A 72,089-nucleotide genomic window follows, 5' to 3' on the forward strand; every position below is an offset into this window, starting at 1 on the left:
TGCGACCGAACGCGCGAGTTTTATTTTTCCGCCAGCGCGCGACGAAAAAAGAACGCAGTGGTGTTGGTGAGCGCACGAAAAAACGCCACCTCGCGCGTGATTCGCTGACTCGCTCTAACACCCGGCGCGAAGCACCGCCCCTTATTCCTAAACCAGCGCAGCGTTCTGTCACTTCTGTACTCTCACTCGCTCTAACACGTGGCAAGGTGGCCTCGCGCACGCTCCCGTACACGAAAGAGACCGCAAACCGGCTGCGTGTGTGCGCCGGTGGGTTGATCTTCGATGGGTTGATGTTGTTTGCGGCGCACAACGGCCACCACACGGCCACCAGTCGGATCGGAGCACTCGCCGTTGCATCTCTCGTTCGTCGTCGTCGACGCGTGAACTAGCGAGCGCCGTTTGACGGTGGCTTTTCTTTCGCGATTTTCCGCTTGCGCAATAATTTGTGTGACACATACGCGCGCGTGGCCAGCAAAGGCATCGGCAGAAACAACAACAACAACAAGCGGTTTCGCGTGACGTTTCGTTTGTGCAAAACATTTTCCACCAAAACTGCCGGTGATCGCCGGTGAATCGGAAAAACCCGTACACTCGCGTTGAGTCCGCGCAGCTTCGATCAAGTCGCCTGAAGGATGTCCGAAAGAAACACGGTGCACGGTGGATAACAGTGCGACAGTGGCGTTCCTTTGGTTGGTTGGTTGCGAAAAAAAAGGTCGGTAAAAAAAGGAAAAGGAAAACAAAACAACCGTAATACAACGCGTGCGTGCGAAGAAACGATACTAGCAAAAGCTGCGAACAGATCCGCCGAGGGAAAATCGGGTGGAAAATAATGTGCGCGATCGCTCGCCGGTGAACCAAAGCGAGTGAAGTTCGGTTCGTGTGTTGTGTGCCGGCCAAAGTATGCCACAATAGCACCCGTAGGCTGCAGCGGTCTCGTGTCTCGGCCCATCAGAAACGAAGAAAAGAAGAAAAAAGCGAGAAGCAGCCAAAAAAAAAAAACAACCCGCCCCGGTGGTTTGGTGCGGTGAAAATTTCCGGAAAACCGGAAGCGAACGCACGTTGCGCGAAGTGTGAGCTCTCGATCGATTGCGACCGACAGCAGGCAAAATAAAAATCCCGGTGAATGATTGAGACAGTGCTAGGAGATCGGCGTTCCAGCGGCTTTGCAGTAGCAGCTGAAGAGAAAACCATGTCACATTTTCCCTTCCGTGGCTCGCCATCCGCCCAGGTAAGTTGTGTCACGCAGTCGAGCGCGTGTGGTTGTGTCTCGTGTGTGGATTAAGTGGGTGAAGCGAAGGAAAGCCCCCATCTTTGGTCCTTAAAGGTCCTAGAGCAAGGTGTGCTAAATCACGTGCTCGTTCTTTCTGAGTCACTTTGCTGACTCAGACGCCATGCTATCATCGATCGAGCCTCGGCAGCCCGATTTAAAGTTAAAAAAGGCAGTTAAAATGTCGCCGGTGTTTCGAGGGAAAACTCGAAAAATCAGACTCAACAGCACCCCCGGGGGTGCCATTTTAGAAGCCCGTTCCCCAAGGCCTTTTCCCCACACCCGGAACACGTGTGATTTTGTGGGTGGAAACGGGCGAAAAAGGGCCCATTTGAATTGTGCGTAAAGCCTACCCCCAGTCTCTGGGGTGCAGTTTAGAGTCGCTGGCAGGAGCTTTACGCTTTGATTGAATCGAGGCGAATGAAATAACAGAAAAAAAACACATGCAAAACGGTTCACGTCCCCCCACAGACTCGAAACGTGAGCAAGTGTGTGTGTGTATTCAATGCGTGTGTAGGTGTGTCCTCCTGCGGAAAAGGAAGAACTTGCGTCTTATCGACAGGCTCTCGTTGTTCTTTTTTTTCCCTAACTTCCTCTGAACCGTCTGCAAAAGCGACTCTCGGTTCCGGTGGAGCGTTTCCGTTTCACGCAGGCTCTGCCAGCAGGAAAATGGCCCCGACAAAAAGCCACCGAGGGAGTTGAAAAGTATTGATTTTTTTCAAACCCACAGCCACAGCTTCGCATTTTCCCCGAGGGCACTGCGGCAGCGCGCGAATTTTATGGGAGGTTTTTTACAGGGTTTTTTTTGTTGCTATTCACCAGAATTTTTGCAAATCCGACAGACGCGAGTGGAATCGGCTCGCAAGTCGAGGCCTTTGTGTGTGGGTGGGTATACATGCCGAGGGGGGTTAGGCACATTCCTATTCACAAGGACACATGCCGAGCCCGTGTGGGTGTGACGAAGTGCATTTTCCGGGCCATTCTCAAAACCGAGGTCAATCGCGTCGAAGGGCTTTAAGTGGCGGAGAAAGAATTTTAGTTTAAATGCAAAACAAAAAAATGCCGTCCTTTCGCTCACCCTTTAAGGTGTGTCCTCTTAAAGGAGCGTAAGACAGCCATGGTTCTGTTCGCTTAATGCCTGTCGAAAGACGAAGCATTATTTCATCCCCCGGATTGGATCGATACGATACGAAATGTCCTTTTCCGCACAGGCGCCAGCTCGTGTGAATGGGTTTTCACCGTTTCAGCGCCTACTCGTCCGGTTTCAGCGCCTACTTCGCAAAACGTGACCGGAATAAATGCCGAAACGATTTCAATGCGCTTCGCTCGGTGAGCGATTCCGATTGTGGTGCTGATTTTTCACGGAATCTGGCAGAAGATTGAAGGCCGGAATTGTTGTGGCGAATATTTTTCTCGAAAAATTCGTTGGAATTGGGTTGAGGAAATAGTTTAAGCATTCCTTTCTGGCGAAGGCTTTATTGCGTTGTACCCAAACTGGATTATCTCGTTAAGCCTCAAATGCCCTGCCACAAATGATTACAAAAAGAAAAGCGCGCGTACACGCGTCACCAACGCTGATTCAAAATGCATTTACGTAAAACGCAAGCTAGATCGGTACAAATTGTGCAACAACCTCGCAGACAAAGGCCCCAATTAGCTAGCCCGAAAAATGGCGTGTAAAATTAAGGCCGACATCAGGAAAAAAAGCTTCACCAAAATACACGGGCGAATTTCGGCCCCGATTTTTCGCAACCTCCGTTGCGTTTATCGTGGCATTGCAAACTTCTCTCGCGCGTCGCCTCGGCGGACATAAATTAACCAGTTTGCTCATCTTTAACGCGCGATTGCCAGATTTACAGATCAGCGTTGGTCGTTAATCACCACTGGCTAGGGGGTGTTTGTGAACAACGGTCGATATAAGGCGCAAGGTGTTAATTAAAAACTGTTATCTCTCACTCGTTTGGCTCCATTTGCAACGAAAATCATTATCATTGTTCGCTGTCGCGTGTATTGCGTCGTGGCATTTCATCGAACACGGATTTTCCTCTTCTCCGGTGCTGCACCGAATCCGGTGTTGGAAAACCTTGTGGAAAACCTTGTGACTATCGTCGGGTTTTTGTCACCAGCGGAAAAAGAAGCTATTCCACTCCACCGACCAACTCGCTCGATTTCTCGCTGGTAATAATTCTTCCCGCATGTTGCTCGCTGGCAGTAAACTAAACTCCAAAAAAAGTTAAATAATTTCAGCACGCCTGTCGCTCGTTTTTAATTTAATGCCTACCTAGAGAAAACTTTGCTCCAAGCTTGTTCCACCTTCCGGCGTCCCTCGGGGTATTAATCAACTGCTACACAAATGAGTCCGCTTCTCCGAAAAAGGGCCATCGGCAGTTCTCGGTTCCCGTAAGCAGGCCCTTTTTGCCAGCAGATTTGGGCCACGACAGAACACGGCCCACAGTCGGGGTCGCTAAACTTTTCCCATTTTACAAGTGATACACTTGTTCTGCGTAGTTTGCATAAGATTCATTCAGGGCGAGACCATCCGTGGAGCTTTTTCCCGGGGCAACCAGAGCACCACATTAAAAGCAAGTAGCTGTGGAATTAGCAGAAAACGCGAAGTCCTCCCATTCCGTTGTTGAACAGGCGAAGGGCGTGGGTCCGTTTAGTCGTCCCTTCCAGCACCCGCGGGTGCCGTAGCATGGGAGCAATGTTTTACATTTTGCATAATTATCAGCATTATTAGTGAGCGAAGAAAACTGCCGGCACCGTTTGCTGCCGAGCAACCGAGCGTTGTGGTGAGCCCCTGTTATTATCGAGCGGCTCTTGCACGCTTAACGCCCACGTAAAATCAAGACATATTCTGCAGCAGTTCTCTTTGATTCATTCGTGGCTTTTCGTGGCCCACCACAAAAGACAAGCCCACGAGAAGGCAATGTCTTGAGACAAGTCCCATACCCCCATTGGTGTTGGGAAGAAAAGCGTTGGAACGCAACAAATCCTTCCGACGGTAATTTGAAAGGTGACGCAGTAAGCCATGGAACAGAGTTTTGCGAGCAGTTATGGCGAATGAGAGGAGTTTGTTTTTTAAAATTTACTACACAAATAAATTCTTGTACTTTATGGTGCATTTGGAATGCTTCAAAACACCCATTTGGTTAACAACAAGCACGAAATTGAAACAAAAATCACATGCCAAGCGAAATTTGTATCACTCGAGCTGGTGTCATCCACGCGATCCCGCCAGGAATCAGATTAATTACAGTTTTACCCAAACCGGCCCTCGGCATTTTCCAAAGCCCAGCCTCCAGCAGTGGCCCAGTGAAGTAACAAGTAAAGTGTGCCGTGGGTGGTAAATTGTAGGGGCGGTCCCGGTCTCCGGGTGATACTTTAATTTAGTGCCCTTTTTTTTCGGGTGGGTGGGCTTGGGATTCAGTTTTTCCTTCTAAACCGTGGACTCGGTCGCTCGAAAAGAGGCTGCTGCCTTGCTTTAATCAAATGCCACCGAGCCAACGAATCAGCAGCAGTGTGAGTGAACTGTGTGTGTGTGTGTGTTTGATCTCAACCTTGTGTATGTGTGCCATGAATGTGTGTGCTCTTTCCGGGACTCAAAGACGGTGACGGTGTGAAATAATCGATTTTGACTTTGGGAATGATTCCCGCACGCAATAAAACGCAACCAATAGACCCATCCCAAGTGTATGTGTGTGTGCGTGTGTGTGTGAGTTTCGGATGGAGCACCTCCTCAGGGTCTTTCACAAACCCCTCACCAACCCCTTGAAAAAAAACCACAACATAAGTCCATCTGTGGCGCAGTCTTGGTCCAGCTTCTTCAGCACACTTGAAAAGGGAGGAGGCCTTCGTTTAAACTTAACTTGACGTGTATTATGATAACTAAATTTACGAGCTACGAATCTTGCCTTCGATGAGCCGTTCAAGTTGTCCCCCCCAGCGGCCACCCTTCCAACGAGAGAACTGATTCGTCTTGCGTCTTCGTCAGTGCGCGCAAATACCGTAGCAAGGGTATACCAAACGTCGTCACCTACGTAGGACGTCTTGAATCCCGTGAGGGGCTGGCGTTACGTTGTGGCAACAGTTCCAGTGTGGAAAAGAAGCTACAGAGAAGAGGGCGCACAAAACGCGGCCCAACCTCCATCCGGCCAGGCGCGTAATACATTATCGCTGATGAGTTTGTAAATGGTCCAGAAAATAGAGCTGTACCTCGAGAGGAGCTGATTCCCTCGCCTTTTTTTTTCCTGTTGTTGTTGAAGCAACCAACCTCTCGGTGCGCATTCCACATTCGCTGGAATTCCCCTACCCTAGGGGCCTTTGGAGCACCAAAGCTACAATAGCGCATTAATAACGTGTGTGAGCGCGCGTCAGGTCTTCTCCCCAAAAAAGGGTGGGCTTCAATGACATTTCGGTGGTGAACCGATCGCTTTTTGAAGATGGGTGGGAAAATGCCGTCGTTTTCTTTCTTCTCCCATTCCCTGTTGCTTTCCCGAAAGGTGCCCATCACCTGCCCAGGGACACTCGAACCAGGCATCCTCTTGGACGTTGGACTTTAAAGCTTATACACGCACAAACCCTCTAGCGGCCCTCTAGCGGTGGACAAAGGCAACTACGCGCGATCGTCGACTCCATTACACTCCGCTCGATCGCCGCGATTTAAAAGAAATGTTTTTTTTCCACCTCAAGAAAAAAAAAACCCCCCACAAATCGAAACAATGCGGCAACAAACCACCAAACGCGTCTTTTGAACGGCTGAACGGCTGTTGCTTTCCGAAAAGCCTCTTCCGAAAGCGAACGGGGGGAGTACATCTTTATTACCCGTGCGCGAGGTCTCTGGTCCACTTGAAGCTGTATTTAATTACCTCCTGCTCCTTGCTGTGGACGGTGGATTTTGTTATTGGCACCAAGGCACCACTTCGCGTGCTAATAGTGTGTGGTTCATGTGGGCTCATGTGTGCGGAGAAGCGAGTGATTCGACCGAACGAAAGAGTGCCCATTAGCGGGCTCGTAATGGGGGATTGTAATTCTTATTGAAATTTTATGTTAATGGTCTTCAGCTCTTCAGCCAACCTCGAGCTTCAACTGAACTCGGTTGCTGGCCGGTGGCTCGATCGAAACACGATCAATAGACGGACGCGATCGGCTTGTTAACCCAAAATGGAGCCCCATTCTTTTCACTCGAGCATCGTGCGTGAAGTGATTGAGTGAGATGCACACGCACGGTTACGCATCTTACGCCAGCCGGGGATCTATGTTGAGAGCGCCAGTGAGGGAATGTTCGAATGAATTCGGTGGTTTTGTGGCAATTCGATTGACTAATTTGTCAGCAAACGGTGTTGCACAAAGCAGCTCATTTTACGGGTGGGGGTGCGTTTTTCGAAATTGGTCTGCTGGCGGCTCCATAATAAAACCATCGAATAAAGTCACATGGAGGGCCACAAAAAGAGCAAGGTTTCATTGATTGAAAGCACCAAAGCAGCCCTCGAGTTCTCGATCAAGCGATCGAGCAACAAAGTTCGCGAAAACCGGCCCAGGGCGTTGTGTAAACAAGCTTCACTTGTTCGTTTCAGAAGTGGACGACTATTTGTGGCACGTAAAGTCGCATGTTGCCTGGCTGTTAGTACTTTTTGTTTTGTTCGCGTTCTCGACAACTTCAGTCAACGAAAACATCGAACGTTTATCGAACCTACGTGCAAGGTTGATGGGGGGATTTTTTTTTCGTGTGTGTGTGCAACGGAAGGTCCGACGGTGCGCGATCGCGATCGAAAAACGATCACTGGTTTCGATTTACGCTCGCGTATCGAGTTTCCTTCCTTTTGGGGGCCCATTTGAAAAAACAGTTTCTTCCGACAGCGAGGAAAATCCGACCGGATATGGTCAATTGCACCACCTGCACCTGGGGGGAGCGGTGGTTATAAAAGCGAAAAATTGCAACTATCGTGGGTTGAAAAAGAAGAGCAAAAATCCCTTACACTGCACGGAAACCCTGGCCAGGTGGTGAGTGTTGTCGAGCCGATTGAAATTCAGCTACCGGTTGTCGTGCGGGAAGCTAACACACGTCAGCAGAAGGCGCTTGAATTGAACTTGGGAAATCATCAAATAGACGGGAGGAGAGAGAAAAAAAATGCGTTTTGAGGACCCAAACAGGCTGGAAAAAAAGTAGAAGTTCCATCGTGCGATAAACCCACCAAAAAGGCAACCGAGAAAAAAAAAGACGCCAGCTAAAAATTGGTGTATTGGCGCGGAAATAAAATTGAAGCAATCGACAACACAACAACGAAAAACAGCAAAGAAACAATCATATCTGCAGGATGTTCAATAAAACGAAATACTACTATAAAACCTGGGGCAAGAATAAAACCAAAACAATTTAGCAGACATAAAAAGAAACCGCTTGTAGAGAGAGAAAAAGAGAGAGAAGAAGAAAAAAAGAAGCCCGCGTGTGTGTGACTTGTGCAGTCGCCGGGACAGTGCGAGGCAGGAAATAGAAAGGAACACAAAAAAACCCCAAAAGAAGCGTGATGATGCATAGCGAACAGGGACAAGCAAGGATAATAAAACAAAACCAACACAAACGCACACACACACACGGGTGGGTCGAATAATCCCTCCCACTCCCCAAACAGTCCACCAGCAACCATCGTCAGTGGGATTGGCCCGCGAGAGGAATGAAATTGATTACTCATAAATTACGATAAATTGCCAAATAATTTCCGGTGTATGTACTTCAATTGTTCGAGCCGTTGTTTTTGGTAATTTTTTTTGTTTTTTGAAATGGCCGACGATCGGCACCGACTCCGCGCGTACGAAACGAAAGGGATTGAAGTAATAAAAGCCATGCCCAGTGCCCAGTTTGAGCGGTTTTTTTAAGGGAGGAAAATAAAAAAAAAGTTGATTAATACGCAAAAAATACTTTCGCGGCGGTATTTACTCGACAAGCGATCGTTCGCAGGACCGACACAAATAAATATCGAAATTGGGAAATAGAACAGCGTGAGGAGGGAGAAAAACGTGTGTGTGTGCGACATCGAAACGATATAAATAATTAAGGGCTGGATTTTTCACAATCAAAAGAGACACAAGAAAATAATGCGTACACAAACAGCATTCCACCGATTTCTAACACGCATGCGCCAAAAAAAAAGAAAAGAAATAGCTCCAAACCCCCTTTAATTCATTGTTCGAATTTATGCAAAACTGAAAACACACACGCGCGGCTTTTTATTTTATTTTTTTTACACGAAGCAAAAGTGTCACAAGCGAGAAACAGCAATCAGTGGTGGAAAAGTAAACCTCTTCGAGGGCGCTTCCATCGGCGCTTGCTAGACCAAACAACGAGGCTGTATTTTTCTCTCTCTCTCTCTCTCTCTCTCTCGCTCCATGCCGGGATCGAAGCATGCTGGGAATTAATGCCAGCGCATTAGCGCACCGAATGCGGCTACGAGACAGGAAGAAAACGGAACTCGTCCGTTTTTGTGCTGACGTTTCGCTTGCAAGCGCCCAAAAGGGTCGCACAGTCGGCAAAGTCGACAAACAGCAACAACACCAGCAACACCAAAGGCAACAAAAAAACAAGTCGACATCCGGACGGAAGTGCCCGATCGGGAGGAAAGGGGTGTACAAATTAAACTACATACGATCGGTCGGTAGGACATGGTTCGCTCGTTTAGTCAAAACACGACCTGGAAAATGATTCCTTCGCATCTGTGCCTATTTCTACGCCGATGTGGAGCTCGAATCGATCGATCGTGTGGCTTACTTTTGGATCGGTCTTTTCGTGTTTACCGCTCGAAATGTGTCACGATCACGATCCGAAAAAACAGCTACAATTTATTGTTTAATTTGCAAAACCCCGCTCAAGCGTGTGGTGGTGGTGTAAAAAAAAAAACAAACCAAAAATATCGAGGCAACTCTTGTGCGCTCGCTGTTTACAACAAATAAGCAAACTGCGGGCGTTGGGGAATTTACTTCGATTTGGGTAAATAAATATGACGAAAGCGAGCGAAGGGTTTTTGAACAAATATTTTTGCCATTATTCGCTTGCGTGCTTGATTGATGAATGAATTTTTGACAGTTTATGGGACTTTGATGAGTCGTCAACCAAGTGCGCTCGAGCGCCGATTCATGGCTTCTTGGCTTCTTCCAGAGCCTCACTGTCCCCCGGGAGTACGTGGGAAACAATGGTCCAATCTCACAATCACGTTCCCCGTCATTAGCTAATTGTGCATTCTCCGCTCGTACACGATCGCCGATGAGTTTCGGGTTGGGGTTTGGATGACACACATCGCAACATTATCAGCATAAATACCAGCTGTGCCAGGTGATCGACCATCCCATACGCGGAAAGATTTATGAAACCCGTGCTCTGGGATGTCGTGGCCAAAAATTGAAGCGCAAGCAACGCGACATCGCGATCATTCCCACGCCAAGATTTATCGAAACCGGTGCAATATCGCACATTAGCGTCCATTAGAATCGACTTAACGAATCGTCAGCCGCGGCTTTTTGTCATTTTCTCCACGATTCCTGCCGGTGCAAGGAGGTTCCTTTTTTCTTCGGGGCGTTTCTGCGGGACACAAGAACTCGCTCTCTCTCTCTCTCCTGATTTCGTCGCGATCCTCGTTGATCGCTATTCCGCGTTCGGTGGCGGCTGATCTTAAAATCCACATCGAAAAAAAAGAAAACAAACGGAACAAAAACCCCAGACCCCAACACGAACCGGCTCAACTTAGAGAGAGAGACCCCGTTTAGAAATGTATCAAATATCGCTGATTACCTTTTTCGGGTCTGGCCGTTTTTGTTGTTGTGTTGCTGTTGTTGTCGTTGTTGTTCCTCGTGTTGCCTGTCGGAGGGTGTTTTTTTTTCTTCTCCACCTTGGCGGCCGGCTCGCTTTTGGGGCGGTTTCTTCGTGGAAGAACGCGACCGTTTGCCGTGTTGAAAGGCGATCCAGATTCCTCAAATTGATTGCTTATGGGGTTCATAATTCTTCACGCGTCGCCGGGGTGGTGGTCAGGTCCTCACGGAAGGGCTCCCCCGTCGTCGGCCAGGAGCAAAGGTCCACCTCGGGCCATTCGCGCCTCGTGAAACAAAAGGAATGCTTTCCTTTTTTTTTCTTCTTTGGTTTGCTTGTTCTCGTGACTGGCAACACGAACGCGTGGTGAAGGATAAGGAAGAGAATAAAGACCATGTGTGGGAGAGAGAGAGAGAGAGAGAGAGAGAGTGAAGTGGGGAGGGAAGAAAAACAGATGGTTGATTTCAATTTACACCTTTGTCATCGGCTCGAAATGCAAAAGGCACAAAACGGCCACGAAACGAAACCGAAACGTGGTAATTTGGTCACCTATTTGGCAGCTGAGACCCTCGGAGGGTTGACGTGCGTGCGTGTGTGTGGCTGTTTTTTAACCATCTCTAGCGCGATCACCCCTCAAAGAAACCCCCTCACCACCGTGCCCAGAGCTCCATGCCTTTGCGTTGTATCTATTCAGGGAGTGCGTCTTTTGCGCCTTGTTCCGTTCCAGCAGCGAGCGATAACTCGAGATTGATGAGCTTTTCCGTTTGACGTTTCGACTGTTTGCTCGAAACGGACGCCGGGATCGGGGCCGAAAGGATCGCATCGGTGACTGGAGGTTGGCTGCGATCGCATCGCGCGCTGCTTTTGTCAAGGGCAATTAGCACGGAAATTTATAGCTTTCCTTCCCGTTCCAGGGTCGTGCCGGCCTGCGTGGTGTTTAGTTTGCACAAACCCCCTCTTCGCGTTCTCGCGTCTGGCGTGTGGTTTGGAAATGTAACGAATTAAAAACACACACACGAAAGAAAAAGGCAAACACACCCGTTTTTTGTCGTTGTTTTGCAGCCCAAAAACATCAAACTGACGTTAGATCGAGCGTTTGGCCGTGCCGTTCGTCGATTGTGACGCGTGTACTAAGTGTCACTCGCGAGCCGCGTTTACACTGTCGAGTTGCAGAGGCGAATTAATCGATTTTTAGTAAAACCTTCTGGTTTTTGGGAGTCTAGCGCTAGCGAAATGAGCCACGGACTGCCGGTTATAAAGCGATGACATTTACACGTCATTCGCATTATTTTTAGCTGGTGCTTTCTTGTTCCTAACCCCTGCTCATGGGGCTCTTTCTTCGCTATTTGTGAACAATATTTTCGCACAAACGGGAATGGAACAAAAAACCCGCGACGCATTCTTGCATTTTCTCCAACGAAAACAAGCCGACGAACAAAACTGAACAAACGGCTCGAAAGGGTGTTTTCCCATCTGGTGGTAGGCATTGGCATTTTAGTGCAAAAAAAAACTCGATGAAGTTTGCTTTTTTTATCGTCATTCCCGCACACTCTCTCTCTTGCGTCTTGGGTGACCCTCACGCGCATTAGCATTATGCATAATGCGTGCCCCGATGCAGTTGCACTTCGGTGCAGCCGCCGCTGGTCATTCTTTCGTGCGTTTTGCCGATTGTAAGTACATTAACAGTGTGCGGGTATTATTTCTTATTTTTTTCGCTCGCTCACTTGCTTGCTTGCTTGCTTGTGCCCACGAAGCGCACACCGGCGGCGGCGGCGTCATGTAAGAATGAAAACACTTCTTGAGGCCGCGATAGTTGCACCGCATTTTCTAGTACCACGATCGTGATCGTGCGGCGAGTTTAATTAACACGTTTATTGTATATAATTAATATTAGACTGCCGGGCTGGTCGAACAATGTACAGCAATAAATTTTAACAAGTAATGGCATGGCGTGATTGTTCGAAATGCTTGAACAATCATTTCGAACAATCACTGCTTCAGCGTAGCGGATCACTTACCCCCGTCCGAAGATGGTCTCAGTGTCCGTGGTAGCGATTGCGACGTGTCAGCAAAAGCGTTTCCGGCGTTGTCTGTCTGCCGATTGCGCGATCGATCGTACATCGTACCAACAGACCCCAAAAAAGGGCCACGATCCCTTGTTCGGTGTTCACCGTCACCGCGTTTGGCACCCATGGCATCAAAGGTGAAGGGCTACTCGAAAGACACACCAAACAAGCATGGGTCCCTTGTGACATGCGGAATTGAATCGTAATTAGTGCCAATAAAAATTGCTTCATACGAGTGCGCATCCCGCGCGGTTAGCTTCCGCCATGTACAGCCATGGCTGTCCCGTTCCACAACCAACCGAGGTGGTTTATGATGGCTTTATTACATTGCCTTCAACGCGGCGTAATTGAGTCTCGCACGTAAACCCTTTTTCCGAATGTGCAAACACCCGCGAGCGCGCGCGCGATCGCGCACACGCCGGTTTCTGACGTGAATCGGAAGTGCTCGAAAACCACCAAACCGCGAGCCAAAAGCGAACGAGCGGTGGCCCTTTAGCCTTGTGGTGGATGTTTTGCCTCCCAATCCCCCCTTTTTTTGTTGTTGCTTTATTAATCGCGGGTGTAATCGATAGCACACGGCACCGAATGTTAAGAAGCAGTGCCGATCGCGCTTCCGTTGGCTTCTGTGGTACGAAATTCTAACGTGCGAGCGAAATCCATGTCGTTTTGGCTCAGCTCGTAAGGGCCTCACCTCGTAATGGGTCGCATTCACGCACGTAACCGGGAGCCCTTTTGAAATCAAGCATACGATCCAACCAGACATTCCGTCCGCTAAGGGTAGCGATAAGTGAAGCAAGAAAAAGAAAAATAAAATAAAGATACCCAACAACTTCTCGAACGACAAGAAACGCATCAAGACGCGAACCGCGCGAACATGCACTCTTTGCGGGGTTTTTGCTGCTATTCCGCCCTTTTCCGAACAACGATGCCGGTGGTGTTACATTGCGGTGATCAATCATTTCACGGTTACCCGCCAAGACGCCCGACCAAAACTGAGAGAGAGAAAAAAAAAACCGGACCCACCGAAGGCAAAGGCTTCCGGTTCACGGTTTTTCACAGCGACAACACCAACCAACGACACAAATTGACACAAACCACCTTTTTTTGCCGCTGGGCTGACACATTGTTATCGTGTGGGCCGCCCATTTTTATTTCGCTCCTATCGGCGGTCCCGGCTCACGTGAACGTGTCAAAAGCATATCTTAATGCAATACGTTATGCTGATGATGCCCCCGGTTTGGTTTGCTGGCGGCAGATTCTGCTGCCTTTTTAGATGGGTGGCTCTCGGTGTGTGTGAGTGTTTTTCCGGGCCACTCTTTCAGGTCTTCGGGTTGTGTTTGCAGAAAAAAAAACGCACTTTCCCACACGCCGGCACCTGGAGCAACCCATCTGTATCAGGCATATTTGCACCGTTTTGAGCTGAAGAGGGGAAAAAAAATGCGCCCTACGTCCTAATCCTGTCGGTTGTAATGGGAGTTTTGCGGTCTCTCACTCCATTGCATTCTTTGGCATTCTCACTGCCCTTAGTGTGTGCGTGCGCTTGCACTAATTTCATAATTACACCGACCACCGCCAGGAACGGAGCCACCGATGGAACGAGTTAATTGACTTTCAAGTGAACTATTTGAAATTCATGCTGCCCCGGGCAACGCGCGCACACATTGACTGCCTTAAAAGGTTTCCCGAATTAGCTTATCTTATCGCAAATGCAGTGCTCCCAGTTCCTAGCACACGGCCGGGTATCCCTTGCCCGGGAAACCGGCTCCAAGAAAGCCCGCGTGACACTCGCGGCTGGGCGAATGATGCTGCAGGTTAGAGCCGCTTAGGGAAGCGTGAAATGGAAGCGTTTGTAATTGCATTACCTCATCGAGTCGCGATTAGCGCGAGCACACAACATTATTATTATTATCCGCTGGCAACGCTGCCATCAAAGCGATCAAAGTCGGTCAGCAAAGCGTTCGCGAGCGGCGCTAATCTGCGCCTACTAATGTGCCTTCATTTTGACATCGACGGCTCGCGGTTTACAGTTACCACTTCAATTCGCCACGGTTAAATGGCCACTAACGGGGAAGCCGGGTACTTTCGATGTTTTACAATGGGTGGCGTTGGTTCGTGCGTTGCGTAAGGTGCATAATTTTCGAAACGCTACTCTCGGGAATGGAAAAAAACAGCACCTACGGAAATGAAATGAGAGCTTTTACATCTGCAACTACCCCACAAACACTGGCTGGCCGGTCTGTACTCGATTTGCGCTCACGATTTATGCTCGCAATCAGTGATTTTATTGCGATCGAACCACAAAACCGGTTGCCGGTACGGGGTTAATTTGTAAAACATTCTTGTCACCCGACCAGTTCCGCCGCCGTTCCTTGCGATCGCGCGATCTCTCACGCACGGAAAGCAACGCTTCATTATTTCGCTGGCGGTCTTCGAGACGCTTTTCCTGCCGGGTTTCCGAAAAGCCCCGTGCGTGGTAACGCAAAACCGCGAGCTGGTTTTAGATCGATCGAAAAACCCGCCCCAACCGTTGCGTCAGCCTTATGGTCTCACTTTCAGCGGTGCGCAGTTTTGGGCTAATTTATTGCACGGTGTCTTTTCGGACATTTTTCTTTTTTTTTTGCTCTCTTCTCTCCGTATGCTTTTGGCGTCTTCCGTCCAGCGACGGACTGCACCAGACGCGCTTGATGTGACATTTATTTGAAAGTTTAAGTGGACTGACCACCCTACGAGGTCCGCCGCCGGGTGATGACATTCTGACCTTTCGCGGCATTTCGGACCCATTTCGGCGCCGTCCTGTTCGCGCGGGTCGTTTTATTTAGCCCACCAAACGGAGAAAAATAGAAAAAAGGGCCATTTGATTTACGAACACACGCCTGTGTATATCGGGGTTGGCAGGAAGCAAAATTTAGAAGCGGCAAAACAAAAAAAAAAACCATGTGACTACGGAAGCACTCGCAACTGCAGCGAAACCCGCATTAACACCGTACCGGGCGGTTGCATTTTCTTCACTCAACTTCTCTCGTTTCTTTCGCGTTACAATTTTTTAATGTTTTCTTGTTGCTAGTTGTCACTTTTATTATGTCTGCGCTTGCTGGAGTTTCGTTTCCCGGTTTTTTTTTCGCCCTCCTCCCCAGAAGCGGCCACCAAAACGGATGCATTCGTTGCACCTTTTTTGCAATTCCGATCGAGCAGGGGGTGTGTGTGTTTGCGGGCGCATTTGTTCGACCACAGCGACCCCGATCGAATCGTTGGTGGAAAAATGTGTGGATTAGCAGCGGGCACACAAAAGGGACGGTAATCGATTTACTGGCCGGGTTGTTTTCTCCCTCCATCGATCGATCGATCGATCGATCGCCTGGTGAAGTTCCGCACACCGGAAGTATTAATATTTATGGCAAAGCGCAACTGAGCCTGAAGGGAAGTGGAACTGAGCACAACACGGATCCGACACGATTTCGAAGCGTAGCAATCGCTCCGAAGCCCGGGTTTGGTGGTGGATGAAAAATTGGGCCTATTTCCGCCGATCGTCGATCGAAAGCGGGTGTCACAGTGGTGGTGGTGGTGGTTGGGTTCTATCATAAATAAAAAATGTTGTGACAGCTCCAGTTCTGAGGGAGAATGAATTATAATCACATTAAAGTCCATCACCATCAAGCTCGCACCGAAACACCGTGGCACGTGAGTTTTGTCCCTTTTCTGTGCCACGGCAGGACACAGCGTTTGTCCTTCTTTTTTTTATTTTTCGTCCTGCAAACGGACCCCGGACAACCGGTGCCCTGGAGGTCAGAGGACAATTGAAAGGTAAAACCAACAGAAGAGCGAAAAACCACAAAAACTATCTGTCTTTTGTCAGCACCAGCGGCTCGACGCTCGAACACCGGGGAAGTGTTACAAATGCAATGGGCCAAGCGAGCGGAGCACGTTGTAAAGGACAAGAAGAAGAAGAAGAAGAAGAAGAAGAAGAAAGAGAAGTGAAAAAAGGACGAAACCCCCGGGAACCCCGGAAAACCGAGTGCTTATGCTTAGCGCGGGATAATAGCCCGTAGGAAAAATAACACACATCATTGCCTAAGCAAACAAAAGTCAAGCCAACTGCCGCTGCCGCAAACACGCAAGCCGAGTGAGTCCTGTGCCGGGGAGTGTGTCCTTTCCCTTTTGCCCCCTTTTTCGGGTTTGCGGAACAGGATGTTTATCCTGTTTGCGGTGTCGGTGCGAAAGGGCCCCGCGGGAGATGGTCTCGGAAAAATCAGTTTCTTAATAAATATTGATGAACGGCACCAAAAGGGGCACCATATCCTTTCGCACGGTCGATGGCGGTGGCTTAAAGGGAGAGATTTTAATAAATGATTCGTATCGTATCGAGTTTCGGGGGTGATCCTTTTGCTGAAGCCTTCGGTAAACACAGCTTGCCGGACGAACGGACGGACGAACGGACACACAAAACGGTGAGAGATTCGTCCTGGACAGGGCAGAGAAACCGCAACCGAGGCGAAAAAGGTGTCGAAACTAATGTCACACTTGATCGGAACTGACGTGCGAAAAAGGATAACACCACCCACCACCCCCTATGTGAGGTGAGGTGTGATCGCGTCCTGATGGAGCCAAGCTCATCGCAAGGATACGCAGGCCCATCATTTATTATCCTTTCGGGTTCGTGTGGGGCGAGAAAGGCGTATTATTTATGCCGGTTCCAAGCCGACAATAATGTATCCTTCGAGCGGGCTTTTTTTTCTTTATTTCGCCCACCACCCGAAGTCGTTGACAACCCGCCGGGGGAGGAGTGAGTCGATAAGAGGCGTCATTTCGCTGAGCAAAAGAAAAAAGAAGAGGGTAAACGAATACAACACCAGACCGCGCATTCGTCAGCACACCATTCGTCGGAGTCGCATTTCCAATGTAAATATTAATATTAATAAAATATTACATTTTATGGTTCGACGAAATTTATGTCCATTTTCGTTTGGCTTTCTGCTCGTTCTCGCTTTTGTCTTTCGGCCCGCCCCGGTTTATATGTGAGCCTTTTCGGGCAAGGAATGTTTGTGGGCAAGAAACAAAAACAAACAACCCGCCCGCGGGAAATGATGCGAAGTCGCGCGAACGCCTGCACGAAGATTAAAGAAGGTGGCAAAACCCCATTCGTAGGTGTAGGTAAGACTGTTTGATATAACTTTTATACGGCCGTGGAATAAAAATGAAACGCTTTTTATTGCCACCAAAAACCGGTGCACGGGAAATCGCAATCGCCCTCTCCACCTGGGCGGTTGGTCATCTGCCGCATGCTTGCATGCTTTTTTTGTTGCGTTTCATTTCACACAGGATGGCCCTTAAGCCGTGTCGGCACAAGGCGACTCCATATATCATTCGCAAAAACCATCCGGCGTGTTGGCGGGGGCGACATCAAACTTCATTCCTTTCGACCTGTCGTCCTGTCGTTCTGTCGTTCTGAGCTCCAGAAAAAGGACTTCGGAAGGGAGTGTCAGCAAAGTCCTGCACACTTTATCATCGCGCTCGCAGTCCTTTCGTTTGCCATCATCGACGTGATTATTATTATTGCTATCATCATTATCATCGCCATCTCCCGGGTTGGCATCGGTGTGAGTGAGTCCCTTTTTGTTTTGCCCCACGGTGCCAGGACATCTCACATCCAATCACTCACACCGTATCGTTTGAATCGCACATCCTTGGCATATCCTCATGAGAAAAAGGGAGAAACCCTACGTTTGGTCACCGCCCGGGGGGGTTTTTATTGTTTATTTATGGAAAATCTGTTTTCCTTCGTTCCGGTTTAATGTGTTTATTAGCACCGCAACGCGTTCGGGTGGTTTAGCGTGCTTCGGGGGGGTTTTTTTCGCAGCCTCTCTTTCGAAATTCGGAAATCATCCGTCGTGATCTTTCGTTATATGGCGCCCGGATTGGTGGGACAAAAACAAAGGGTGACAGACCGAGAAAATTACTCACAAAAAGGGACGAATCGTGACGTGAGAACGGTCGGTTACGCTTCGAGGCTCTTGACCTGACTCGTTACTATTATATTTTCCCGGGATTTTTGGGTGTTTCGGGCGTGCTCAAGAAGTGTTTTTTTTTTCGAGGAAGAACTGAAGGCAATTTTCGAAAGCCATGACGAGCGCTAGACATCGATGAGTTCGCCCAGATGCTACCGAATCATTACCCTTTCAGATCGGCGCATTCATGCGTTTCGAATGTGGTGATGGGTATAATAAAAAATAGCGGACCCGGCTAAATATGCCCGCCCGAGTTGACCTTTTCCCGCGTGTAAGCCACCGTTTGAAACCCCCCCCCCCCCCCGTCGTCAGCCAGATTAAGTAGTTAAACGCGGCCTTGCGACTCGAGCAGCTTCGCGGGCAGCAGAACAACAAACAGCGCTCAAAATCGAACGAGACACTGTTTATTGTGTTATCGGTCGTTTTATTGGGCTTGTTTAGAGGTAGGAAGAGAAAAAACGAGCAACAATCGATGCGATCGCTTCCAACGCAAGATCGCTCCTTTCTCCGAGCTTTTTTTTTTTTCTTGTTACACACATGCAAATGGGAACAACAATCTGGCGATCAAACGCAAAGCCTACCATCAACGGATTATTATCGGATCGCTGGCCGGCCAATAAAGACCGGTTATGTCCTCACCCGGGACCCGGAGGATCCTCCGGGTGCGTCTCCAACCTGCGAGACTGGGAGGGAAATAAATTTCCCAATCCCACCGACCCCGGGTTGTTATTCAAATAAGCGGCCTCGCGGCCGAGCTGAAGCCCTCTATGGTTGTCCTACGGATCACAGCGAAGGCGCGCGCGCGATCACGACGAAAGGTGAGCTGGGTATTAGATTTTCATCAAAAAAAAAACCTCCCCAAACGTCCCCAAACAACCTCTCTTTGCCCCGTTTGGGGAGAAGATTAATACCGCTAATGGTCATATTTTATGGGCCACTCGGCGAGATCGACTCGATTTTTATCGATCGCTTCTAAGGCGTCTATCGAGCGCTCGAAAAGCGCGGTCCCTGGTGCGGGTGTAATGGCTCACTCCCGGTCCCCCTGATTATGCCAACTGTCGATGATGATGATGATGATGATGATGATGGTGATCATGATCGAGCCCGGCTAACTAGCAAACCACCATAACGCGGTTTACCGTTTATCGACCGGTGGCGAATGTTTAAAACCGATGTTGGTATTAATTTTATCGATCGTTTTTTTCTCTCATTTCGCCGCTCTTTGGGATATGGGAGTTGATGTACATTTCTTTTTTTTCTTCGCCTCGCTGGCTCCGTGGGCGCTGGGTTGGGCTGAGCGGGCCTGACTCGTAAAACGTCGGTAGCCTTATTTGCTGTTAATTTATGATCGTGTAATGCATAAATCAAGGCCTTTCGGAGGGCCACCGATGGTCGCCCATTTTTTTTTTTGGTTTTTCCATCACGCCCCGTTACCCAGCGATCGTGGTCAAAATATTAGACACAGCGCATTTGGGACTGCTTGAAACAAGGAGAACCTTGAAGACACACACACGCACACGCATCCGTCATTCCATATTCTTTCTTTTCTTCCGGCGTGCTGGAAGGCACAGGCTTCACGCTTGCGTCATACTCGTCAGCTCCGGTAAGCGAGCGGTTAATGCGCACGGGACATGACACTGGTTGTTAAAACTTTGATTAATTAATAGGCTTTCACGTCGACCGTTTCACAGTTAGCACACGTTGGGTTCGGTGTGCGCAAACCCCCCGTGTTACAGGGCTCCGGTATCCATGAGTTGAATTTTTTTTTTCTTCCCCCAACCACGAACTGAAGTCATGTCATGTTGTAAGCCGCTGGCGTCAGTTTCTCGTCTCCCCAACGCCAACCGGCGTATTGTTTTACAATTGCAAACTAATCCGCAACTGGCGTGTGCACACACAAACACACACCCTCCTGGGGGGGTGGGCTTGATCACGATGGGGGTTGTAATAAATACAACCCACCCACCCACTCGAGTCTAGGGGCTTGAGAATGCGAGATCGTTGCTACCAAGTTGCTGCTGCTGCTGCTGGTTGGTTGGTTGGTTGTTTGTTCCCTCGCTTAGTCAGAGCAAATCGATGTAATTGAAGTCTGCACGAAGCTGCACGAGAAACCTATCACTCTCGTGTGTGTGTGTAAAGGGTCGGATGGCCCACCCACCCACCCAAGGGGTGGTGAAGGGATCGAGAGCGCCTCGAAAGTGACCTCGAAAAGTAAGTCTTCTGTCTGAAATCCGACACGCATTTGGGGAAAGGCTACAAAACGCCCCCATCCCAGCTAAGTCGCGTCCGAAAAGGGGTTTTGACGAGTGGTGGCCATTGGGCTGTGAGTTTTTCTAAACTGGGGCGATGGTCTTTTTTTTTTGTGTTGCACCCTCCCGTTTTGGACCTCTTTCGAGCCGCCATAATGTGAAGCAAAAATCCCCACGACCACCGAGCGTTGGGAAAAAAACTCCTGGTTGTCTGTAAAAACGGTACACCGATCTGATTGCGATTTTTCGGCGATGGCGTGAAAACTAGACGCGCATTTTATTTGCCACCATTCGCCGGGTTGGGGTGCAATCGAATTATAGCTTGGTTCGATTGCACCTTAGTCACCCATCGGTGGGTAGTTGAGTTATTATTCCTTCTACTGTTTTTTCCTTTTCTTTTACTCGCGGAAAAATCTCATCAAGCGATCGAACCAAACTCGGGCAATAAACGGCCACGAATTCGTTTGGCGAATTCGCGCGGAATCCATTTTCCGATGGTTGCGTTTTGGAAACGCATCTCTAGCGACCCCTGAACCACAAGCTAGATACACACACACACACCGAGAGGATCGCTTCCCGGCAAGATGGCCGGAGGTGTTTTCGTTTTGTTTCTTTCCCCCTGGGCTCTGGGAATGGGTCGTAAAATGGCAACAATATACGCTTGAAGCCCCGGCTGGCTGGCTGACTGGCTGTTCAGCGTTCGGAACGCGCTCTCGGTTCGGATAAACGGCTGTAAAGAGCGTATTTAACGATTTATTATCGGGCGAATGTGTACGGAAAGGCAGGGGAAATACAACAACAGCTAGGTCGAAGAAGAAGGCGCAGAGAAAAAAAAGCAAACGCACCCGGGTAGTAGTACATAATACAACATGGCCAAACAAGTCCGCTGAGGGGTCCTAGGGTGAGGTCCTGATGCGAACGAGCGGGGTGCGCCGAAGAAGTAGCAGGGGTTGGTTAGGAAAATGGCCAAATTTTCCCGAGCCCCGAAAGCCCGGAAACCGTGACGGTTACACGGCGCATGTGATAGAACAAATATGGTCTTGTTAGATTTTTAGGGAAAACAACCAAAAAAAACGCACACACACAGCCACACAAACCAGCGATGGTGCCATTGTGCTGGATGTGGAAATAAAAACGTCAAATAATGCCAGCGAGATAATTAATTTTATTCAAAACTCCGCTGGGCACATTCGCGTTCAGCCAGAGCCAAAGCCCCTGGTAAAGGTGTGGCGTGGTTTGGTTTTTTTTGGTTTTGGACCCTCTTGGAAACACACGCTGTTCGGGAGTGACTCGGGGAAATTTTTCCACTCCTGGCATTCACACACACACACAGGCAGGCAGAAAAGGCAGGCAACCAACCAAACACCTTTGCGCACGAGGGTAATTATGGCGTTGATGGTGATGTTCCACGGAAAGCGAACGTCGGAAGGCCCTTGACGCCTTGACGCACCGTGCGAAAGGGGGCGATGAAACACGCAACCCAATGGGGTGGGGAGGAAGCAGGCACCGAGAACGAGAGGCGCGCGACAAGCGGGGCCGCAGTCCGTCAGTTCCGCCATTTTTAAACACGGATCTGATAAGCATTAAAACATGAAAATAACATTAAATCTATACTTTTTCCGGCGTGCTGGGTGCTGGAAAGAGCACCGCGCGGTGTTTCGTTTTCCCTGTTTTTTCCGTGGCTTCCGTCGGGGAGCGTAAGGGCAGCACAAAAGGGCCCGGCATTTTAACCGTGAGCGATCTCGCGTGAACTTTTGGGCAGCTCATTTTGGCCGCGTGTTTTGTGATTTTTTTTGTGTGGAATCCAAAAAAAAAAGCGGGTGTGTCAATGTGCGGCGAATGTTGAGTTAAAAGGAGCTTTGATCGATTTGAAGGAGATTTGAGTAAGCTTTTTTTTTTTCTTTGCTTGTGCCGTGCCATTCGAGTGGAGGATATTCACCCCCTTAGGGCAGGCTCAAACATCGGCTCGAAAAAGGCTATGTAAAACTATCGGCTCAGCAGTCAGGACACTTGACGGGAATCCTCGAACCACCCACCTTCCTCACACACACACACACACGGCGACAAGCCACCCCCTCCCCAATAGACACGTGCTCGAACGTGTAAAATCAACCATTGAAAATCCAGCGGAAAACAAGCAAAAACCCGAGCTGAAATCTCATTACGCGAAATAACATTATAATTCAATAAAAAAAAACTCATACATAACACATGTACCGTCGATGTTGTGCAGCTTGGGCGAGTGGGAGTAGTTGCAAACACACCTGGGTGGGCAGGAGACACGAGTGGGAAGCCCGGAAAAAGCCTGTCAGTCGGTTTGTAATGACATTGTCCTACGGCTGGGGGCTTCAGGAGGCCGTTGGGCTTTTGAACTCTTTTTTTTTCGCCAGTTACCACTTACCACGTGTATCCTTTTGGCCACGAGCATCCTGACACTATTTTCCCTCTTCCCTGGGGGTTGGAATCAAACACACACACACACCCACACACCCACACAGCATAGTTCTGTCAGCTGTCATGTTTGCCGATTTGAAGGCCCAACATGGCGGTCGAACGTGAACGAGACTGTGAAAGCAATACAAAAGACACACGCTATTTCGCTGATTTGTTCAACTCGCGAGCACTGCACCGGCGGGCGGCAGAAGCCGGCATTAATAAGCTGTCAGTCAGCATTAACAGCGAAAAATTGCATTGCATAAAATGCAACCACCATTAGCCGCCGGAGTCGCTCTAAATAACATTGTACGGCGTTGGCGTTGTGTTGTACCCGTCCGCGAAATTAATTGAAAACCGATTGAGTTGTTTTCAAACCGTTCCCCCCAGCTGGTGCTGGAAAACTTCATCTATCTTTGGAAAAGCCTCCCGACTGTCCGGTTCGTGATTTTTTTTTGGCCGTTCATTTTTTAATCTACCCAATTCAATCGAACGGCATCGGGGAGATTTTGCTTCATTGAACCGTCATAGTTCGGTGTTATATATTCGCTGGGTTTTTTTTTTCTTTCATTTTCCAACCGATCGCGCCTGAGCGGCCAATTTCACGCGCTGTTTTATTTTCACCATTAAATGGCGGCGATACACGCGGGCACTTTTTTTTTGTAAGGACCCGTCCGGAAAGAGAAAAGCTCGCATTTCAACCCAAACTCCAAAGAAAGCAAACCTCCCCAGCCCACTCCGACAGGCAAACAAACAAACAAACAACCAAACAAACGAAACACCGTTGTCGAACAACGTTTCTCTCATGTTTTGTTGGGATCGGTTGTTCGAGTCGCTTGTTCAGTTCTCACTTTCACGTTAGTTGGCATTTTCGATGCCTTCGTGGCGCTGTTTTCGCTGTGGCGCTTCTTTGTTTCCGCGGATCTCCGATTGCCTGCAGCACGCTTTTCCACGTCGATTGGCGTTGCTCTTTATTTTTTTTTTGCTTCGCTTTGCTTTACCGGCAACTCCAGCCGGCAGGACCGACGGCACGAAATATGAGCGATTTCCCACCATCCTGGCCCGCCGACGGAAAGGTATCTAAAAATTAATTTAGCGCTCAATAAGCTGTCGGTTTGAGCGTGTTCGGTTGGTGATAATTGGTTTGTTTGGCGTGTCTGAAATTGGGAACCTGAAAATGTGGTGCTGTGGTTGCGCTGGTACGCTGGTGTTGGTGCCTTTTTCCTCGCCTCGACAGCTTTGCTGGTTTTTGTCCTTCCGCGACCCAACCGGCGGGAGGTCCCGTTTGCCCCTTCGAGAGAGTTGGTGTTCCGGTTTCGGTCAATTTGCAGCGTCCGGAAAAACGGTTGACTTTGCGAGAGCTGCATGAATACATTCGTCACCTTTCTGGCACACACAACGGGACGGGATTAGCAGCCGGGATCGGGCCTCGGGATCGACTTTTTGGCACAAATCTGGCCGGATTTTGGAACCCGAAAAGAAAAAGGCAAACTGCATGCACAAACATTTCAATTAGCAGCACTCGATCGCCCCGGGAGAGCGAACCTTGCGCCATATGGCCCTTTTTGGTAAGGTTGAGAAGCGTTTGACAGCTTTGAAGAGTGTTTAGATTGCCCTCGTTCAAGGATGGTCTGTTGTTTTTTTTTCTTCGCTTTTGACAGCTGGCAACCTGGGGCAGGCTTCCCACCCGAAACTGACCGTTACATTCTCGACAACCTCTTCACGTTGACACGCCGCTCAGGATCAGCTGCCAGGGACTGCCGCAGATCAACGCATTCCGGTCCCTAAATTGAGCCATTGCGCACGATCTGATCGATCTCGCGGGCACAAATGTAACGATCAGTGGCACTCCATTCCATCTCGAGAGAACTCGATCACTTAATCGCAAAGGCGAGCCCCAGCAACACATGATATTGAATATCGCTCGTTGCCATCGCGACGCCGTTTCATCGGCCATCTTGGGCGACTGCGTCGATGTCAAATTACTTCAGCTTCGCTGCACAAAGCCTCCATACATCAGTTATGCATGACTGGCTTCGGGGTTGCGGCTGGGAGGGCAAATTAATAAATGGCCGCATTGCGAGCGAGGGTCTGTGGGGGGAATAAGAGTACGAGTGAGAGAGAGTGAGAGAGAGAGAGAGAGAGAGAGAGAGAGAGCGAGAAGAAGCAACGAGATTGAGTGGGGAAGAAATTCAGCCAACCGCAGAGAGTGAGAAGGAAGCGAATCGATCATTACAATTAATGACTGCCCTTTTGGGCTAGTTTTCGTAGCGTTTCCAGCGAAATGGAGCTCGCTTGTTTTCTGCTCTATCTTTTTTTTCTCTTTGTCTTTCTCTCTCTCTCTCTCTCTCTCTCTCTTTCTCGCACGTCGATAAAGCGATCGCAGATCAACGCAGTCATGCTGCTGCTGTTGCAATGTCCGTTATGTATCATAAACTTATGCTGAAGCACAGAGATAGAGTGAAAGAGAAAGAGCGAACGGGCGCATATTTGCTTGCGTGAAAGAGCCACCCCGATCGAGGGTCGATTATTTGCCCGTCCTGGTCTGGTGAAACTCTTCAGGTTGGCTCTAGGCAACCGAAGCGTGAACGTCTAGTTTCGTGTAGTTACACATGTATCGAAAATTATATCCCAAACCCCGCCGGCTTATCCGCTTTCGCTTGCCGTCCTTTTCGCGCTCGCAATGACGCAGCCAAGCATTAAAAACCAGCATGGTTCGGGGTCGTTAAGAAGATCACTACCGTTTTTGGAGTGCTGAATGTGGCCTGCTTTGATGCCTCCATTGTATGGTGTATGGTTGAAGAGAAGAAAAACACACACACACGCACGCACACACACGCACGCGTCTTTTTTCACCCCTTCCACGCGTTCACGCGCATTAAGCCCTTTGTTTAGCCCAATGTGCGATGGAAGCATAAGAAGGGAGCATAATTGCTGGCTGTTCGCTTTCTATGTTGCACGTTTATGCTGTGTGTTTTTTTATTCCCTCCGTTCGCGAGCTCATCCCAACGAGCTAGAGGCTGGGCGTGGTCTTCTGATCGAGCTTTTCTCACCTCGCCTTTTATGTTCACCCTCCGGGGCCGGAAGCATAAGCGCTGAAATATATGTGCAATTAGGCACGAAGAAGCCCTTGGTGGGGTTTAGACCCCGATCCCGGATGCATTCGAGGAGATTACAAAAGTCACCCAGTCACACACGCAAATCGCGCGAACAAAAGGTTCCTTCTTCCCGCGCCATTGCGCTTGTGTGTGTGTGTGTGTGTGTGCTCTGGTTTGTGCTTGTGGAAGCACAGGAAACGGGCGCCGAGGAGACAAAACTAGTAGTAAACATAAAATGTAAAGCGTAATCCGATTATAATATTATTTCACGGTTCGGACAAAATTTTCACAAACAAACGACGAACGGGTGCACGAATGGCAGTTGGAGAAAAACACAAGAGCGCAGAGTGTGTGTGTGTGTGTGTGTGTGTCGGCTTTAAACCCCCTGGGAGGGCACACACACACACACACGGGGTTGGCAACGGTACCGAAAGGCTTAAAAAGCCGATTGTCTTTTTAAGGCCCATTCTTCGGTCTAAGCTTCGATGTAGCAGGGTCGGTTTTGGTGCCAGGTCTCACCGAAACAGCGAGCCCGAGGAAGCCACCTAAATGGCAGCGCCATTAAAGGCCTGACGGCACTGGTGGTTGTGGTGGCGCAAGGACACAAGAACAGGAAGTTGAGGGTGCATCCGGTCGGGGACTTTGGTGTGCTGAAAATTAGACTCTCGCTGGGCGGCCGGTTAGTTGTGTGTGAGAACGAGAGAGTGAGAGCAAAAAAAAAACGACTCACTGGAAAAAGCGATCGAAATCGAACAACTTCAATGAAGCCTTGGGAAATGGGGGAGGAATACAACACCCCAAATGGCAGCGCCATAAAACGACACATCCCTTGGTCTAATCCACACGCCGCCATTGCGGTGTTTTTCGAGCGTGAAACGCGCGCCCGCGCGTGTATATGTGTTCTTTGAGGACATGCCGTGCCACGAGAACATTAGGTGAAGGCGCGAAAAACCCTGCTCGCGAAGATGCGTTACATCGTATCACCTTGTCCTTTTACGACACCTTCGTTCGCGTTGGCGTGCTCCAGAAGGTGTACGCTAGCGCATAAAAAAAACCCCGTCCATTCGAAGACGCCACACACACGACGGAAGTTGTGGGACGCGAAAACCGATACGGCTGAAAATCTGGCTGAAAATGTTGTGCAAATAAAAATATTTACCCAGATGGTCCAGGGGTGTCCGTGACCGAGCTCTGCTGCGTCAGGTTCACGCAGGACGGGGATGGTTTCACCCATAAAAATCACACATATTCGATTATGGCAAAAGAAACCGCCAGCGCTGCACACAGCCCAAAAGGTCCTCGACACGAATGGACGAGTGTTTGATTTTATTCCCCACATATATTTCCAACCTTCCATGGCGTCAGGGTCGTCGAGACTCACCCCCATCCAGGGTGAATAATGCACGGCAGTAAAATGGAAATAAGTGGCGCCATCTGGCGGACGGGGACGAACATAAGTAGGCGGTGGTGCTCTGGGAAGGTCCTGAGGCGAGGCATGGCGCTTGTTTAATCAATAGCATTATTTAAAAGCACTTTGGCGCTCCCACTCCCACCAGGCGTATGGGGTGGATTTGAACGGCGGTAAAACACACGCTTGTGTGAGCAAATTATGTGTCACGCTAGTTGTCACACTCACCGTGGGGGTACGTGCGGTTACTGCGTGTAACGCTGGTTGTATCTCTTACCCTATACGTGGGTAGGGTTCGCTATTGAATATCGATCGCAAAAATGCCTCTTTTTGGGGAGCGTAATTAGTGCGATTTTCCTAGCGTCCGTCATGAGTCAAGGCTCTTCCTGATCGTAGCTGGATGGGCTTTATCGAAGTTGTGTTTTTTTTTCTTCACCCTCCCCCCCCCCCCCCCTCTCCATCATCCACCCCCACAAAGCCCATCCTTCCCCTGCACAGCGTTTTCAGAGCGGGTTTCCAGCTTCATTTCCACTTCAAAAGCTCGCTCGGTGGTGTTGTTCTTTTTTCCCCGCTTAAACAACTCGTTCGCTCTAGAGGGTTCTCTACACCATCGTCGAACCGGGCGACATCGTGTCTTACCTGCCGCGTGCGTTTCACATTCACCCTTCACCCTTATTTGCCCGGAGGCTGGCGGCCGTTCAGCCTGTCGTCATCGTTGCTGAGCGATCGTATCAAGATTCCGAGATTGCTTAGGATGCTGAGATCAGGCCAGGCCGCCAACACACCCCCTTCTCGGCTGGTTGGGTTGTCGTCATCGTTGTCGTTATTTTAGTGTCAATTTTCATCCCTACAACGCTCCCACCGCCACCGGCAGCGTCGAGCGCCGGCAAAAAGGTGTTTGATCTTCGGTTGATCGATGGAACGGGAAAGAGGGAAAGGGTGTTGGGGAGAGGGATGAAAGCCTCCCGCAACTCACCTGGTGGCTAGGGGCGGGTGAGGGGGAGGGGAGGTTAGTGCTTCGTTTGAATAAATAAGCGCTGGGAAACAAGAATTTTATTGAAAATGGCCATTTGTCGATTCTGTTTCGTGCGCGTCCTTGCTTCCAGAGCGCTCGCTCACTCGCGTGTGTGTGTGTGTGTGTGTGTGCATGATCGTGTTGAGTTACAGACCCCCGCCGGTCAGTGAGTGAACAAGGGTTGAGGAGAAAGACGGCACCACAAATGACAAAATAAAATATTAATAAAACACAAGCCGCGCGAAGGCTTTTCGTTTGTCGCACGCTTGGACCCTTGAACTGGGCCCTGTAAACGCGGCCCACATTGCTGCCGGGCTCGACCAAAATCCAAGGTGGCGGCGACCGTTTTGTGAAACTCTATACACCACACCGCTCGGGGATGGTTTCGTTTTCCTTATCCTTCGCTAGCGCGGGCTGCCGACTTTCTTTCCACCGTCAAATTCCAACGCAAGGAAAGCGAGCTAAGCGCGAGCTAGCGGTCGAGAGCTTTTCCAGCGTTCCGAAGCAGCCGCCATTTCACTGATCAAACGATTGATCGCGGTTGGAACTCCGAACGGCTGTGAGGGTGGATTTATTATCTCTCCTCGGTCGAGGTAATTGAATTTTATGTTCAATTTATTTCACGCACCCGATTGATGCGGGTTGCTATTAATTTCAATTAAACTTTAATGCTCAAATTCGAGCGATTTTTTTTGTAGTTTGAACCTCTCTCCCAACCAACACACACGGTACGACCGAATGTGAAAAAAGGGGGTCTCTCACATCGTTCCATCGACCAGTCGACCGTCTTCAAACGGCGTGTCGAGCACACGCTTCTCGAATGGGAAATTCAATCAATTTCCTGCTTATCAATCAGTCAACTTATTGCCCGGACATCGGGCTGACAAACGGGACAACGGACAACGACACAAAAACACGGCGTACTTTGTGCGGAACACAAGTCAAGTCGTACAACAACGTCGCTCTGCTCGGCCAGGGAAAACACCCCGCACTCGAACAAGCCCGCTTCCTTTTCGGTTTCCCTGGTGCCCGCTCAAGGTGCTAGATAAGTGTCAAATAGGTGAAAACGAGCTTGTTCACTCGAAGGGTCTAGCGGGGAATGATAGATCGGCCATCACAGCGCGTCCAGCGATAACGGCTGTCCGTGAGCCGTCGGCACCAAAAGGGCGGTAGTTTGATTTTTGATGTTTAGGCTTGTACACTTGAGTGTGCTTCCGGAAGGTGCTGTGGATTGCTCGCAACACACTCCTCGTTCAAGGTGTGTCCGTGCTCGAGTTGCACGAGGTTTGAGGAATTTTTGAGACACACTAATGAACCGTATCGTCTTCAATTATTAACCGATCGCGCAATAACTCTCTCTCAATAGAAGCGTAAAAGCCCCTGCATTTACCATCGATAGAGCAGAATTCAAATCAACACAAAAACCGGGGATGAATTTAGTTTTAAAAAAAAGGTCAGCCTACTGCGTTGCACAGGGCAGAATGAACACGTTTATGTTGCCGTCCCGAAGAGTTGGGCAAATATTTATTTCCTCACCCGAGCCGGAACGCTGCAAAACGCAAAATCACAACCACCATCAACGCGAGCACTGTGTAAATATCGAACCCGCTCGAGAAGTCACCCTGGTGTGGCATTTGCACACGTACCCCTTCGTATCTGATCCCGTAAGTGCTTTCGACTGCCCGTTGCACATGCACATATGCACGCAGGTTTCCGTTCTGCAAGCGCGTGCAATCACGGGCCTAATTTGAGGACATCGCCACATTCCACCCGAAGCGAAGCGAACCCACTCGATGTGGTCTCGGGCTGTTTTTGCCTTGTCACGGAACATAACCACAACCAGACCGAACGGCGACATAATCAGCGCGCGTTCATCAACCGACGAGTCCGTACAATGTTCGCCGTGTCCGGTGGGTGATAACAAAATTTTAATTATGTTTTAAATGTTAAACGATACCAATAATATTATTCCGCGAGATGGTGACATTTAATGGATGGAGTTTGGGGTTAGTTTATCTGCCTTTGCTGGTGGAATAGTGAGCAGAAGTATTTAATGATGTTGGATAAAGCTCTATGTCATTCTCGGGTTTGAACACCCGCTTTCAGCAGCTCGTTAGAATTAAACAACATCAAAGCACACTGCGATTTGAGCTCAATAGTGAGCGTCTTTCGATCGAGCTATTAGTCCAAGTAGCCCATTTAATACCTCCCAGGATGAGGAGGAGGTTTACACAACCGTACATCACCTTGGACTGCTGGTTGATGTCGTGTTGACCATCGCCTTATTGTGGAACATCAACCACTCTCGCACCGGTTTTTGTCGTCCGTTTGAGTCGAGTGCTTGTTATCACTTCCAGCCTGCGCAACACACCGTGCCCTGTCCGTGGCAAACAAAAAAAACGGTGAAGATGAGGTGGTTCTGACTCCGAGTTCGGGCCTGATAAGAAGTCCCCTCTAGGGTCGCTGGCGCGGTTGTTGTTCGCACCGTGTTTGCACTCTCTCTTTCTCTCTCTCTCTCTCTCTCTCTCTCTTTCTCAACCACACACACACACGAACACGGTTATCGATGGCCGAGGACGCGGTGTTTGTAATTACATTAAATTGGTTCACTTTATATGCGTACGTGATTTATAGAGTCAATATTGATAGGCAGCTTTACGAGGAGTCCCGTATTTGCTCATGCGCTTCATGAGCAGCTCGACCACGAGCTTCAGGGGGGCCACGAATCGGGGGGGCACTCTCCACCACCAAGAACCGGTGGTTTCCCTTTTTTTTATCCTGCCACAGGACTCGTCAAGCGAGACTCCCACCGTCGATTACGTCTGTCACGATGGATTTCTGCATCTGACATTCGGCTGACAGTTGCCAATATCGACTGGATGGGGTGGTTTTGCGCCCTTAATCACGTTATTACTGCGTTCCTTCAGGTTCCAAGTGCAGATTCCAAGCGAGCTTTTCTGGGGCAAAGAAAAAAAAATGAACCTCCCTCTTTCACAATTCCGCAAGCGCGCAATAATTTGTATCACAACTTTATGCTGCCTTTCCTTCGTGACGTTGTTAACATCCCTTTTTCTTCCTCTTCTTTTCTCGCCCCATTCCAGAGCACCACACCGACAGTTCCGTCTGCGCCATCGTCCCCACCGACAGCGCCAGTCGCGATGGCCGTTACGACCGTACCACCGAGCGCTCGAAGTGCATCGCCTTGTTCCGCCACGTCAGGACCTCCGACAGGTGGACCCGGAAGTGCGACCGGTGGCGGTGGTTCCGGTGGGCGGTGCTGTGACACGGGTCGACCCATCTTCACGGATCCCATCTCCGGGCAGACCGTTTGCTCGTGCCAGTACGATCTCATCAGCTACCAGCGGTTGGCCAGTGCCGGTATTGCCGGTCCCGGTGGAGTTCCTCTCTCGATGTACAGCGCACCCTACTCACCGGAAACGATGGCCGCCTATTTTCCGGCCATCGGTGCCGATCAGGCCCCGTTCTACGCCAACCCAGCGGTAAGTTCTCGTTCTCGGTTCTCGTTGTAAGTCCGTTTACGGGACACACATTGGGAGATCCTTGCTAATGGCACTATCAGAAGCTCGGGAAGCTTTTCTCACAGTCACGCGGCTCGAGTTGAATCACGGCACGGACATTTTTCGGTGAGCTTTTTCCGACCCCAAGGGAGCTCTGAACGACTCCAAAAAAGGAGAGAAAAAACTCACCCTCTCGTTATGAAACGCCATCAGCAACTCGTGTCATATTGTATCGCAAACTCGCGTACTTCTTTTTTAGCTGTGTCGGATGGATATTTCTCGCTTAATCCAAGCGCACCAAGTGCGCTACTCGAAACAACCGACCGTACAGAACCGACCATCCGATAGGGCACTGGGGAAGCAAAAAAAAACTCACACGAAAAAACCCACCCCCAGTGCTGGACAATCTCGGACAATGCGCGGCACCGCCGGAACTTGTCTTTTTTGTTCTCGCGTGGCCAGTTTTTAATCCTCAACCGTGGGCCGGTTGCTTGTGCGAAAAAAATTATCACTCCACTGTGAAGCGCAGTGAGTGGGGTTTAAAAAGCGAGTAACAAAAAAAAAAGAAGATATCCCCAACATATTTCACCCCTCACACACCCACACACGGGGAGGAGGGCATGTTCTGGAGGTGGTGAAGACAAGGTTTTATTTTTTTGGTAAAAAGCTAGTTTTTCACAGCTGCTATTGAGGGTGGGGGTGGCAAAATGCAACCACAAAGAAAAAAATATCACCCCCCGAAGGCAAACCATCGTAGTGCGGTGTGTATCTAACATGTTCATATGGATGTCGGACAACCCCAAAAGAGGTTGTGTAGGGAGGGGGTGGGGTGGGGGGGGTGAAAAACACCCCCTCTCCCCTCCCCCCCCCTCCCATTGCTATCGGACGATACGGACCGTCATGGGGTCCGGCTTCCGTTCGGCTGCGATTTTGCTTGCGATGCGCCGTTTTGTACGCATCTGTGTCATATTTCGACCCGTTTTATTTTCTTTTTAACGCGCGCAGAGACCCCCTTTTTTTTCCTCTCCATGGCCAGATAACGGCCACGATACATGACCATAACGCGCGGCGCATAAACTCACCCAATATGGCGTCATTAGTGGCGGATTTTGTGTGGGTGTGGGTGGCTTGCGGGCGTTGCGTAGCTGCTAGTGGTGGTGTTCGGTAATGAATTGGGCATCTTTAATTAATGAGAGATGAAGCGAGCGTACGAAATTGTGCGACTTATCTAATGGTGAACACCCGAAACGTGGGGCGTGGGCGGTTAGAAACAAGTAGTATAGTTTCATGATTCTCTCCCTCTCTCTCTTTTTAAACCCCTAAACAACCACGCGGGGGAAGCTCAGGATGGTAATCGCATAATCCGTGACAACCGTGGCCGTCCCGACAACTCAGCCGCGAGAGCGAGAGAGAGAGAGAGAGAGAGCGCGCATGATGATGATGATTGAATCAATAAAAAAATTACCATCGATTAGCATAAATAATGTCTTAATTTAATCAAATGTTATGTTTATGCCTTTCAAATTTTTACCCTGCTGCTGGTGTTTTGTTTTCTGTGTTGTGCCTTTTTTTTCCATTCTCTTCTTTTTCTTTGAGCTTTCGAGGCTTTTTGCAATCCCTGCTCTCACCATTCGGGGATCGTGCGGTGTTATCGAAAAAAGCAAAAATGATGCCTTTTGAGGTCGGCGGGAGGCGAGCGAAATTTATGAATAATGCCCAATCAATTTATGTCGCGGATCGCTTTTAGGCGATGCTCCACATTCCACCGTCCCGTTTCGTTTTCCCGGCATCTCGGCTGGACAGCCAACAAAACGAAAAAACCAGGGACAAAGCTTAACGCTTGCACCTCTCTAACGAGTGCGTGCGTGTTTTTTTTGGTCTTTTCTTTTACCTTTCATCCCACCAACCAAAGTCTCACGGTGGGATTTATTTTTGTTGCTGTCCTTTCCGTTGAATGAAACCGGGCAAACCCGGGAATGGAACTCGTAACATCGCGACCATGAGATGACAGACGCAAAAACGCAGCGGGATGGCTGGCGTTTTTTTTTTTTTGGGATGATTCGAATTCGATTGTTCCACCGGCGATGCCTTCATAAAGCCTGCGATCGGTGGCGTGTTGTGTTTGGGAGCCCTCATGGAATGTCCACACGCTTGCTTGTTTGTTTGCCTTCATCCGCCACCAGCAGCAACAGCAGCAGCAGCAGCTTACATCGTGAGCATGAATGAATATCGCTCGTGGTGCCTCGAGCCCACGGGTGAGGGAAAGGGTTTATGGAAAAGCAAACTAAACAGTATCATAAATTCGAGGCTTGTTAATAAAATGCATGATAACTATAAATTTTTTGACGTTCTGTTTACATTTCATCTCTCGCTTTGGACCTGCTCCTTCGCCTCTAGCGAGGGTTTTTTTAAAGGCAACTTGGCAACTTTTCTTTCGCTTTTGTGCCGCATTCCCATCGGCACCTTCGGTGTATTGGGTGGATGCCTTTGCCTTGGCTTTGTATTTTCTCTTGCCTTCATCGCCTGGTGCGCGTTTCCAACAGTCCGATCGGCTCCTTCTAAACGAGACCATTGAGAGGTGTTAATCCACCTTCGAAAATGGTCAATTCGTTGTGGCATGATTGAGGTTTTACCTTGCGTTTTGGCTCACGTTTAATGATTCTTCGTTTCGAAGCACCGTAAACATATACACGCGGGCAAATCATGCACTTGGAGGCGTATATAAGTTAAAACTACTCTCGTCACTACGTCAACTGTGCACCGTGCACAAACATGCAGCATACGTTCTGTTCCGGCTCTGTCCTCTGTAATTGTCGTATAATAACAACTCGCTTCGGTCGTTTATGACTTAATGTTTGGGTCGCGAAGCTCCCCAGGGCTCGCTGGCAGAAGTGCACCCTCGGAGTGACGATGTAAATTTTTATGAATCAATTATGCATCGACACACACAGCACGCTTTGACGTCTTGCTTTCGGTTTTATGGACTCGCGCCACAGTTCGACCGATCGTAATCGTAGCGAGACGTTGTTCTAACCCGTTGCGGTTCAAAGTGCAGCAGTTTCTATTACACGCGTTTCCGTTTCGTAGCCAATGGAACCCACCTGCCTAATGTGTAGCGCAAGCTGACCGGGATTAACTGGGCTACCAGCGATACAACGGATGCCACTTCCTGGCCACCCTTGAGTGAGGGTCCTTTTTTTTAACGCACTTTCTCTGCTCTTGCTTCTTTCAAGAGCTTTCTCCTAGTTGGTTGGCGCTCCGGTTATGATGAAGACGTTTCCCTGAGCATGCATTTGTACATACATTCATCCACCCCGATAAGTGTCGAGAGAGAGAGAGAGAGAGAGAGAGGCAAAGGAGGCAAGATGGAAATATGACAGCAATAAAAATAAAAATTACGTTTACGTACGTATAATTTATCTTAACCATCTCCCTGACAGCCTCCTGGGAAAATGGGGCCGTGAAGAAATGTCGAAAATTCGAACAAACTCACTAGGGCCCTAGGGGAGAAAGCCTAGAATTCGTTCGCTCGCTCGCTGCTGGGTTGCTGTGATGCAGTGATGGGCACTTAAACGCTGCGTGCATGCATAATTTATGACGAAATCGAGCGATGACGTTTTCGGGAGGGACGTTGCAGCAACACGGCGAAATGGTTTTTTTCTTTCGGCTGCGCTCACGTGAAAGAAAGAGCTGGAGGATGAAGGAAAAAAAAACGACTCTCCGAGATGGTATATATATAGCCTCGAATGTGGAAATTATCTGTTTCCGCATTCACGGTGCATGCGGCATCGTCCACGTTTACGGCGAGGTCTCGAGCGAAAAAGGGCGTTCTACTGCCTTTTCCGCGACCCGGGGCTAACGCTAAGCATATTAGCGTGTTTTTTTTTACAACCTGTTTACGGTGCGGAGCGTAGTCTCGAAGTTTTATGGCTTCATTTCGGCCCTCTTTTGACGGTGAACGGTGGGCGATAAAATCCCACGGCGCCGCGTAAAGGACGCGAAATGGCAATTGTCCCGGCTGGACGTTCGTCCTTTTTACGCCGCGCTTCCTGGCTCGCGGATGTCCGACAATCAAACAAACAATTTCGCGATCGCGTCTTGTGAGGTCTCGCGAAGGCGAAGGAAGCTCGATCGATCCCCAGACGACCCCGGGACGTTTTGTTGTGTATTGTAAACTGCGCTAACATAATACGGGCCGTGTTCGAACACGGATCGCGGCTTACAATAACAGCAACCGGTTGGCGTGGTTTTTGTTTCTAGGCGATCGATCGACACACGATCGACTCCGGGATCACCGCAATCGATCCCCCACCCTGTGTGTGGGCCCTTCACGAAAAGGAAGAAGAAACAAAAAATAATAATGACCCTAGACGTCGGGAAAAGTCCGGGGTCTCGGGTTGATTTGTTTTCCCGCCAAGAGTCACGTACTCGAAATGGGCCACCGACAGCGGACAGCGTATCGGTGTTTATGCTGCAAGTTATCATAAACCACCCAAAAGAAGGGGAGCGATGTTTATTTTCTCATTTGCAAAATGAATGAATGATTTGCGCTGTAGCGCGTAAGGTTTATTTGTTATCCCTTCTTATTGCTCTCTTCTTCTAAGCGTGCACGCGTGCAAACGCTAACACAATCACGATCGCGGGATTGTTGGATAATGCGCACGTCCCCGCTGGAGCACGGTTCGGCCTGCATGTGCCCTCTTTTTTTTCAAAGGGCGATCGAGCGATGTGTGTCCCTTGAAGAAGGGATGTCATTGTGCGCGAAAAATAAGCCACAAACAACAAACCGGCCAAAATGGGACGTGTTGCAGCCGGGCAGTCAGGGTGAAAGTAAAACGAAAGGTTACCATTGACGAGCAACGCGCAATGTCAAGGATTTTGCAGGATTTTCGGTCGGTGACAGGGTGACTCCCGTCTGGCTTTGGGGAGTTTCTGCTTGTTTGTTGATTTACTTCGTTGTTTGTTGTTTGCCTCCCGGTTGGGTTGCCTCGCAGTTGGTGGCGGACACTGGCCGATAACGCGCAAATGTTTGCAAATAGTGCCACCCTGTTTTTTTTTCTTTTTGTTTTGCATTATTATTTTCTCTCCCGTGGGCTATCGTGCTGACACAACGGGTGGGTAATAATTACACCGTGAGCGGGATGAGCTATTAACGTCGCTGGCGGTCGCCGAAGGATCAGCACGGGTGCGATCGGTGTGTGTAATGTTGTTGTTTATGCTTGCAAGCATGTTGTCGTGATGAAGCGAGCAACCAGCGTGTAACGTATCGATTGGCAGCTCGGGGAAAGCGAGCGGGAAATTGTAATACGCTTTTTCACAATGTTGCACTGATCGCCAACCAATCGATGTTGAAGCCCACGATTGAAGAGTGTTTTAACACCATGCGTGTTAAGCGTTTTTGTTTAGGGAAATTTCAAAGAATGCCACGATTGAAGCGTTTCTTGCTCGTATTTCATAGTCACGATTGCACTGGCTCTAATTTTTCCCGCTCTACGTTTGTGATGAATTTTTGGCGCTCTTTACGTTCATTTGTATTTCTTTTTGGTCAGAAAATTGATATTTGGGAATAATAGCTGTTTTAACATATTCCAAAAATCAAGCGTTTTTGTCGACACCCAAATGGAAAATTTGCCATCATCCACTTTTTGGGTGACGCAGTACTCAAGGTGTTAAAACAACATAACAAGAGGTGATAATGACCTTCTTTCGTGTGGTACACATAATTTGGAGTAAAAATAAATCCAAAACGCCTTTCGAGGTCCCTTTACACCTGTGTCACGTTCTCGACTTTTCGATTTTGGAAGTTCTCCATTCTGCAGCGTTTCTCGACGTGTCAGCGAACCAAAGCGTGCCCACGGTCGAGGCTACCGGTTTCCTCCTGGTCTGACCTCATTGGAAGCCCGGCAATGTGGCATTTAGCAAACAATAACAATAACCGGCACAAACGCACGGACCACCGGGAGTTTGCTGGCGCAATATCAGCGTTTCGCAGGAATCGCTCTAATCACTGGCTGGTGTCATGTTCGGTTTTCTTTCCCGTGGAGTTGCTCCTTATCAGACGCGCTGTTTAAATGTCGCTTTGGTTGAGCGAAAGAAAAGAGAGGAAAAAAAACACACACACCCGACAAACATCGATCGCACCACCGACGTGACAATAGCGTGTTCGAAAGCGTGTTGCCACTCGTCTTCTGAAGTCGCGACTGTGAGCAAACGATCACCACCACTGGCATGTGCATAATTTGTTTTCAATAAAATTAATTACGTGTCAGATTCAGTGTAAACGCAACCCACCAGAGAGCCACCGGCCATTTCGCCAGCCGCAAGAGGCCTCGAGATTTGTAGAGGCCACAACACTCGCCGGTTGGCTCAGAAAAATGGTGATAACTTCGCTGCCGGCAGCGTACGATCGCGATCTTTCAGTCATTCCACGCCGCAAAGTGTGTGCCCTTTTTAACCTGCCGAATGCGCCTATCAGCCAGACGATGACCCACGCTCCTTTGGAATGTCCGGGTGTGTGTTGGCACCACCGGAATTTGATGGACACCGAGAGCGACGTGTGATTTTAATTGGCTCGCGCTGAAGACGCGTTTCTGATAGACGCGGCACATGGCGGTGGCCTCCCCGAAAAAACGGTGGCAAACATAAATAATCGTAATTAGGGTTTGTTCTACTGAATCTCGAGGCTCATCGAGCGTCGAGCGTCGAGCTCGCTTGCCCACAATTAGTGAAACCGTCAGCTTGAGCTGCCTTGAGCTGCCTCAGTGGGTCTGTTATCAGAGACTGGCGCCTGCTTTTCGGTGGCGGAATCTGGAACGATTCGTGTCCTGTAAAATTGGCGTTATTTACGAGTACGGCCGCCATTAATCACACACCAGCAGCAGCAGCAACAGCAGCTGAATGTTTGCTTGATGTGATGGCAACAATTGGTGTGCTTTGCTACTGACGAACGAACGAAAAACCCCAAACGGCTAATCTGCTATCTGCTCTTTCTTTTTTTTTTTGTTCTACAGGCTGCGGGCATCGATCTGAAGGAGAACCTCGCCGCTGGTGGCGCTCCGTGGCCTTATCCCTCCGTTTATCACCCGTACGATGCGGCTTTTGGCTATCCCTTCAACTCGTAAGTATCACTTTGCTCAAGAAGGTTTTTTTTTGTTTTCCAAAAGGTGAACCAACACACGAATTAGTCTCTCGTTAATCTCACGCACCCGCTGGCACGCGTTCTCGGTTCTCAGAACACGTGTTTTTGTCCTCAAACCCTGTGGCACATCTTTGGCGCGAAAAGCGGCGCGAAAAGTTGATTAATTAGGTTAGAATTACACCCCAACGCTTTCATGTGACATAGCACAATTTCTAAGCAGCTTCATTACCACCCGAATCAGTTGACGACAAATTTACGACTCGCTCGTGGGGGTGTCTTTCGTGAAGGATGGCAACGTAATGCAGCAACCAACTGCAATCGCCTTTGATCAGCTAACACCCCAACGTCCAGTGGACAACCTTCCACCGAGCGGACGTGTCAGTTGGGTTGGTCTAGTTTAGTTAGTTCGTTTCTTCTCTCTCTCTCGCGCCCGCGCGCGCGTTTCACGATCACTCACTTCAAGAGGCACGATGCGCGGCCTACTCGGATGCATGTGAGTGAAAAGAAAACAAGCACAAAACCGGGCGGCTCCGATAAATTAGTGATTGATTTTCCACCGTCCCAAAGGGACCGACCAGGGCCTTTGACGCCCTTTGACTTGACACGGGCGGGCTAAAAACAACAAACACTCGTTCGCCAAACAAACCGTTTATCAGTCGCCACTACAGACTGACTACGCGGCCGTGTTTGAGGCGTTGAGTGATTTACCGATTTTGTGCTGTGTGTGTGTGTGTGTGTTTTGCGTTTTTTTTTTTCTCTCTGCTTCCGTAAATCAAAAAAGGCCGCCAGTTGACTTTGCGATTTGTCGGGCTGCTGGCGGCATTCGCTTGGAAGTTCGCCTGAAGTGCAAGTTGATGGTTGCGCGAAAATAGACGCACGGTTTGAACCACCACCCAGTTGGGAGGGGGTATTTTATTTTCTTTTTTCAAAATTAATTATCGCTTTCAAAACGGCCGTCAAGACGTGGCGCATTTCACGCCGAGCACGTGTACCGGATGCGAATTAGACGAAGGCCGCTCGCAACTCCGAACGAGCTGACAACAGCGGCGAGTCGAAACCGAACCCGCTTCTCGACCATCTTGGTTGTCGTTACTTTCGCTCAATCAAAAAAAAAACCCCTGAGCCCCCAAACGGGGGTCTCAAACACATGTTGAGGATGTGCGCGCGCGCGCGCTGGCTTTTGGCTTCGGACCGACCGGCCGAGGGCGCATATGAATTATGGATGCGTTTATTATGCCAATTTATTATTCCGCTCGATGTCAATTCCCGGTAATATTGTGTCGCTATCGACACCACCTTGTTTCTGCCATTGTTTTGCGGTAAAGCAATCCCGTTTCCCTGAAGAAAGCAACGGACAACGGACGGCTTACAACGTAGAAGTGGGAAAAGGAAGAAAAATACACCCCCTTGAAAAACCAGCTATCACACGATCGTGTCTGATCCATAATAAGATTCGACAATGGATGGTCGTTATGTGGTTGAAATTGAAAATGAGCAGAAAGTTGCTTGCAGCACCCCATTCGTTTGCAGTTGCATTGATTTAATTGAGGTGTTTTTCTGATAACCGAAGCCCTCATAATTACATCATTGGCCGGGGTTTCCGGTCGGTTTCGTTTCAGTGTCGCGGAAAATGATGTCAATTCCACGGGGAAATCGATCCACGCCACACGCGGTGTCTATCATCTAAATCCCTCCACCAGGGGGTCGATAAGATCTCGCCCAGGTGCTTCCTTCCATTCACGCGATTGCTCGCGGCTCAGGCGTTGGGTTGGGTTCAATTTTTCACCGACGGAGAACCAACCGTCAGCCTGTCAAGCGGGTCACTTCCGATAAGGGCGTGAAATGAAGACAGCGTGTTCGGTGGTCACCAATCCGAAAGAAGGTGGACGATCGCGCGCACACACAAAAGAGAGAGAGAGAGGAAAAAACGAAAACACAAAACCCGCGGAACCGGAAACGAACCACGCGGGGACCGTTTTTCCGCTCGATCGGTCAGCGGTTTTCTCGTGTCACGCTCGTCAACCTTCCACGCGGTCTGGCTAATGAATTTAAAGCCAAACGTGCCAACTGGCTGTGGTGTTTCTTTTTTTCTTTTTCCCGAAGCGAGAATAAATCAATCTTCACCCGGTTGTGTGTGACGGGGGATCTCTAAGATTTATCTGACCGAGCGATCTCTCCATCTCGATCCTCGATCGCGCACCTTAATCGGCGTTTTCTAAGCGTTAGTTGAGGACGATTTCAAATCCACGGTTCTTCGGGACGTGGCACACCTGCACACACACACACACACACACACACACACACACCACGGCACAGGTGACTAATTCTTCACCTTGTCAATGGAACCCGGTGAACTAGAAAGTGAATTTTTGAAACGCACGATCGTTGTAGAGGGACAGAAAAAAAAACAAAAGATCAAGTTACCGAGAGGATGCGAGTTTCCCAGCGGCCCATTGGGAATTGGGTTTGAACCCACGCACACACACACACACACACGCGAGAAAACGAATGGTTGGTGTTTCGGATTGAGTTAACCATTATCAATCTTCGTCAGGGAGGATGTTGCAATTTCCCAAAAAACCCACGCGGCCCCGAGTTCGGTGTACGGGGTTCATTACGAATTGAAAGCGCACCCTTTTACGTCTTTTTCGATCGCAATGTCGGATTACATCGTTCATTGATTATCCGTAAATGAAGCTGCTGTTTTAATTTACATCTCGTGTACTCCCCCCCCCCCCCCTCATGCCAGCCCAAGAAGAGCCCGCTTCTTACTGGCTGCAAGTGAAATGAACACTCACAAAAAACGAAAACCAGTCTGGTCCTTTTTTGCGCGTGTGTGTGTGGGTGCGAGGACAAAAACACAAATCGAAAAACGGTGCGCAAATGCAACCTGCAACCCAGGGCCTCGCTTCTTTTTCGTAATCAGGATTACACGACGACCCCGGGTGTGGGTGGCAGATTTTGCGATTCTCATCGTCATCGAGGGCCTGGGTAATCTGTTCTGCCGAAATCCGACGAGTTTCGTTTGTCTCTCTATCTTTTTTTTTTTTTGTTCTGTTGTTTAATTTCCGAACTCCATCCGATACCGGATAGGAACAACGCATTTACAGCGAAACGGTGCGAAACGCGAGTTGCGAGTTTTGCAAAAACGAGCTTAAGCAGAGTCGTTGGAGGAAGAAAGACAAAAAAATGAGCTCGTCGTCCATCGAACGAAACACATCCCACCCAAAAGGATTGCCCGGTTGCCGTTTCCCAGCGTTCGGATAATGTCGTAGCGTTGTTTGATGAATTTTTTAATCCATCCATTTCCACCGCAAAAGACCGCTCACCTGAATGCATGGGTTTTTTTTTCGAAAGGACCGAAACCGATTACCGATTCCATCGTATGGCGGTGAAAATTGGCGTCCGCTTTTTTCGCCCACGAGACGATTTTCCATTTTCACAGGCAATCGACTCCCGTCGAAGTCGTCAATCTGGGCGAGTTTGTGCTTACGTTTTCGTCGCGCGATCGATCCGCGCGCAAAAAAAAATATAAACGGGGCTCTTTTTGGCGAATAATTGCTTGCCCGCCATTATTTACCATCAAAAGTCAATCAAGCATTGTCATGTGCGAGATTTACTGCTTCCCGGTTGGTTTCAGGTTTAGCGAGGCGGTGGCCCCATTTGTCACAGTCCGTTTTCCAGCGGGTTTATTTTTCCGCACGTCCTAAAATCGTATCTATTCGGTACCGCTTCCGACGCGGTGACGCGAAAGAGCGTCCAAATCCGGGCGAAGAATTATCGTTAGCCAACCATTAGCCTGGCCAGTTAGAAATACAAGCGCGCGCGCGCGCGCGTGGAAAATGATAAATTCATACATATTCCGTCCGGAACTGGGCACCGCACGGGCAATGATTGACTTCCGAGGGTACGCTGTCGATACGCGCGTCCATTAAGCGGCCGGGAGCAATCGATTCCCGTTCAAGAGCCAAAACCCGAACAATGAGGATGAAAAAAGGGTAAAAGAAATAATACATCGACCCCGAGTTCCGACGACGACGATGGCCGATAAATCATGCAATCACCACCGAACCGGACAACTTCAGCGCGCCATTCGCTGGGGATTGGCGTAATTTATCTCTTTTATCAGCGCAAAGCGTTTGAATATTTATCCCCGCAAGGTTCCAACCAGCAGTGCAGTTTGCAAAAAACTAAAAAAAACGACGATGGGCAGATGGAAAATTTACAACGATATAAATTGTCAACACCTTGCCAAACGCTTGCACACGTCGAGGGGGTGGTTTGGTGCCGATCGTTCGTCGCGATCGTTCGCCAAGTGCAGACGATGGATTTCCCTCTCGAAAAAAAAAAAATAAAACACCACCCCCATGCTGGGCGAATACGAGCACGGTGCGTTTGTTGAGTGCCATTCTGGGGTGCCTTGCAGGGATGAGTAAAGCTGCAGCGACCGTGGCCGATGACGAGGCCATAAAATCGGCATGTTCATTATCCGGTACCGAACGGGTCAGAAATGCAAATGTGCAAATGTGCGCTCCTTGTTCCAGACAGTGTCACACCACGCGGCGAGTCACTATTAATTTGTACACTTTATTAAGTAATATGTATTAATTTAAAAAGGCAAAAGGCCCACATATTTGTCGCCGCGCGCCTTCAGCTCACCTCGGTTGCGTGCACTGTGTGCGGAGCGATTTAATTGGCAAAACTGTGACTAGATGCAAATTGCAGCCCGATCCGAGCAAGGACACGCACGCGAGAGAGCGCTAAATTATGAGGAACGATCTGTTTGACGCGCCCGCACGGCCCCGACCATTTGTTCGAGGGCAATAAGCGCGAAACGGACACGGTGGAATACTAATTTGCCGGATATCGTTTCACATTAATCAATTACTTTATTGGGGGGGTTTCGAGAAAGAAAAAAAACCAAACAACCGGTCGAGTTTCGGGGGCCTTTCGTCTAGGCGATGATTTTCCGATTAATTAATGCCCACCCCAGTTTGGTTTCGGCTTTGGGGAGGTCGCTTCTTGTCGGTTTTAGGTGCGCTGCTTCTAACTTTGTAGCAAAAGCGAAACCCGGTTTATGACGATCGTCGTCGATCAATCGACCGTGATATGGTCATTTGCTTGTCTCAAAGGCTTGCGTTCCCTTTTACAGCGTACGGTCGTAAAAAAAGGTAGAACCGAACAGAACGTTAAACAAAACCCAATCGACGGAGCATTAACAAACTCTCCCCACCCAGGGCTAATGAAAAAGGGCAGCCGAACGACGCCCGAAGCGCAATAAAAAGTGGAATACATCAAATCAAACGGACGCGAGCTGCTGATGAGTCAATTCAACGGCACCGTGATTTTGTCTGCCAGAGGAAACGATCGATCGCTTGATCAAAAAGCTTCTGGGTTTCTGGCGGCACAATAAGGATTCTGGCTACTTGCGGATGCATTCGGTGATATTCCGTAGTTTTACGTCGATCTATCCAAAGCAGGCGTTGCAATGCAAGCGAGCGCGCGCGCGAGAGCTGCGTTTACAATGAGCGTGTGGCGTGTTGAACAATTGTAATTATTCAAGTGTGTCCCAAGGACGCTAACATTCCGATGCGTTCAAGCGCTCTAAGGGGTGTCTCACTGTCCGGTGTTTTTTTTTCTTTCGACCCAAAAGTGGACCCACAATGTGCGGCTAATAATTCAATTGATTAACAAATTATCTGCTCCCAGGGTTGCGATCGCAAGTTCTTTTAAGGTTGGGCCCCAAAAACAGATCACTCCAGGGGTGGACGAGCGTCATCTGTTTGAAGGAAGTTTCGTCCGAGAGTTGCGAGAGATTTGTTAATTTATTTGTGTGTGTTTTTTTTCCCGCCGTTTGTTCGTTTCGGAATTCGTGTTACTCACCAACTCCTCCAACCGATGCCATTTAGCGGAATCACCGATCGGTTTGGTGAATATTAATCAGCAACGAGCAGGTTTTTTTTGTTTGTTTGATGCGTGTAGAAATGGCCGGCATATTGGCACGCACGCCGGTCAAAAGCGACACATTCGTTCGCTCGATGAATCGACCGACGGAACAACGAATCGTCTCCGTGTCCCGGTGTTTGAGTGACATTTGTTTGTTGTTTAAACGATTGCTTATCGTGTGCGTGCCTTAAGGGGGGCGGCCGATGCGAGCTCAAAGCGAGTCACAAATGGGGGGTGGTTTATTCAAATGTCCCGCTGGCGTTGGCAACAGGCGCTACCTGTTCGTCATAAAGAAGCGCTCATCAAAGCTCATAACATCACCTATTATGAATGTCGTAAAACCTCCGCCGCACGGGGGAGCCCATACTAAAAGGGGCGGCCTATTTGGGGAAAACGGTGCGTTTGGGATGGAGAAAGCTTGAACACGGGGAGTCGGTGGGCTGTTTTTTTTTGTTTGTTTGTTTGTTTGCTGCCAAAGCCCTCCATTGGGTTCTAAATTCCCATTTGTGGGTCACGCTTTGGGGAGGACGTGCTAGAAACCGGAGCCTATTAGGTATGTGTGTGTGTGTGTTTGTGTGCGTTGATCCGTGCTTAGAATGGGGCTGATTTTCCAGGCTGATTTGCTGCAGACAAATTCGTCTCCGGACGCGCACGATCGCCATCGTTGGCTCGGAAACCCGTGTCCCCGGGGCGTTACAAAGACGGAGGTGCGGGTGCAACGTGGACATAAAATAATACAAATTATACGAGCGTGACAGGAAGATGACCATTTATAATGTTTTAATAAATATGTTCCGACAGGGGCGAAACAATGTCGCGCGCCAAAAATAAAAACCACCCCGATGCCGCACACAAATCGAAATCGATCGTTCCAGGGTGGAGGGCATTCGCGTGGGGTTGTGGTTTTTTTTTTGCATTCGAATCGTGGGCATTCGCTGAATTTATGGGCACGTTCGCCTCGGCTGGCCACGAGGAAACGATGCGTCAAGGGAACGGCAACAACGGCTAAAAAAAGAAAGACGACGGCGCACAATGACAGTGGAGTCTTCTTTTCGAGTGGGGGGCATTATTGGTTGTTTTAGCGTGGTTTTTTTTTGTTGTTTTTTTGGCAATCCAACTCACGGGTGGCGCTTACGGCGATTGTCGAACAAAGCCCAAGTCTCCACGGTTAATTTTCTCGTAATCCACCATCCCGGGAGCGGTGTCAAATGAATTCATTATAATGTCATCCTCACGCGGAGTGTTTATACCCCCCGAGTTGAAGAGTGCAATTTAAATTCACCCGTTACGAGTGACGCGTGGAGCCAATGAAGACACCACTCTCATCCGTTAAATCGTGGCCCTTTTAAACGACGCGTCGGTTGCTAAACATCTTCACTACACATTCCAGAAGAGTCGCGAGCACCAGAATGGGGGTTGGGTTGATGTCTCGTTTGGTTGCGAGTAATTGCGGGCCTCGGTTGGAATGTTGGAAGCGGTTCTTTATTCTGTCCCCGCTTGGCGCTTCCAGACAAGAGATTTTAATGGCCGCAAAGAAGGATGTTCCTGGCGAAAAAAAGGCGTAGGAGCGAGTGCGCGCTCTCGCGCCGCCATAATTACCATTAATTATAATTTTATGAAGCAAGTGAATAGCGCGAAAGAAAGGCTCTAGGCCAGGAGCGTGATAAGCGGGATCACGCACACGCTCGAGCTGCTGCATGCAAATTTCCTTTTCGACCTCCAGCCAGACAGACGATAAGCTGGAGAAGCATAATGGTCTGGTCTGGCGCATTGTGCGCCCGTGTGGAAGCGATCGATCATGACCTGAACGCCAGAACGAGAAAGAGAGAGAGAGAGAGCCAAAGGCATGCCAACACGCATGAATGGGTCGCGTAGAACGATTTTTAACGATTTCGTACACAACATCGCCATTCATCGTCGTGCTGCTCCATCTCGACCTCGAGCAGAAGTGCCCCAGAAGAGACGTCGTGCTGCAGCACACATCCACAGCCAGCAGAGCTACAATATTTCATGGTTCGTCTCGTTCACGAACATCCTCCCCCCCCCCCCCCAACTGAAACCAGACAGACCCATGGGTCTTTTGCAGCCGCATGATTCCGGTAATTGCTTAAATGTTCGTCTCGCTTCGAATCGAAAAAAAAACCCGGGCCTTGCGAGATTGTTTTTTTGCTTGCTTCCTTGTTGCCTCCTTGCGACAGGAAGCGCGCCAATATGGAGGAAGCCATAAGTAATGGAGAGTCAGCACATCGTGTAAAACATGGCGTCAGCTTTGAGTGGGTGGGGGTACGAATGGGGGGGTGGGTTTACCTCAGCAAACTCGCCTGTAGATGAAACCGATACGTTTCGTACTCCACTCGAGTCAAGGGCCAACTCGATCGTTCCTTCTCGCTTTCATGCCGGTTTGGGGTGTCTTAATGAACAATCGAAAACGGTTGTGTTGCGCCACGATGAAGGCATCGATTTAAAGGGCAATGAGCGAGAGAGAGAGAGAGAGAGAGAGCCCGATCCCCAACCCGATCTCCGACGAATCCGTCCCCGGGACATGGCACCAAAAGGACAGCGTCAGTCACGTCGTCCATCCGCGGGCAGCTTTCTTCCATCAAACAGAGCGAACCCCGGGCAGGGTTGCTTAAAACGAGAAAATGGAAAATCGATAAAAGCCGCATGATAACGTACTCGCGCGATTCAACCAACGGATGCAGCGAAACGGTCATACACACGCAGAGAGAAGAACAAAAAAAAAGCCGAGCGAGCGAGCGAGCGAAATCGAAATAACATCACACGAACTTAAAGAAACAAACGCTTGTTAAGCCAAAAGATAACACGATGTTCTGCCTCGTGGCGTTTCCCTCCATTTTTCGTGGCCCTGGCGTCTCGCGGTGTATCCTTGCGATCCTCGATCCGCACGGAAACGCCATCAAAGAGAAGAAAAAACAAGAAGAGATGAGAAGAAAAAAACCGGCCAAACGAACATCCCGACAGGATGGCTCGGTCGATCGAACGTTCACGTCCGGTGCAATAATACGCCGCCAACAAAACCCACGCTTCGTGCAGCAAAGGCTGATGCACTCGCTGATGCAAGCTTTGTGGTGCACTTACACACACACCCACACTGGCCGTTGGCTATTCATGGCGGTTTTAATTGCAGCTTTTGGTGCCGGTCGCGGTTGTGCGATTTTTCACCCGTCTAGCCGAACGCAAAAGGGCGAACTCACACGATGGCCTTTTTGAATGGGACATCCTTTGCCCGGCGGGGCGAGAGTTTGGGAAAAGTTTGGTGTTTTGTGGTCGGTTTTGGTCGGAGCCGGCCAAAGGTTCGCCAAAATGAGGTGCTCTATCATACGTACAAAACCGCAGCTTAATGGTGGGTTTCCCTCGGTTTTTGGGCAACGGCTGGTCCAAATTGTGCGGTTTCAGGATGCCTTTTTATTTCCAGTCTCCAGCTTCCGGCTATTTGGATGTGAAAAGGGATTGCTTTGTGATTGTAGCAGATGGAGCAGGGTGTTAAAATTATTATTTACCGTTCGCAATCATTAGGGAATTTTGATGGCACACAATGAGCAAACATCCTGCCAGAAGCAACCACAACCTGGGGTTTTTCGAAGGGTCACCATTTTGGTGTGGTCTAAATCGCACGCATTGGTGACCATTTTTAGTCTCCCGTCTCAAAAGATCGACTGTGTGGGGTGGTGGAACTAAAAACATTAATCCCAAACCCTCATCACGCTTTTTATCTCGTTGTCTCACTCAACAGGTACGGCATGGATTTGAACGGAGCGCGACGAAAAAATGCCACACGCGAAACGACAAGCACCTTAAAGGCCTGGTTGAACGAGCACAAAAAGAACCCCTACCCGACCAAAGGCGAGAAGATCATGCTAGCGATCATCACCAAGATGACGCTCACGCAGGTGTCCACGTGGTTCGCGAACGCCCGGAGGCGACTGAAAAAGGAGAACAAAATGACCTGGGAACCGCGGAATCGCGTCGAGGACGACGACGTCAATCTGGACGATGACGACGATGACAACAAGAGCTTAAAGGACGATAAGGAAATCCTAGGTGAGTGTGGATGCTACTGCTGTCGGGGATGTTGAGGGCGCTCTAAACGAGTACGCAAGTGAAGTAGACGTGTGACAAGAACCGAGAATCAAATGAGGAGTGCATTGGAGCTGTTTTGTTTTCTCGGTTCCAGTCATCAAACCAGGAACCGATGGAACAAGCTGATGTTGTGCGCTATCACACCAGATAACAGCTATGTTGATGCATTCGTTCTATATGAAACCGTGAGCAAATTCACACTGTCTGGCACATCTTCTAGTGGGATTTTGGGTTAAAGATTCTCTCGACCGAAACGAGCTTTAAATGTGAAACGAACCCTTTATTAGTTCAGTTCCTTTTCAATAAAGACTGTTAGACAAACAAGGATGCTCCGGATCTATAAAACATATTAAACTGTTGATCGACTAATGTATACAAAGTAAAGCAATTGCTTTGGTTCTAGCTTCTTGAAAGGCAGGACCGATTGAGCCTACATAACTTTTTGCGTCGTGGTTCCTTGCTCATTACCAGTTCCTTGTCATCAATTCACTCATTCTCCCCTACGCACCTGGAACACTTGCATTAACACACCCGAACCTGTTGCTTGTTATCTCCCTTTCTGTACAGATTCCAAAGATTCCGGTACGGGTTCGAGTGAAGACGGCGATCGACCTTCGCGATTGGATATGCTCGATCGTCCTGGTGGTAGCGAGTGGAACGGATCACGGAACGGCAGTGGTCCCAACTCTCCCGACATCTACGATCGAGGTATCCCTGGGGCCCATCATCACCCACTGCTGCATCCTTCCAATTTCCCGCCACACCTAAGGCCCGCCATCGCGACACCACCGGACGTAAACCACACACCCAGTGGTAGCACGAATCCGAGCACGAAACCACGCATCTGGTCCCTTGCCGACATGGCCAGCAAGGAGAACAAGGACTCGGATTCATCCTCACCAACGGCTGGTGGTTATCCTGGGTCGCCTGGAAAAATCCCCGTAGCACCACTCGCCGGTCGAGGACTTAACCCATTGCACCATCACCCATACATGCGACCCGACTTCTATCGGAACTTGTACGGGCATCACTTAGCGCCAGGATCACCCGAGGTGTCCTTGCTTGAGTCGTACCAGCGCACGTTTGGTGCCACGATCGGTGCCCATAATGGATTGCCCGTTGGCATCAACCCGCTTATATCGAAGGCTTCCGGCAGTGGGCCACCCTTCGCACCGCTTAGCCTCACCACCGCCAATCACCACCTCCACCAGCATCAGCTACACCCACACACGGCACCTCCACCGGGCGCATCGCCGGCATCGAGCACTTCGAGCACTGGGCCGGAAAATCTCGCCCCAGCGCCTGTTTCACTCGCACCGGTTGGACCCGGACCGAATGAGGTGAAGCTGATCAACGTGCTGGCGAATAGCGCCAAGCCTTGACCGATCGTGGCGATCAAGTAAGTGCGACATGCGGCCCCTTCTTTTACCAAAAAAAAAATAAACAAACCGACAGCACGCCACTTCCCCACACACAACACAATCGGAATCGAAATCGGACAATAAACGAGCGCGGTGGAGCAATCGATCCGGGCTTCTAAACAGACACAAGGCGTAGTCAAAACCCCGCGTCGGAGTAGGCCGTCCTGTTTTTTGGGACATCCTTTTGGAGCGCAAAATGGATTCCTCTGTCAGTGCATTGGTTTTTCCTCTTGCTGTATATTACCAACACGGCTGTTTCATGGCCTGTTTCGTTAACCTGTCTTTTGCTGTCCTTTTGACTGCGTTTAGCAGCAGAAATGCTCCCTAGTTGCACCCTCGATCACCACCGTTTTCTTCCTAGTCTGGGTGGGTGACGTCCCCAACCACCCAACACACTTGCAAACACTCACACACACACAGAAACCAAGGATCCAAACGGAACGGCACACGAGCACCACGTGGTGTAAATAGCGCCTAGAAGTATATACGTAGTCGTAGACCGCGAGGCGGGGCAAAAATAATCCCCCACACAAACACACACTCTCTCACACACTCACACACACACACACACACACACTCACTCAGAACGAAAGGGCAGGATCGAGCATCTAGTGTATGTGATATTAAATTGTATTAAATATTATTTGATAAGCTATATTCGCGTGGAGCAGCAGCTAGCGTTTGTTGTTGAGTGGTTTTTGTCGTGGCCCGCGCTGGCCCAGAGCATTTCGTGTGCGTGTGCGTGTGTGTGTGTGTGTTTGTGCAAAACCCGTGCTTGAAAAGTCCTTTCGATGGCGGCTTTAGGTAGTGGGTCTAAGGATTCACCGCGCACGCGACTGCATTTCACGCTGCCATCGCTGGCACGAAACGTCCGGGCGTCCCTTAGCTAGTTGTTGTACAATTTGTTTAATATTAGTGGTCCTTCGATTTTTTTATTTCTTTTTCGTTCGTTCGTTTGTTCTTGATCGCTCTGCAACCAAAACGCACACCCCCAACGCAGTGGATTGACTGAAACATATCATTGACCATATTTATCAGACGCGCTCATTTTTTCGTGCTTCCCGCGACACCACTCGCGCACTGGTGGTGCAGTATTTTCCGTTCGGTTTGGTTCTCGCGTGTGCCGCCTCGATCAACGCTCGGCAGTGGAAAAGCGTCGTCTAGGAAAAGCGCCGACTGTAAAGTGTGTGTGTGTGTGTGTAAAAAGAAAAGAGAAAACAAAAATCGTGTTGTGTATAATCTCCCAAAACACACCGCGTTTGGCTTCAAACCGACCAGAGGACACTCGTTAGTTAAATATTTAATTCTTTGCTATTTATTTTCACCACGTTTTCTTGGTGCACGTGCTCCTCCTTTAGGTGTGAGTGTGTGTGTGCGTGTTTGTGTGTCTGGAGGGCGCTGGAGTTAACAAAGTCCGTGGGGCGGGCGTAGTTCCCGTTAGGAAAATGCACACATACACACGCAGAAGGGGGTGAAAAGTCCACCCCACCATGCTGACTTTTCGAGCGTCACACACACACACATACACATTTTCACAAACCCCCGCTTTCGGCGGTCCGAAGCACACTCACCGCGGGGAAAAATCGACCCGCGGGTCGGAAAAGTCTGCCCAACGCTCGTAGGCGTCGTGCGGTGAATTTAAACAATTTATAAATACTATAAATATATCATTGTAATAACGGCAATAGTGGTAATTGTACTGTAAATTATTATCGTAATGCAAAATGCGCAAGCAGCCACAACATGGTAAAAAACGGAAGTAATAAGTAGTAGTAATGATAATGATGAAATCGATTCGAGCAAATAAGAAAAGCGAACAAAAGCGAGCGATCAACGCGCGCGTGTGCGCGCACGTCAGTGAGGTGGTAAGGCACGTAAAATGAAGAGAAAAAAAAACCAACGTAATGTTACTAGTTGCAATAAACAAAAAACCGAAAATAAAACTGAATGATAAAACAGAACAGTGTGTAAGAAGGTTCGCCCGTTCGAAGGAGTCACGGATATCACAAAACCGGTGAGGCCCGGCAAAGCACTTTCAGCAGCTTCTCGTCTTTCTTTTCCCAGTTTAGTTTTAATTGCAACCAATTTCGGATGTGTCTCGCGGGGCTAGAGCTTGTGCCGGACGATTCGCCGGACGGAATCGGTTGATATGCAGGAATTTGCTGCAACAAATGAACTAAAAATATAAGTCGCGGCCGCCGCCGTTGAGACAACGCGCGCATTCACGGTAGCGAACGTGATTCGACCTAGCTGCCCGCTACGCCAACAGGAACATGGGTCTCGAAAATTATGACTTCAACCGATGATTTATGATGACAACCATCCCGGTCTGTGTGTGCGTGTGTCCTGGTCTCTGGATCCTCGACCTTTTGGCGTCTGGGCAACCCTTCAACCGCAAACCTGCACGAAAGCGCCGAAGTAATCAACCAGAGTATGTCAACTGGCTGACGTTTCGATACGCGGTTTGAGTTCAGTTGTGTTTTCATGTCGCATGTTTTTTTTCCGAAGCATTTTTTTTTGCCACTGCTCTTGCTGTTGTTGTTGCTGAGAAAGAACCGTCGACGTGAAGTCGCTTGCTGGCGATGAGAAAAATTCGATCGGACGAAATTCAATCCCCATCGCAAAACCCTGCGGTCCCTGGAGCCCGCGGTCGCCGATTGGAGCCTGCCCTATTGACTTGTAACACTTGTTTATCCAGTCAATCTTTTTGTTTGCGGTTTGGCGTTCCTTCGTAGACGCCCCGCCGTAGGGCCTCGTTTCTGGTCCCAGCTCAATTCCGCACGTGGCTGGGAGAGCTGCGTTGCTGGGTAATGTTGCAAAATGTTGCCGATCGTTGCTTGCGCTGTAGCGTGAGAGATGCCGCAGAGTTGGAGGTATAATTGAAGCGTGGACAAAATGGAAACTCGAAACTTTTTTGCATTTGATCGAAAACGAAGTGGATCGATCGCAATGGGATGGTGTTGATCTTTGACGAGCCAGGAGTTGATGTGCAGGTTTCTGTAACCATGACAACTTGGGGGAAAAATAGTTCCAATGACAGAGCAAGGAGTCTATTATATCTGACGAAACATTAATGAAGGCTTGTTGAATGAATTACACATTTTCCGATTATCCTTTTTATTATATTTGATCTTTGTTTATTCTATTGTTAACAATTAATACCCTTATTGAACGCTCTGGGTGTTCTTCTGGCGCTTTTGAACGAACCAATTCTGAACAGACTTTCTCCAAAACCGCACCTGATGCAAACAATATTGTAACCGCAGAAACGGTAACCTAAAACTCTCCTACCCACGGGACTATTCGCAAAAATATGATGCCAAACTGAAGCTCATAAATTGCAGCATCCTCGCGTCCGGTTGCCCAGCGAAACTCCAAACGAAAACACAACTCGAACGGATGTCAAGAATCAATAATAAAAATTGATTGCTGCGCTACTGCCAAAGACAAACCGCCCGCGAGAGCTCAAACTCCGGCAAACCGCTAGCTTGCAAGGACTAACCCACCGCTGGAAGCCTCGGCAAAAGGGGAAAGTGGAAGCTCTGTCCCGCGGGAAAGCAACGAAAAAAAAAACCTGACCAAAATGCGCAACGGATGCGGGACGCGAATGAAAAACATGACATATGTTATGTAGGACGTATGTTTGCATTGATAACTTCTGGTGGCTGCGATCGACCGCAGTTCGTCCGTTTGTCGGTCTGCAGATGATGTGCAGATGAGGCCGTGCTTTTATGCATGTTTTTTTTTGTCGTCGCATCCCAGGATCCCGCGGAATTTTCGCGCAGTCTAGCGTGGACGGAAAAACGGGCGCTTGAAAGAAACAAAACAGAAAAAAAACCCTCCGATGACTCGCAGCCCACCACCGGCTGTAGGGCGATCGCGAGAGCGTTTGATTATGAATTTGAAAGATTGAGTCCTCAGCAGGACCTCGAGATTGATGTGGCCATCCGGTTGGTGGCGGCCACGTGCACTGAGAGACGGAATACATTACCGCGATGATTGGTTTCGGTTCTTAATTTCTTCTCTGATGGCCGAATGACCGAACGGACGGTTTGCTGGACGCCCACTGATTTATTTGCTTCCTCGGTCCTCGGCGTGGTGAAAGAAAGTGAGTCCTTCCCGACAACGACATTTGTTCCGTTGCCGGTTCCCGGGCGAGGCTGAATGAGATGTTCGCGTATTAATGACGATCGTTCTGTTGCTCGTCGGGCGGCATTTTCGCTTTGTCGATGGCGCCGCCGTGAGTTAATAAATAAAACATCTTAATTGCATGATTTCGCGGGCAAAAAACCCATCGATCTTTGGTTGGTTTTGCTGAAACAGCGGCTCGGGCACGCTGTCATCGATATCTGGTGAAGGTTCTCGATGAAAAAATGGCAATTGGGTCGTTTAAGAGGTAGTTAGTCGTGTAAAAGCTTCATACCGGCTTTTGGAACGGGCAATTTTAAACACCAAAATTTATGCTTTACCCATGCCTTTTTAGAACCACCCACAATACCCGCAAGAGTGTTCGTTCTCACCGAACAAAAGAGCGTACGAGTTGATTTAAAAAAAAAAAAAAAGAAACCAATTCCCCTCAGCTGATCCCATTTTCAAGTCCGGCAGCTAAACACCGTTACGACCTGCTCGATATCACCCAACGAGCGGTTTCTATTCCGGATTCCCCCAGAAAGTGCTTTAAACTTTACACCATGTTTTATGCCACACTACTGCCCACTAAGTGCAGTCCGTGACCGCACCCGGTGGCAGAGCGAGCTACTCTGGCCATCAAACTTACGACCTGACAAGGCGAAATGCAGTCATCGGACAACCTCTTAAACGAAACCCAGCCCTAGCACAGTTTCGGTCGATTATACGCGCCCTAAGTCGTGGTGGTTTGCGAGTTTGCTTTTTTTTTCTTGTTTTGTGGCACATTTTTCATCGGAATCCATTACAACCGGACGACCGTTAGACGACGATCGGCGCATCACGTGGTGGCCTTTGGCCAGCCAAAAAGTCCCTTTTGGCTGCCCTAACACCGAGCTCTCATTCACTCCTGCCCCCGAGGCGGTAATTAAAGCAAACAATGGGATTGTTTATCTCTTAAGGTAGTCATAAAGCATAAATAGTTTAAATAGCATCTTTTAACTTTATGATCCCACCCCAAATTAACGGCCACGGGAGAAGCGATGGGTTTTTTTTTTCGCTTTACCCTCTCTCCTGTTGTTGTTCTTCGTTCTGTCTTTCACCGGCTTGGGAGAGTAATTATCGTGCAGGTCGGAGGAGTGCAACCTGGTGTGTGGTGATCGTTTTAAATGGGACTTTTCGCCACGGACTGAAAGAGAACGAGCGGCGGGAAATTGTAGACCAAAAATGAAAGAAAAAAAAACACACACACCAACTGAAAATGACTCCCGAAACGCTGCAGAAGAAGCCCAAAACCGTAGGGAAAGGCGCTCGGTCCCAAATGGTCCCAAACTTTATGGCCACTGCAGGGCTGCCCGTGCTGGCCGCTAATTCACACTTGCCAGCAAACTGCAGCCAGCCCGCCCAACGAAACGTATTTGCTCGCTTTTCCCGAGGAAAAGTGGACCGGAAAGGGGTGGCCTACACACTCGTAAAAGGCCAGCGCAAACGAACGAACCGACGCAAAGGACGACGAACGAGTGCGAGTTCACCGAGACGGCAGAAAATTGATAATGAAAAGGTGCAATAGAACAATAAACGACACCGGCAGCACAGAAGCTGCACACGGGAGACACAGAAGGGCTAGTTTTAGTGGCTACAGCGTCGTGTTGGTGCTTTCACGATCTTTCCAGCCAGCCGTTTGCCGTACTCACCGTTCGATTCCGGCCAAGCGCTTCTTGTCCTGGACGGATGGCGCCAAAATATGGTTGGAATTGTTTTTTTTTTATTGATTTATGTTCGACTTCCTCCCGGATCGCGGGATGAGAAATTTGGAACGAAATGAGCCACATTAAGGACGAACTGGAGCCGGTGATGGTGCGATCCCATTTTCACCGTTCGATCGCACGAAATTGATTGGGTCGTTTTTTTTTGTTTGACGATGAAATTAAGCGATCAGGCGTGAGTCTTTGCCCATTATCAGAACGAAAGGCTCCAGAAATCACAAGTCGTATCAAACACCATCGAAGCAAGCGATGAAATTTCGAGCACCGCTGTGCAGTAGGCTGTGGAGATGAACTTTTTCTCGCTGGATCGATGTTTATAGCCCTGTGCCTGTAAAATTCCACGGCGGAGAGAGAGATCGCAGCCATAAAGCAGCACCATCCGTCTAATTCACGCGCCCTCGAGGGAAAGCAGACCTGATTAAACGCAGAAAAAGAAGAGAGCCGCAAGGCATCAAAATAAATAAAACGTTACCAGCGAGCCCCATCGGGTGGAAAATGGTCGTAATAAATCATCTCGACGATTATGAATGTTTACTTTGAAGGAATTCCACGGCACTGGCCCTGGTTAAAGGATGATTGGTTCGACTCGTGATCGGGGTGGGGATTGCGAGTGTAAATTAGAACGCTACGCTTATTTACAACCATTCAGGTCTAATGATAGCCGTTCCGTAAAGGGCCGTCCGTGTTTAATGGGCCTTTAAGCAAGACATTATCACATTCAAATAGGCACGAGCAGGAGCCCAACATAGTCCTTAAGTCCATGGTTGATGCATTCTCACCGTGATGCTGCGTTTCGGCGCAGGGTTTTTTCTTCAATCTGCCCTTTTCCGTCACTTCACGTCCAGGTGAGACCTCACGTCGTTCCACTTGAGCAAGCTGGGTAAAGCAAACATGCTTAGTTGGGACGAATGGGCATTGAACGAACGGACATCCGCATTGAAGGTGGACCCTGAATGCAAGCGGTTCAAGGCATGAATGCATCCTAAACCACACGATCCCTGCTGGGCCCGTAAAATCATCCCGAACACGATACCTAACGATGATGCGCTCGGACGACGAGAGATTGTTGAATGGAACGGGCCGAGGGTGAAATATTTGTCCAAACAATGTCCGGACGTGGACACAAAACACAATCCTGATGGGATGGGATGCTCTTTGGATGTGGGGTCCTCGGAAGGACCTCGTTTGTGGGATTGTCCCAATGTGCGAAGATCCGTGATCGTGTGAAGGTGTCGATAAACGTTACTCTAAGTATGATAAATACATCCGTATGCTCGCTAGGTGGCACACTGAGGTCCCTAAGGAAGTGATGAGCCAGAATGAAGACCCAAAGAACTTGTTAACACGTCGCTTACGCCGCGTGTTCAATCACAAACTTTGACCCATTTCATGGGGACAAGGAAAGAATTCACGCCAGCGCTTTAAAAAACCTACCCAACCCGAATTTGCATGCGTTAAGGTGGAAAAATGAGTACGCGCAGACGAAACTGACGCCCTTCACAAAAGTATGACAATGCGCTTCGGGTGGTAATGAATATTTAAACCCACCCACTCCCGGTGGGCCAGTCGAATTTATGGCCCATAAATACCCGCGTTCACGTCATCGAGAGTGGCCGAGCCCTCAGAACCCAAAAATCTCGACACACATTTGCACGTTCCCGAACATATTGCACGATTTCGCGTCGCGCTGGAACGTGATCGAACGATTGGCAATCACGACGGGACCCCAGGGTGACCAAGATGGCCGAAAAAGGGTTTTCCTCGTCACGAATTTGTGATTGCCCTGTGCCGAATTCCACTCGACCGAACTACTCACCGCTCTGCGCCCAGCGATTTGTACCATTTTGTATGCAAATTCGCTTTCCGGCGCTGTTTTTTTTTCTCTCTCTCTCTCTCTCTCTCTCTCTCTCTCGCGCCTTTAGCAGGCTTGTCATGTTGGTGCCGCTGTAACGCGCGGGTGTCCATTGTTCCACCGAAGCGGGTCATTTTGGTGACGCATGTAAACGGCAAAACGCACATTCCAATCGACCCAATGGGTGATGGGACATTAATACGTCCCCGAGAGTGAGAACGGTTTTATGGTCGGCATATAATGAGCGCTCGTAAAAACGATTCCACCGATGTCGTCTGGTTTTGGTTACAGCGGCACCGACCAGGCACGTGGTGTCCTTCGCTCCCCCGTGAACCATCCTTTTTTTGTTTTTGGTGATCGAAAGCGTGCTTTTAATTTGGCATCCACTTCCAAAAGCTCCACCAAACCAAACTTCCCGCGTGGACACACCATCACCCGGCCGCTCGATCGCTCAAAGGCATAATGAAGCCATAAAATACAATCACTCATTAAATCGCGCGTGGAGCAAACGCAGCCGGACGCACAAAACGCCAAAGCGGCAACAAACAATAGAACATTACAAATTTTCTCTATAATTCAACACCGAAAAGTTGCCGTAATAAATTTGTTTACTTTATTGCCGCCGCCTCACCACCCCCACCCCAATGAGTGTCTCTCTCTCTCTCTCTCTCTCTCTCTCTCTCTCTCTCTGCACCGGCTTTCAGGCGGTTTAATGCTTTCGGTTCCCTGGGGTTGGGGGTGGAAATTTTTATGTCGATTTCCTTTGCCCCCCGGAAAGGCGGCGCCGGAACCGCCGGGGATGGTGGCGAAGGTGATGACGTTTGGGATTTTGCCGCATTGAGTTAGTATTGTAATTTTTCGCACCCAATGTTGGCCTCGGGAGGTTCTCCCCAAAGCGAGGGAGGGATTCGCGGGAGGGGGCGTATAATTCTTCCGGTTCACCATGGCTCAAAATAATCATACGCTTACTAAAAACATAACTCAATTCAGCGTTTTTTTTGTTTGTTTGTTTCAGCGGCTCGCTCCGCCCGATTGCTCATTGGCCGGTAATTTCCATTGTTTCGAATGGGGGTTGGCGTAATTTTATTGTGCACACAGGAGGGGGCGAACAAATCAAGACAACCTCCCGCGTGGTGAACGTAAATGTGGCGGTGCGGGGGTCCCTTACGAGGACTCGAGTCCCGCGTTGACGATAAAACACTTTTCCGCTCGGTCAGGGAGTAGGGAGTTTTTCCTCGAGTATCGAGGCCCGAAGTATCGTAAAAACGTTACATGCTGCGGCTCTTTCTGGGAGCGGTCAGTTGGGGGCACGTTTTACCAAGGGGGAGAGAGCGGGGAGTGTCGTTGGTAATTGATTTGGTGGACGCACGAAAATGTAAATGATTGACAGAGTTGGCGTGAGTTGGCGCCTATAAAATGTAACAGATTTCTTTTTCTTTTTTCCGGTCGTACCGTTTTACCTTCGCGCTACCCGCGTAAAAATGGCGAACCTTTTTGGTTGGTTTTCTGTAAGGTATTGCAATAATACCCAACAGAGTTGGTTTGCGTATTTCACAGAAGCAGGTATGGAGTTTTGCTTAATCCCGAGCGTAAGTACCTTCGCGAAAGTGTGGTCGATGTTTTCTTAAATAAGGGTTTGTTGACACGCGAAAGGGCTGTTGTTGAAATCGAAAATCCTAGATCCAAGATACCCATGATTAAAAGGAGGCTTTTTTCTAATTGGAACCGCGAATTAGAGTTTTTTTCTTCCTAAATCAATACTTAGTTTTTTTTGAAAGATATATTCTGTATGAAGACGTTAAACATTATAATGATTAATTAGAGTATTGTTCAATTTCGGGTGTATTAAAAAAATCAATCAACTTTTAGGAGAAACAACTTAAGCCAGAAGTAATCTTACTGCCGGATAAATTTATTATTAAAGTTCAGTTATAATATTTTATAGGTTTATTAGAATAGCACGATTATTACATAAAATATTTTAGTGTATTGGAAATTCATCTACCCATAATTTCAGACATACAAAAAGAGTGGCACATGATATGATACAATTTTTTTAATTTCACCTAAATCTATTAGTAATAATTGTTCGTAAAACAGATGGCAACTCTTTTCTCGAACTGTTTCCCTTAACTCATCTGACCTTCGGCTAATTAAGTGCAGTGAGCCCCTCAAAGAGCCACCCTTCCAAACTATCGCACACTTGCGAGAATATAATTTTACAACCCAGTGTTCTACGAAATGTTCGTTCAGTGTTAATGCAAAGGTAATGCTTGCCTTTAAACTTTTTAATTATTGGACTGCCGCTGTTCGTCACACGGGTCGTAACGTTCGGGATGTGTTTGTTTGTTTGTTTTCTCGACTGGCGCGTTTTGTTCCACTTGGTTGTGGTCGTCGCACTGCTCCCGATGCACTCTCGACGATCGTTTGCCTTTGGCTCCCGGAAACGCCCCGGTTCCGTGTAGCGCGCAAGGACCGGCCAGGAAACCCATCAGGACGACCATTCGAAGACGAAGACTGCGCAAACTCGCTGGCTCGCTGGCGCACGATGCAGCGAGCATAAAAACTCGGCAACGAATTGGTCCGTCTGCTGGCTCTTGCTTCGGTTCGCTTGGGTTTTACAACCCGCTTTTTATGAAACTTTATTAATTCATTCCGTTGTAATAAAATTACTTCGCTTGTTTTATGCTGCTTAATGCGCCGTTTTGCGTCGGCCTGCCCGGCGGGGTTGGTTTTTGTTTTATTATTTGATGTTTTAGTTGCCCTTTTTTTCCACTTTACTTTACTTTACTTTGTTACTTTCGCTTCCTGGGTGTGCTAGCGTCTTTTTTGTTGTTGTTCTTGTTTGCTCTACCCCAGGCAAGTTCCGCGTATCCTTCTCCAGCGTCTCGGATGCAGATCGGCAGCGTCTTCTACGCCCCACAGGAATGTTGCGCCATTTAGCAAACCCATCGTCCTCTAATTGTGGCCAGTGCTATCGGCATTCCGCAGCAGTTGAAATGAAATATAAATCGTTTACATCCCGAACGTAAATGTGTCCTTTGGCGTTGTGTCGTTGTGCTTTCTGTCCGCCCGATTTGTGCCTGTTTGTTGTGCATTTCATACTTTACGAGCGAATATTTTTGCGTTGTTCTCGAGCATGCTAATGAGCGCAGCTGTTTGTGAGTTAAAAATCGTTTCCACTTGGCTAGCGAACCAGCTGTTAAAGCCGGTAAACGAATGGAAAAGCGCCCACCCGTGTTTTTTTCACAAAAACACACTGTTCACCACACAACGAGCGATGTCCTACAACGCATTGAAGCTCCTGTTTAAATGGTTTTGCTGAACGTCCTGAACCCGCGGATGGGGGTGGGATTTATTTGCCCTAAAAATAGGTGAAAAATATTTGATGAAACTATGCCCACTCTCCCCCTTCGGATGCGGATGTTGATGAAATGAAACGCCAAACGGTTCGGGTTCTAAAAATATCGAAGGAAAGAAACACCATCCAAAAAAAAAAGCCATCCTTCTTCCCGACCGGCAAGGCGTGAATTTTGCCACGGGTTGTCACGGGTCTGAGAAGAGAAGGGACAAAAAAATGGAAACACCCGGCGGAAGACCACGACGACCGACGACAGCAAAACAATCCTGCTCACAATTGTGGTTAACAATTAGTGACAAATAAACTTACAACGAGTTTGTTGTGTGTGAAATTGATACGCCACTCGAGAGCCGGGGGCGTATCGTCTTTTTCTCGTCGTGAAAATTCCCCACACACCCGGAGCGCGTCAATAAAATGTCTTACAGATGACACTTGTAGCACGGACTCGCAGACGCATAAGTGCCCGACGCGTGACGATAACCCACCGATACCGGGTGTGTCCTTTGCGCATAAGCATTTCATAAATTCTGCTCGCCCTCGTGGTGCGGTGGTGGCAAATGAAGCTATGAAAAACCCCCGAGAAAGTGAGCCAGAAACCAGAAGAAGAAGAGATGAGAGAAGAAGAAAAAACCTCCCAAGCCCAATGTAAACATTTGCTCGGGCAGATTTTCATCGCTTTTCCACCGCACACGCGCGCCCGGAGTACAATATTTAGATTGAGCTGTGTCAAGCGGGAAAAACATTACGATCGACATGTGAAAATCGGCTCCGATTACGAGAAAGAGAGAGTGAGAGAGAGAAGTAATAACAACAAAAAGGAAAGAAACAAACCCACCGAATAAAAGACGGCGACTCTCGAGAAACGCGTTTCCGATGCGCGTTTTTTTTTGGGAACCGTTTCAAAGCATGCATAAGTGCCCTCGCGGTCCGATTAGTGCCGGCGCAAGGCGTTAAAGGCGACGAAACCTGAGTCTTATGGTACACGCCGGTCCCATTACTTACTGGCGGTGACAGACGGTGGGCTGGTCCGGTGCTGGCGGAGATGCATCTGCTGAGAGTGGCCATTTTTTTTGGTTTTTTTTTGTTGAAACACCAAACGAATTGGAAAGTTATTTCTCTCCCATCGAGACACGTCTTTGAATGGGTCTGGAGGCAATCCAGTTGAAATAATGATGATGGGAAAAGCATCGCTTTTTGAGCGCAAGTATCGATTTCAATCGAATTTTCCCAGCCTACTGAGATGTCTCCTGACTCTCTACAACAAAATCACATCAATTGCGTAGCATTTTAAGTTTACCGTGGCCACTTGAAAGGTTGAAACTGCAGCCCCTTTCAAAACACAATCTCAACGTTCGCGTGAAGCTTCTCGATCGATCACGGCACTCGTTTCTAGAAACTAAGAACAACGCCACCGCTCTACCGAAGTAACGCCGCAGTTAACGTGGCAGGTCGTGGCGGAAAAGCGAAGGAAAAATTCCAACGAAACTAATCATGCCAAATGTCTTTTGGCTCCACCATCCCTTTCTGTGGCGCGCTCAAAACCACAAAACCAGAGGAAAAGAAGGAGGAAAGCATTCTTCGGCGGGCGTCTCCAAGCAATTTGACATTCGTCTACCATATTTCCACCACGGTACATCCATGTTAAACCCAATATAAAATCTAATAAATTTCAAGATAAAATGCGGAATATGCAAATTCACTGCCACTGCCACGCTGGTCGCGGGGTCGTTCTCGGCTGCTCGGCTGCTCGACGACGGTTTTTCCCCAATCCAATCCGTTTCTCGAGCGGCGAAGGAAAGTGCGCGAGTGCGAGTTTGACGGGCGGAACGGAATTGAGCGAGGTAAAAGTAGGTACTACCGCGCATTAACGAGAAGCGCAATTCGCCAACCGCGCTGTTCGCTGGCAGGACGTAATAAAATACATTCAACGAGCAGCAAAAAGGAGCACCAGAGCGAGAGAGAGAGAGAGAGAATGAGAGCTGAAAAAAAAAGCCACCCAAACGCCCACCCGGTGGTGGGTTTTTGAATGTTCATTTATTCAAATTTAAATTTCAAACTAGACCGAGAGGTGAGTTCTGTTAAAATTCGCAAATAAATGATGTTCCGGTGGTGTGCCACTGTCAAACGGTGTCGATCCGGCACTGATGGCACTGCGGTCACAGTAAGCCGCTCCAGCGAACGCTTTTTGCGATAATCGTTTTGTCGCACGAGAATGACTCCACCACCGAAGGATGTACAAGGATGCCCTTACCAGCCCGATTTTACCGTTGCCGGTTTGCCGGCGAAGCAGTTCCGGTTCCGGAATTTTCATTCGATTCGCCCCATCCACCCAATCCACGAGCGAAACGCCACGAGCGCCTGCGAGTGGTATAATAACGAGATTGTTATATGAATGAAATAGATTAAAATTGCTTTTTAAGTAATTCACTCCACCTTCGCGCTCGTTTGCTGCTGGCGTAATATCGTATGCAAATGGATCGCGCTCTCGCGTTTGCTAATGCCGTCACGAAACTGCCATCGAGGATGCCTTGGAGCGGGATGGAACACGATCGTAAGGATTTTGCTGTTTACAATTTAAATATTTACCAGACATCCTCGGCGTTCCACCGGCGGTGGTTTTATTGGGAAATTGTCCCCCAACAAACCATATTGCCGATGAGGCGAAATACTTTCGCGACGGTGATTCGAAAGAGTTCCCCCACGCTGGTTTGGGATTGATTTTTGCCGATTTCGATCTATTATTGCGCGGATTTAAATACACCCGGTCCGGTGTAGGGTTTAATGATGGGCAAAGCACAAACCCACCTAATTGAATGGTATGTGTCAGTTTCGGTCGAGGTATTTGATCACGAAGATAGGTTCGAAGCAATGCGAATTCCCAACCAAACGAACCGGATCGGTGATTATTCGCACTCTATCATCGACCAACCTGGAACCGGCTTTTTGATGGACTATTAGCGGGTGCCGCAAGTGCCCATAATCAGTGTCCAAAACCGCGATGAAAAGCCCATTTCAACGCAATGCACCGTGTGCATCGTAAACAAAACCCCCGGCACGTCCAGCAGCAGGTCCACAAATCGACACGCATTCATGTCAAAGTTTGGCAGCGAACGCCACCGATCGCAAACCCAGACCTGGGGTCCATAACTTTGCACGCGTGCGCGCGCGCGCTCGCGAGCACGATAAGCAGGAAAAGCTTCGTCTTTCATCCCCCGGGGGGAGAGTTTTTTTTTTTGGGGGCAAATGTGCAAGAAAAAACACGTTAACATGAGCAGGCGACGCACCTTCAACACCGAATCTTATCAAGATCGAGCCCCGCCTGACGACGGACATCGTTTGTCCGTTGCGCTGTAATTATGGGGCCGGTGAAATTCAACTCCACTAAAACAAAGCAAGAGAACGCAAGCTCGCGATGATGAACGGCTCGAATGAAAATTAAGCGACGGGCAGGGAAAAGGAACTACCCCCGAAAGGGAACTGCAAACACGTTCAGCTTTTGCTTCCTTTTTTTTTTTTTGGTATTTTTGCAAGCCGCGCGGTGTCTGCTCTTAGCGCTGCCGGGTCGCACTTTACGCACGCAAATAAAACGCTGAATCGCAAATAAAAGGCCTTAGACCTGGCAGGACCACGGGGTGGGACGAGAAAGAGCACCTAAAATTTAATGAGATTTTAATGTTCCCATAGGTCAGCGGGCGCTCGCTCGGGCGATAACGCGACGCGTCAATGTTGCGCTTTTTCTCGCTCTCTCTCTCTCGTGGTGGCTTTTCTCTCGCTTTCACAGCCCACCGAAAGCTCCTTTCAGGGGGTCTCGTGTGAGTGTGTGTGTACGGGTTTTATTTCTTTTTGTAAGTTTACACTCGTGTTGTGCGGTGTAAAATTGCATGTTGCAACATCCCTACCGGGGGTTGAAACCACCCCGAGAGAAAAGAAGAAGCAAAAACAAGCGCAAACCGACGAACTGCTGACTGGCGTCGCCATCGGGCGTCACCCAAAAGGTGCGAGATCCTTCGTGCGAAAAACCAACAAAAAAAAACCAAGCAAAAGTACGCAAAACTGCGAAGGGCTTCAATTTCGGCTGCAACACGCTCGGGTCTTGGCGTTCGCACCGGTGCCTCATTAATTTTGCATTAAAACAAACACTATCTTTATGGGACGGTGCGAGCAAAAAGGCTCTTTAGGTTTTAATTTAGTAATTACCGCGCGGCCAGTGTCAGGTTTTCGGTGCCATCACTCGGGGTGCGATTGCTCGGGGTGTCGTTCGCTGGCTATTTCCCGCGTGCAGGCGAATGCATCCGAGTCTGGAGACCGTTTTCGCGTACCTAAAGATATGTTTGGTGGCTTGATTGCAATAGTACACCCTGCTGCATTTGCTGCTGATGTTTCAAGCAAAATTAATAAAATTCACAACTATGCTTTTTTGCTTTAATAATCATTTCAACGAGCTAGCTTTTTTAAATACGTTTTGATTGGATTGAAAAAAATACCCCATAAAGCATACTTTGTACTAATCTTGAATCATTTACAGTCTGCAACATTTAAATCACGTGGATAAAAATTACGATCCCTTTCGAAAGCACCTTAAGCACTTTATGATAAGACGAAGGCTGCAACCGTAAAACCGATTCCCAGCGCATAAGTTCCCCTTGGAATGTGGCGTTATTTATCGTCGAATGATTCATTACGCCGACCAACCAGCGCATTACGGCCTCACAAGGCGGCTTGTCATCGATCAACGATATACAATTACGGTATGCTTCTCGAAGGCCCCGTTTTTTCTCCGTCTTATTTTATCCCTTAGCGGCCCATTCCGCGAGCATTCCGTCTGAAGGGAAGCTAGCGGTCTTTCCCTTCGAAACGTACACATTTAGCCATCATTTAACATAACAGTCATGTTATTGTCATAATCTTACTTCAAAAAAGGAGCGCGCGCGCGCTCGTACACCTCCAAGGCCGGTCAACTTTCGTTCGGGAAGTGTTTCATTTCGTTCCACCGAATTTCCAGTTCAAAGCCGCGCGTGCAAGCGCATGTAACACAAGCCTTAATCCGGTCACCAAAAGACGCCAACCATCGTACAAACGCCTCTTTTGCTTTATGATCCCAACAGGCAACTACGGAGTACCTGTGCAGGATGGGGCTGTGCAGATAGAATTGAGTTTTATCCTTAAGCTAGGAACAAAGAAAGGTGTGAAATTGTTGTGCTCTTGAATGCTTGTAAAGCTCCACAACTCCAGAACTCAACAGACACTCTGTTAACGACCACACGAACAGGAGTAAGTGTTCGTAACGAAAATTTCCCAAAAACGAAGCGCAATAACACAAACTCAATCAACAACTCATTCCGCCGGAAACGTGAGGTATATGTGGCTGTTGTGATTAATTTTCCACGCTGACTTGCCACAATCGAGCCAGCGGAGCATAAGCCATGAAGGATGCAAGAAACCACTCCGGCAGGCCAAAAGACCGCTGCCGAGATTGCGACGAGTGTGTAAACTAGATACCCAAGGCTCTTATCCGCCTCGAGGCAGTGGTTGGTGACAAGCTGAAAACCTTTCCCGCAAAAGGCACAAAAGGCTCTCGGGGCGGCGTGGGGGATTAAAAATAACATAATTTCACGCCATTACATAACGTGACAATGTGTTGGGAGATTCGTGATGGAAGAAAACATCGCCGTCATCGTGCCGCGAGTCTGATAAATGCTCCTGCTGCGTAATTCGTTAGCTGATTTAGCAGCTGTAAATCATCGATTGCGTGTATGAGAGAGAGAGAAAGAGAGAGAGAGAGCGAGCAGTTGCATTTCTATCACCAGGGGTTGATAACTTTCTTTCAATTAGAATGGCAAAGCATGTACGAAAGAACGAACAAACGATCTTACTTCCTTGCGTTAGCCTTTTTACTAGGTGTTGATTGGCAATAGCAGAAGTCAGCGATTATTTTTCTCCATATTTCACACACAACAAACCACAACCAGTTTCCAGTGTTTTTATTGTGCTGATGCAATCAACACCCACCCCCGCTGCCGGTTCGATTGATACTTAAACATTTTTACACTTGCTCGATCGGCAGCGAAAAGAGCACGGGGCGCCAATTAACGCGTCTTAAGGACGCGAATGGTGGGCTGAATAATGAATTGAGTTGCACGAATCGCGCTCCCCAGCCCAGTGCAACTGGTGGTGCACTTTTCCATCGCTCTATCGCCAGTCGGGAATCAGAGCGAGAAAAAACAAACAGGCGGATAAAAACGTGGCACTTATGGCAATTAAGGATTAAATGCATTGCATCGATTTGCATACCTGTTTCACCTCCAGGCACCACGTTCGAGGCGACGTTTGTCGTCCTGATCGTGGCACGATCTTGCGCCATCCATCCCGATTGTCCACGGTTTTGCTGGCGTTGGCATGGTTGGGCGGTCCAACAGCTTGCCGAGGATCGAGTGATCGAGATTTCGAGGGCCCCCCTTTTGCAAACGGGGCCAGGCACGATGGCCTGGCGCCAGACCACCCTTTTATTTATATTCACATAAATCTTGGAAAATTGTAATAATTGCTGTCGTAATTCACGTTTCGGGACGATCCGGGCGGTACGGTGCCAAATCGGCACAAATCTGACCGATCGTTAGCGTGATCGGTTCGCCTTTCTGCTGCTGCTGCTGCTTTCCGCGCTTCGTTTCTTTGCTGTCCACGCGGCTGGCCAATCGGATGAAAGCGCGAAATGGGACTGGGAACTCGAAATGAACAAAAAAGAGACAACCCAAACCCACGGACGGACACGCCACGAGAACCACGTTCTGAAGCGAAGGCGGAAAAGTGTCGAAAAGCGATCGTCGACAAGCGAAAGAAAAATAAAAAGGGGGAAGCCAGGATTCGCCATGAGGAAAAACACCACCCAAAGTGACGCCGCAGAAGCAGGACGCCTCGAAGGAGACCGCAATTGAAATGAAAAAAAAAACGGCACAACCAGGCGCTCTGGCGAAACGGCAAGTTGCAGTTGTTGTGCGCCTTTTGTCTTCTTGTTTCGCGTTCGCGAGCCTGGCGTCCATCGTCGTCCTGGTGGTCACGGTTCGATTGGAGTTCGATCGGTTCGCGATCGAATGCATAAATGCGCTTTCGCGCCAGCGCATTAAAACGTACACTGAAATCATGAATACAATGTCAATTGTTTTTGTACGAACATATTTCAATGCCGCCCGGAATCAATTTCCAGTGCAATACATTTTAATTCCCTTCACCACCTTCGCGGGCTTAACGACTGCTCGGCGTACGGTTGGGTTTCTCAGCTACAGTGTTGCACAAAGCGTTCGTTTTAAAGATCATTGCGATCTTGGGATGTGTCGTGCACTAGCACTAGCATTTTATGAACCATTTTTCCACCACAAAAGCAGTCAATTCATTTTAGCGCGTCTCGTTGAAATAACATCGAAATAGCGAGAGGAAAAACCCAACGAATATGCCCCATAAATGTGGCAAACGTTGTGTACACCACTGTGTCCACCCTGGCAAAGCGATCGCGCTTTGCACCGGCGGCAAAACGGATAAGCGCCAAAGGAGATCGCGACACCGATCGGTAGGGCGGTGTGTAATCGTCGTACCTCATCTAAATTACTAGCTCCCTGATCATGGGCATGGGAAACGGCAAATGGATTTGAAATCACGAACTTTTCCGTGTGCGCCCATCGAGCCTTCGAATTCGTTGTCTGCGACCGGAAGAAGCGAACGAAAGAAAAAAAAAACCCACCGGACAACAACCAATGCCACCCGTAAAAGGCGCTGGATGAAGAAGGAAGGAAAAAGAGAGCCGAAACAGAAGGACAAAACGGCAAAACTTTTGCGGCAAACAGAGATCGCGAATAATCAATTGGGTATCGCATTGTTTTGCGATCACACGCGCCCAGCCCGCCCGGTTCGTGGAGTTATTATATGCGATTTAACTAATTGTGACCGATGCTCCTTCTGGGTGGCTTTTGTCGCGGTGTCGGTGGCAAAATCCCAACCCAACGGTGAGATGACTTTTTGGACCTCCCGCACAGCAGCGTCATCTACACGGATCGGCACCAAACTATTGCTTTATTTATTCCTCCCGGGAGGTTTTTTTTACACAACACTCTCCCCACGAAAAAGTGCCGCCCATCGACCGAGCGCGTATTTGGGAACGCGGAAGAGAGTATTGATCTTTGACAATCAGTGCCCACATCAAACACACATCACCGGAGGCTTACGAATCGGGGCGCGATTGCTAAAGGACTGTTTGCCGTTCACATTTTCGGCACCATTCGGAGCGTCATTTGGGCTTCCTAATGGTGGTTGCAATAGTCGCGAGCGCGCGGGTTAAGCAGAAGGCATGATCGTCCTGCAACCGTCTGCAACCGGGCGGTCAAACAAACGGCCAGTAAGTAGACAAATGTTTGTCTCTCCCATCTAAGCCGGCTGGCGTTATCATGGGAGTTTTGTGTTCAAAGTCTTTTCTTTTTTGGGAACTCGATTTCGGTGCCTTATTCGAGAGGTTTGTCGGCTCTGCTGGCCACCGTGGCGGGTGTCAGATGTGAGCAAATTTACAATGAATTAAGGGCTTTTAATCAACAGCTGTGCAAGCTACGCAACTAACTGGCTCTCTCTCGGCAGCAACCGAGAGGGTGACGCAAAAATATAAATGATAAATAGCTTTTGCTTGCTTGATTGGCGGCTTTTTTTTTGTTACTCATCGAAAAAGGTACTCAGCTTGCAGTAAATTGCTATTGCCGTGAATAAGCGTTTGGGATAATTCACCATAGGCAGCTCATACGTAAGTTCCTCAACGCATGATCAAAGTTATTGCTAAAAGAAAAAAAATTGCAACCATAATCAAAACAAATCACCAGCGATAAACGGGGAAAAATGGTGACCCAAGGAACAAAAATTCACCATTGTTTACTTCAACAACCCAACGCATCGCACGGACGAGCCCTCTGGAGATTCGGTTTGCAAGCTTTCATTGATCGCGGGAAAAAAAATCCGCACGACTCGGAGATTGCAATTACAAAAGGTTCATCAGCACTTTTTTCCCCTAGCGAACAGCTCCCATCGCACGCGGATTTGACTCATTTACCCATCATCAGCTCAACTCACCCGACGTACCTAAATCATTGCCGTCTCGACGGCTCGCTGGGTGGTAAAGAATGCCTAAACATCCTGAGCGCGCGTATTCGTATGCAAGGCGGAAAGCTGATACGATCGCTCATTACGGGTGTCCCGGTGGAAACACCGCCTCTATCTGCTGATGCCACACTAGAAGCGTGCTTTCGTCAATTGTTTAACAAAAATTTGCCCCTTCTCAGGCACACACACACACACACACACCGACCGTTTCCTGTCGCACGAGCGCACTATGTCCAAAACAATAAACATGGCGACGGATAAGAAAAAAAAAAAGAAAAAAGCAACCCACCCGAGACGTCTTGGGCCCCTGTGTTGGGTGATGTGATAGATTCGATTTGAATACCACCCAAGTAACGACGAACGGCGGCCCAGGCGGCCCTTTGGGAAATAATAAAACAAAAATTAAAGCCCCACACCCACACTGGTACCCGGAGTGCTGATGACATTTCCGATTGGCCGGCTACCGATCGTACACACCGTTGCCAGAGCCTGGGAAGGAAATGAATCACAGCACCAGAAAGAAAAAAGCCGGTTGCGCTGTAAATCGCGCTTCTGCGACACTCGTTTTCTTTCTTTTCCTTTTTGTTTTCATCTTACCCACCCGAGCCGCGTGAGAAGTGTGAAATATTTAAAGTTTTTAGGATTTCCTCCTATTTTGTATGCGCCTCGAACGCCTCGAAACACCACCGCGCTGCTCTCGGGAAAGGCGTTTTGGCGTACCCCAAAACGTTTCGTCGGCTTTGAAACGTTCAAATGGCCCAAAGCACAAAGGGGACCATGTAGCGCATACCACGGTTAGCTCCCGGCTCCCGCTATCCTCGATTGCTGGCCCGGCGGACTCGAGATTCTACACACGCCTGCAACGTGTCATGTAGCGTGCGGGCGTTTTTTTTTTTTTCTTATTTTTTTACACTTTTCGGTAGGTGTCGGTGGACATAAAACGGACCCCACGAAGCAGCGATATCAAATATACATAAAATCGGGAAGGAGGAGGCGAAAAAAAAAATCCAAATTTGTGGCGTGTTTGAGCTTGTGTTTTTTTCCTTTCGCTCGTGTGTGTGTGTTTACACCACCATCAAGAAAGCTTTGGCTTCTCGCGCGGGAAAAAAGGATCGATCGTGATTCGGGACGATCACTCCAGGGTGTGTGTGTGAGTGTGGAGAAGTGTGGTGAGGTGCGAACATCCTCTCAAATCTCCCGGAAATCCCAAATTTCACAAGAGCGAACCCCATTCCAATCTATTCGCTCTGGGAGCCGACGATCGCGAAAAGAAATACCTCCAAAAAAAAAAGCCACTAGGCCTCGATTTGGCGGGGCTTTTGCTTCCCTTTTTTTTTTTTCGTTCGTTCATTCCCCACCTCATTTAAGCCGAACCCGGAGCATACATTTAAAGGTGG

The 72,089-nt window shown here is 48.8% G+C and overlaps 1 protein-coding gene across 1 annotated transcript; it reads left to right on the top strand.

The window, feature by feature from the left end:
- The first annotated feature begins 443 nt into the window (after positions 1-443).
- Positions 444-50,928, top strand: LOC128726950 (homeobox protein araucan). The gene is made up of 5 exons (XM_053820799.1): positions 444-1,228; positions 31,437-31,835; positions 38,864-38,970; positions 48,692-48,999; positions 49,606-50,928. The coding sequence occupies exons 1-5, from the start codon at positions 1,124-1,126 to the stop codon at positions 50,418-50,420; spliced, it is 1,734 nt and encodes a 577-aa protein (XP_053676774.1). The 5' UTR covers positions 444-1,123; the 3' UTR covers positions 50,421-50,928.
- Positions 50,929-72,089: the final 21,161 nt, after the last annotated feature.

The sequence above is a fragment of the Anopheles nili genome, chromosome 3, assembly GCF_943737925.1.
Source record: "Anopheles nili chromosome 3, idAnoNiliSN_F5_01, whole genome shotgun sequence".
NCBI lineage: Eukaryota > Metazoa > Arthropoda > Insecta > Diptera > Culicidae > Anopheles > Anopheles nili.

What these genes read in the sequence shown, in the direction of transcription:
- LOC128726950 (XM_053820799.1), top strand. Translation starts at nt 1,124, where the DNA reads ATGATTGAGACAGTGCTAGGAGATCGGCGTTCCAGCGGCTTTGCAGTA. An exon ending in CGTTCTACGCCAACCCAGCG is followed by an intron (nt 31,836 to 38,863) that starts GTAAGTTCTCGT and finishes TTTGTTCTACAG; the next exon opens with GCTGCGGGCATCGATCTGAA. An exon ending in GGACGATAAGGAAATCCTAG is followed by an intron (nt 49,000 to 49,605) that starts GTGAGTGTGGAT and finishes CTTTCTGTACAG; the next exon opens with ATTCCAAAGATTCCGGTACG.